The 71,382-nt window shown below is 40.6% G+C and overlaps 4 protein-coding genes across 8 annotated transcripts; 3 read left to right on the forward strand and 1 right to left on the reverse strand.

The window, feature by feature from the left end:
* The first annotated feature begins 4,228 nt into the window (after positions 1 to 4,228).
* LOC117430971 (visual system homeobox 2-like) lies at positions 4,229 to 14,980 on the forward strand. 2 transcript variants are annotated; one of them, XM_034927822.2, is made up of 5 exons: positions 4,229 to 4,845; positions 6,592 to 6,676; positions 8,841 to 8,964; positions 10,928 to 11,108; positions 13,279 to 14,980. In XM_034927822.2, exons 1-5 carry the CDS (start codon positions 4,440 to 4,442, stop codon positions 13,581 to 13,583), a joined length of 1,101 nt encoding a protein of 366 aa, XP_034783713.1. In that variant the 5' UTR covers positions 4,229 to 4,439; the 3' UTR covers positions 13,584 to 14,980. The 2 variants fall into 2 exon arrangements, with proteins under 2 accessions (XP_034783713.1, XP_034783712.1); XM_034927821.2 differs by having other exon boundaries at positions 4,233 to 4,845; positions 13,216 to 14,980.
* A 568-nt stretch (positions 14,981 to 15,548) lies between these two features.
* On the forward strand, positions 15,549 to 31,619 carry LOC117418781 (acetyl-coenzyme A synthetase 2-like, mitochondrial). Its single transcript, XM_034031854.3, has 14 exons — positions 15,549 to 16,343; positions 16,959 to 17,055; positions 17,628 to 17,827; positions 18,599 to 18,774; positions 19,085 to 19,237; positions 22,560 to 22,707; positions 23,305 to 23,442; positions 24,703 to 24,795; positions 26,732 to 26,844; positions 27,547 to 27,673; positions 28,063 to 28,190; positions 28,411 to 28,474; positions 28,887 to 29,008; positions 30,628 to 31,619. Exons 1-14 carry the CDS (start codon positions 16,010 to 16,012, stop codon positions 30,796 to 30,798), a joined length of 2,064 nt encoding a protein of 687 aa, XP_033887745.3. The 5' UTR covers positions 15,549 to 16,009; the 3' UTR covers positions 30,799 to 31,619.
* A 4,539-nt stretch (positions 31,620 to 36,158) lies between these two features.
* LOC117418797 (lysosomal cobalamin transporter ABCD4-like) lies at positions 36,159 to 46,282 on the reverse strand. 3 transcript variants are annotated; one of them, XM_034927204.2, is made up of 19 exons: positions 45,770 to 46,282; positions 45,180 to 45,298; positions 44,532 to 44,659; positions 43,921 to 44,060; positions 43,310 to 43,426; positions 42,672 to 42,797; positions 42,014 to 42,064; positions 41,807 to 41,901; positions 40,544 to 40,665; positions 39,854 to 39,945; positions 39,560 to 39,649; positions 39,255 to 39,460; positions 38,692 to 38,783; positions 38,450 to 38,486; positions 38,231 to 38,280; positions 38,063 to 38,115; positions 37,512 to 37,588; positions 37,266 to 37,381; positions 36,159 to 36,652 (listed from the first exon to the last, which is right to left on the reverse strand). In XM_034927204.2, exons 1-19 carry the CDS (start codon positions 45,814 to 45,816, stop codon positions 36,584 to 36,586), a joined length of 1,827 nt encoding a protein of 608 aa, XP_034783095.2. In that variant the 5' UTR covers positions 45,817 to 46,282; the 3' UTR covers positions 36,159 to 36,583. The 3 variants fall into 3 exon arrangements, with proteins under 3 accessions (XP_034783095.2, XP_058847975.1, XP_034783096.2); XM_058991992.1 differs by having other exon boundaries at positions 44,640 to 44,659; positions 45,770 to 46,281; XM_034927205.2 differs by lacking the exons at positions 45,180 to 45,298; positions 45,770 to 46,282 and having other exon boundaries at positions 43,921 to 44,126; positions 44,532 to 44,624.
* A 5,677-nt stretch (positions 46,283 to 51,959) lies between these two features.
* Positions 51,960 to 56,906, forward strand: LOC117411010 (vertnin-like). Of its 2 annotated transcripts, none has more exons than XM_058991993.1 (2): positions 51,960 to 52,090; positions 53,740 to 56,906. In XM_058991993.1, exon 2 carries the CDS (start codon positions 53,742 to 53,744, stop codon positions 55,818 to 55,820), a length of 2,079 nt encoding a protein of 692 aa, XP_058847976.1. In that variant the 5' UTR covers positions 51,960 to 52,090; positions 53,740 to 53,741; the 3' UTR covers positions 55,821 to 56,906. The 2 variants fall into 2 exon arrangements, with proteins under 2 accessions (XP_058847976.1, XP_033873939.3); XM_034018048.3 differs by lacking the exon at positions 51,960 to 52,090 and adding an exon at positions 52,097 to 52,465.
* The last annotated feature ends 14,476 nt before the right edge of the window (positions 56,907 to 71,382 follow it).

A 71,382-nucleotide genomic window follows, 5' to 3' on the forward strand; every position in this document is an offset into this window, starting at 1 on the left:
ATAAATAAAGTGCGTTTTGAATCTCACACCTTTCGAATAGCTACCTCAGATCTCTAGACTTAATTAACACATTTTTGTGAAGAAGAGCATTCCATATTTATGTTACAAAACTGATAAACAAACAACTTGGAATTGTCTAAGAGACCTCAGATTACACAACTGAGCTGGTTCTAGTTTTGTAAAATGAGGAGTTAATTAAGAACCGAGGGAAACGCGTTGAAAATATTCAGCAAATTGCGCAACAGATGTGACGCAGAATTTATGAAAGAACTAGTGCTGATAGCGTTCCTATTACAGCAGCGCGTTCCTGTTACAGCAGCGCGTTCCTGTTACAGCAGCGCGTTCCTATTACAGCAGCGCGTTCCTATTACAGCAGCGTGTTCCTATTACAGCAGCGCGTTGCTATTACAGCAGCGTGTTCCTATTACAGCAGCGCGTTCCTATTACAGCAGCGCGTTCCTATTACAGCAGCGCGTTCCTATTACAGCAGCGTGTTCCTATTACAGCAGCGTGTTCCTATTACAGCAGCGCGTTCCTATTACAGCAGCGCGTTCCTATTACAGCAGCGCGTTCCTATTACAGCAGCGCGTTCCTGTTACAGCAGCGCGTTCCTATTACAGCAGCGTGTTCCTATTACAGCAGCGCGTTCCTGTTACAGCAGCGCGTTCCTGTTGCAGCAGCGCGTTCCTATTACAGCAGCGCGTTCCTATTACAGCAGCGCGTTCCTATTACAGCAGCGCGTTCCTGTTACAGCAGCGTGTTCCTGTTACAGCAGCGCGTTCCTGTTACAGCAGCGCGTTCCTGTTACAGCAGCGTGTTCCTATTACAGCAGCGCGTTCCTGTTACAGCAGCGCGTTCCTGTTACAGCAGCGTGTTCCTATTACAGCAGCGCGTTCCTGTTACAGCAGCGCGTTCCTATTACAGCAGCGCGTTCCTATTACAGCAGCGCGTTCCTATTACAGCAGCGCGTTCCTATTACAGCAGCGCGTTGCTATTACAGCAGCGTGTTCCTATTACAGCAGCGCGTTCCTATTACAGCAGCGCGTTCCTGTTACAGCAGCGCGTTCCTATTACAGCAGCGCGTTCCTATTACAGCAGCCCTGGTATTCGCTTTGGTTGATTGGCCAGTCAGCGAAATTCACTAATCCCGATTGCGCATGAGACAGGGAAATACTATATAGTACGGGGCCCTAAAATGCTGGAAATGATCGTTGACCTATGCCGCTTTAATCTCCCTCTGATGGGCCAGAACTAGTAGGTGTGATATCTTCCTTTACAGCAGTCCAGAAAAACAGGCATCCTTGCACACTAGAAAATCTCTCCCTAAATACAAGATTTAGATTGTAATTATTTAAATTATTATTATTATTATTATTATTATTCTAAATTATTATTATTATTCCCAGGCACAATTTCTCTACATTGTGATAGGAGAGCGAGACAGAGAGCTATATTTTAAAAAAAAATGTTGCTTCCATGAATAATGTAAGGATAATTTGATATTCAAATCCAGCAAACTCCTGCTCCAAATTGCTCCAAATGAAGCAGATTTGCCACAAAACGAGATCTGATTTGACTGAGTTGATGGGGTTGGGATTAGTGCATGAAAAGCCAGGCAGGCAAGGCAGATAGGCAGATACTGACTGGGTATGAGGTGCATGCAGTACAAGCACGGGGCTGTAATTCGCATCGATTTTTACTTTCTACTCATGTTATTCCATTACAGGTTCTGACCCGATCTGCCAATGAAATACTCTCCTCAGACATGCCTTTTACCACGAGCTTACGGGGTTATAGGATCAGCTCCTGCAGGCCTTTATATATATCGCTTATATTGTTGGCTTCTTAAGTCAAACTTTTGAGTCAAAATTCGGTAATTAATTTATTAATTTATAATTAATTTATTATTAATTTATAATTTATTATTTTAATGTCAGTCGCTATAATAAAAATGCAACTCACTCATAAATGCGCGTAAATGCAGCCGCTTCATTGTAATGCATACACTTAGTCATTCAAATGCATTTTTTTTACTGAAATCAGGCATTTAAACCAACAATCCAAGCCATGCCATTAAAATATTAAAACTAAACATAATCCTTTTTCTTTATCCAAAATAAGCGACTTTTATACGAAATAAATAAATAAATACATAATTACATACATACATACATACATACATACATAAATACCCCCAAAGCCTTTCGAGAGAATAATTGCTTCAGATTTCACTAACGGATTGAAAACCGAAATGGAAAAAAAAAATCCATTAGTAACGACAAGAAAATCTGCAAGGGTAATACTAAATGAATGAAGTTATTAGAAAATGTATTTTACAGATTGAGCTTTTATAACGCAGTGTTCGGTGTTTATAAGATGTGAATAATGTACTACAGGAACTCAGCACTTAACATTGCATTTGTTTTATTGTTCTGTTTCTTTGTTTTGAAGATCCTTTCAGAAGTCGGGAAGTTAATTAAAGAGCCGTTCTACATGTAGCTGTGTTGTGCGTTGGGTCTTTTTACTGTTACAGCGAAAAAATGCAAAGTTAGGTGTGTACGTGCTTTGTGAATATTGCCCTTCAGCAGGTCTATGTTGTGTTGCCTGCTATTCTGCACAAGGTTTGTATGCAAGTCAGATTGTATACATGTTGCATTGTTCTATTAAATTGTGAATGAGTGCGGAGTTACTGTGATGAATATGCACAGGTTGCAGTTGTTGACGTTATGAAAATCAGTCGGATCTGTTGCTTTAGTTCCAGTGGGATGTTTTGCTCGTGCAAACCATACCGATCGCACTTAAACAAGAATCAAACTTGTAAAAAGTAAAACTGAAAAACGTCACTGGTGTTGTCAAACCCATTGCTTCGCTTACTAGATCGCTAGGAACCCTTTCACAAGCCAACTCGCAATACTGCGGCCCACTGCGGTTTTGTTTGTAAACGAACAAACCGGTCCTGCAATGCTTCACCCCGCAAGCTAGTCTATTATCTCCGCAATATCGAGCAATTACAGACTTTGCGATCACTAATACAATTAATGTCGTTGCTTTTTCTGATCGGGAAACCATCTCTCTTATTAAAATGTAAGCCTTTCGTTTTGTGTTTTTCACACGTCGGTGAGAGGTGGGTAAAATGAGCTCTCAGTACAGCTGAAAATAGAAATCCACGCGCTCCCCGCAGCTGTCCGTTTTGGAAGCACTTAGATTTTCTGATAATGATTCATTTCTGCGACATTTTGAGATCAATTATCCATTTATCTGGAACCCGAAATTCAAAAATGGGGATTAGGTCAGAACCAAACCTTATTCGCGACGTCATGCTTAGCACTTAGCTACATATTTACAATAATACATTGCACACTATATACTAAATATCGTTTATTGCATATGATACGTGCGATGAAATAGTTTCAATATATATATATATTTTTAAGACTACTGTTGTTATTATTTTATTGTTTTCTAATTTAGACTTTTTAAACTAGAATACATATTGAGTTGTTTGTTGTGCATACAGATCGCATGAATTTGCATACTTCCTATTTCACCAGGAGCACGGGGCCTGTATATAAATAATATCCTGTTAAAATGCTCTCTACATTGGCACTGTCATATTGTTTATCAGTTTTGTTTCACTTTATATCGATAAATCGATATTTCGCATTCGCGTCAACTTAATATATATGACAGATATTTTCTGCCTGCATGCTCAGACTCGGAGTGGGCATTACCAATACCAGCCACGTTTAACCACGTTTTAGTAACATTTTATCACGGGCAAAATGGCAACATTTGATTTTTATTTTACTATAAAAACAAGCTGCTGAGCAGGGTGGTTATTACAACGACATCGAAGTGAAGGAGAGGAGATGCGCTCAACAGTGAGACGCGGTTCTGTATCTATTTCATCATCGTTCTCGTTCTATTAAGAAATATAAACGTTAAAATAAATAAAAAAAATAAAAACAAAATATGACCTTACATATCAATATGGATAGTTTCCGTTTCTGAGTTAATGTTAGCATCTAAATGTTCTTTTAAAACATTACAAAAAAAATGCTTTACTATAGCACACCACCACAAAAAACAAACAACACATCTTTTTTATGTTTTTATTTTTATTTTTTTATTTTATTTTCTATCGACTGTGTGAAATACAAAAAAAATGTCATTAAACGAAGCTTTTGAAAAAAAGAAAAAGATAAACGTTTTAATTGTTGTCTGTTGTGGCAAAATCACTGTGTCAGGTGGACAAAGTATTTCCCTGAAATTCCAAATGACTTCTGTGCGCTGATTGGCTGCTCAGCTCTGACCCCTGGTGTGCTGGACCTGTTGGATAAAAAGGGAATTTCTACAGGGATCAGGAGCATTGCACATTGGAGAGTGCACTTGGGACCAAGTTGAAAAAAAAATAGTCAGGGAATATAATCATAGAAATCATGACAGGGAAGGGAGGGGTCGTATTATCAGAAAGCTTAAACAAACCCAGAACTGCATCGCCCGCTCAGAATGTGGGGACTAACCACCAGCCCAAGATCAATTCTGCACACACTCCCAGGTGTACAGGATTTGGGATCCAAGAAATATTGGGGTTGAATAAAGAGCCCCCCTCCGTCCCCAGGACAGTCCTGGAGTCCCTGCCGCCTGGGGCTCACCTGCTGGCGGCCAGGTCGGTGCTGAGCCCCGCTGGAGTGGGGATGGGGATGGGATTAATCGGAGCTGGAGGTATCCCCGCTTTTTACAGCCAGCCTGCTTTTTTGGAAGTCCTGTCAGACCAGCAAAATATCCACCTGCAGTCCCTGAACAGGACAGCTCCTTTGAACGCCAGCCAGACAGCCAGCTCAGGTATTGTCTATGTTTATATATCTATATATCAGTTGATGCGTTGCCTGCACACCAACCAGCATTAAATAAAAGCTCAGCCAGTAGCAAGTGACGCAGTATTACAATATATAATAACGGAGTGTTGTCATTTCAGTACTGTATGTTATGTCAGGTATTTGCTGAAATTCTAATATGGACAATTGGATATTATTATAAAGTCTGCCAATACGTGCTCATATATATATATACATATATATATATATATATATATATATATATATATATATATATATATATATATATATATATATATATATATATACACATATATATACATATATATATATATATATATATACATATATATACATATATATATATATATATATATATATATATATATATATATATATATATATATATATATAGTGTTATAGCCACACACCTGACACTTTTGCTTATAATGACCCTGAACAGATATATACGCATTGTTCTATATGTAACCTTTTTAGGTTCTTTGGAACGCTTCATATTTGGAACCATCTTGAACTCTAAAGAACCATTTTATTAGGTCTGCAATGCATCGCACTTTAGCGATTACATGACCTTGCAGTATAGAGACTAAAACTAAAATGATATGGCTCATGTCGAATATTAATTATAGGATAGTGTCTGTATTACAGTATTCAAAAATGAATTATTTATGCTTATACTTACAAACAAATTCGGATATATTTCACTTTTGATTAAGTAACCTTTCTGGATACTAAAGCTTTAATAAAGAGTGGATAATTAATCGGTTCCGCTGCCATGCCGTTTATAAAATGGGTATTGAAATGGTGGATTTTAAAGGATTATATGCACTGTACACGGGGGGAAACATATTTTATTAGGCCATCAAAATGGGAGAATTTTAGTTACCATTTGTTTTATTAAAACTGTATTTTATAATTACCATAAATGGAGCACTACCTCACTGAGATTTTATAAACATCGTCTTTCTTTATTATTTTATATATATAATCTTTTTTTGTTAATAAACGCATTGAAGTTGTTTTACTCTGAAATTATTTAGATTTATTTTATTTTATTTACTATTGAAACTGGTTATAATTGGCCGACGATAATGTGAATAGACTACGTTCATTTTGACAATTTCCTATTTAATGTTTTTTTGTAAAAGCACGTTAATTACACAGGTATTTTGTAAGCAACAGCTTATTAATGAAACCTACCTTAGAAAAAGTAATCAAACCGATAGATATATATGTGCGTTGTGAAGTTTAACTAATTAGCTAAATAAACTTCAAAATAATATATTATATATATATATATATATATATATATATATATATATATATATATATATATATATAAGCAATCCCTCTTTTGAGCTAACATTCAGCTGAAACTTAGAGCGTCTAAAACACTAATCCAAAATAACTCACACACATGCTTTATATATATATATATATATATATATATATATATATATATATATATATATGGTTTATAAGCTTAAACAAAATGTAATCAATTTTCTTGGTTCGAAAGTTATCTGTTTCATTTCTTCTGAATTCTAAACACACACACCATCTATATATATATATATATATATATATATATATATATATATATATATATATATATATATATTCAACGTTAAAAGGCTTTAAAGGTAGAGGTTGAGGCTAATTTATATTCATTTATTATTATTATTATTATTATTATTATTATTATTATTATTATTATTATTATTATTTACAGATTCGGAAGATGTTTCCTCAAATGAAAGAAAACTGTCTAAATCTTCTATGAGTCAGAGCAAGAAAAGAAAGAAGAGGCGACACAGGTAAGTCAGCAGCCAATTCAACCCAATTACTGTGACATGTGTACAAACTGGACCCATCATCATCATCGATTAAACATCAGTCACTGTGTGCAGCCGCAATCCAACCCAATGCAAAATAAACAACGTGAGGAAGAACCTGGGTTGCAATATAGATAGATAGATAGTTAGATAGATAGATAGATAGATAGATAGATAGATAGATAGATAGATAGATTTAAAAGAAATATGAAAATAGTTGTAAAGTATTGCAAATACATCAATTACATTATAGACTGTTTGGTTAGTATTGCTACATACACAGAAGCGATTGTGTTATATTTTGTCACACTATATTGTGTTTTACTAGGCCTACAGGTAACATATTATTATTATTATTATTATTATTATTATTATTATTATTTTAGTAGTAGTAGTTTTGCTGCGCTTTTAAATCCAATAGCTGTTCTGTATACATTTTACACTTAAAGGATATGCGGTTTCAAATGTAATTGTGTTTAGTTAAGAATATCAAATTAGACTCATGAAAAAATAAACAGCTTCCTGTAGAGTCAAATGTTTATCTTATGAATCTTATGGAAGACATTGGAGTGTGTTCTGAAATGTTTTAGACTTAAGATGCACAAAAAAAAAGAACCCAGCAAAATAAACCCTAAAGTGTAAAGTATATAAATTATAAAAGGTGTGTATGATCTGTCACAGAAGATTTGTGTTTATAATTCGATTTTAATAATTCCATTAATAGTGCATATAGATGGAGATAAGTCGACCGCGTTTAAGAATAATCACAGTCTGCTTTACTTGAAGATCTCCTTGTCAGCTCGATATGCAGATAATATAAATGGAGTCCAGCAAACACTGGAATAAACATCAGCTAGCTTTATCACCAAGGAAATGAAGACTTCTGCTAGGAAATGCGCCCATCAGATTCATCTATCGGGAACATCAAAGAGATCAGATACTGTATATCCAGTGGATTATACCAGTACAAATAAACCGGAGTGACATTCAACCCGCTTCAGTTACCTAACTGTGTGTTCACAACCAGCCAGAGAGCTAGATTCCTCACCAATAACGAGCAGCCATTTTATATATATATATCATTAACTTATTTTTCCCACAAGTATAAAACAGATGACGTTTTGGGGGATTCCACACAGAATAATTATTTTCAAGTAGTTTGAAAGGATTGGGATGAAGGAGTCTGCTAAATATATAAATAGTAATATAGGATTTTTAACACTAAGGATAGATTTACTGACTATTCATTTAATGGAAAGTACTGAGCTCTGTGCACTGTAAAAAAAAAAAAAGTTTAACAATAAATCTTATGTAAAGGAATTGCAACGCATTGGTGTCCCGTTGACTCGTCTCAGAATGTGCGTTGACGCACAGTAAAAGGCGTTTCAAATCTGCTGCGTAAGACGTATGCTTCATTTGTAAACATGTGTCTTACAGTACGGTTAGTATGCATTTTCTTACCACCTGCTAGCCTGCAGTAATGCACAAAGCACTCTCTTGTACTGACACTTTCGAAGTTACACATATACAATGACACTATCTGCAAATACTTCACATGTCAATTCTTTTAAACCGCGTTCATTTGCCTTAATAAACGTTACAGCAGAGCAGAACTAAATAGGTGATGCTGGTCGTGAAGGTGCTGATGTGCTCAAGTGACTGTCTATAAAACTTCTTTAAATCGGAATTGTGCTCCTGCTGGATAGCACTGTCCTCATAGATTACAGATGAACTCAGCCCAGGAAATATATTTTGAGTGACAGAAAAGACAAAACCAGCCCTGTTAGCCCCTGTTCAGTGCAGAATGCATTATTTTGCTGTCGGCATGGTTACGCCGGGAAAACCATAATTGGTGTTGTAAATGTTAAATGTATAAACACAAATTTGAATTTAAAAGCAATAGGTTTACAAGCAAAAAATAATGACGTTACACATGGCCTCTTTGTTTGCTTTGTTAAAATTGCAAATCCAAAGCAATGCAGTTACATGTTATGGCCACCGGTGGCACTGTGTGCTACGCAATATATAATAAAACTGATTATTCTCTACTTAATGTTGAATTATACCTTTTTTCCCACGTGTAAAATTGCTCCGATTTACCTTAAAACCGCAGTGTAGTAAATCATTGCATTTCTTATTTCTGCAGAACCATTTTCACCTCTTATCAACTGGAGGAGTTAGAAAAAGCCTTCAACGAAGCCCACTACCCGGACGTGTACGCCAGAGAGATGCTAGCAATGAAAACAGAACTACCTGAAGACCGGATCCAGGTGATTATTTAACAGCTTCGATGCAGACGTTCCTTCCTGTGTATTAGTCTCTGGGTTCAGTCTTATTATGCCAGTTATAAACAGTTTCATTGAACCCATTCTGGCCAGTGCTGTCCAAAGGGTGGCATTGGCGCAATAATCTAATTGAAAGCATTTCAAACCGGGGACAGGTGCATTTCTGTTACTGTGTGGTACATCCTTAGGAACAGAAAGGGGACGTGGCAACTGTGAAGTGTCTCACTTGATGCTCAATGCAGGTGTCAAAGCCTGCCCTGTATACCAGCTAGCTGAGGCTCTTAAAGATAAATGACCCGCGATCCCGCCTCGTCCCTCTCCTTGTGCGCAGCTGGATGTGAAGCAATTTCTTTTTTCCAGTAAAGCGCTAACGACCTAATCAGGCAATCAAGACGGGAGAAGATTGCAGTGTGACCCGGGCCATCCATCTGCCAGGGAAGCCTTTTAATTTCATTTCCACGACAGCGCCTTGTGGGTAATAAATAAAGAAATAAATAAAGAAATTCCGCCCCTAAACAAAATTAACACCCAATTTTCTCATCGAGTGTAATTAGTTAAATCAGATGAGCACGCGGCGGTCCCGGGGGGAGCCCCGCGAGAGATTAGGAGTTAAAATGAAATGATAACTACATTGAATTAATTAGCACGGGTCAATGGCTGTGCTCTCCCGGGACCCGCTAGTTTAATTTCCCGTGATATTTGAGCGCCTGTCGACCATCGATTGAGCTTGAAATTAACTTATTTTTCAATCAGCATTCGCTGCCCCTGGGGTCGTTTCTCCTCTCGCTTCCCTCTCCGGTTTTCTTTGAATGTCGAGAGAAGCAATTTTTCATCAAAAAAAGCCCATCTCTCGTATGAGATAAAGGTTGTCATCAGAATTGCAAAAAAAGGTTTCAAAAAACGGCTTTGATCATTTTTAATTTATTGTCTCCCCCCCCCCCCCCCCCCCCCCCCCCCCCCCCCCCCCCCCCGCAATCCATACGCAGCAGACACAAGCGCACACAGGGAGGCAGCTATTAAACACTCCAAGCCTGCTTTGTGGAAATCAATTTAGACGTGCCTTAAGCTGACGATAGCCTCAGGCATTACCAGTTAGATACTGTGCCTGGCACGCAGTGCTGTTTAGGTTAAATGTCTTGACCTGACACCGGCAATCAATTCATTTTGTCTCAGTCACATAATGAGCCCTGGTAGGAAGCAGCATTTGTTTTTTCTATCAGTGCTACATAAGCAACACATTTCAATTCAATTACATTTGAATTTATTTTATTTATATAGCGCCTTACCTCAAAGTGCTTTACGTGTCGGTTAAAACAGATATAATTATACAATATAAATAAGTAGTGAAACATTACAAAGTAACAAATACTAACAACAATAATAACAATGAATAAATAAATAAACACACATTCGCGTCTGTTTTATTTTCTGGCAGAGGTTTCTGTAAGATCTTTGCTGCAAATCTAATATTTGTCCACTGATGTTTGCTATGCAAAAGTCCAATGTGCATTAAAATAAGGGGGGACACAAATCAACCTTAACAGCAGTGAAACGGCTGGGGAGCAAGATGGACACGCAGAAACTGCTGTTATACTTTTAACCAGAAGATGTCACTGTTCGGCAGAATTGTCTCAGAATCTCATTGAGGCGCAGATGTTCAAAAAATGTTTGAAAGTAAAGGGGCAAAACAATACGATTTCGAAATGATTATTCAAACCATATTAATTCGCTGTTTTTTATGGACTAAAGACGGTAAGTTTTTTTTTTTTTAATTTGATTTATTTTTTTATTTTTTATAATGAACCCTGTAAAATGATGTAAACCCTGTAAAGTGCAATCGGATTTTCAAACACAAAGTTTTTAATTCCCCCCTCGCTGTGTGACAGTCCTGCTGGCGGTGCTTCAGCTGTCACTATGTGATTAACTCGTGCTTCTGGCTCCCGTTCAGGTCTGGTTCCAGAACCGGCGCGCCAAGTGGAGGAAGCGCGAGAAGTGCTGGGGGCGCAGCAGCGTGATGGCAGAGTACGGGCTGTACGGAGCCATGGTGCGGCACTCCATCCCGCTGCCAGAATCCATCCTCAAGTCTGCCAAGGACGGCGTCATGGACTCCTGCGCCCCCTGGCTGCTCGGTAAGGAATCTCCCTTCACTCTCACTGCTCTCTCTCTCTCTCTCTCATCCAGTCCAGCTGCGGCTGGCTGGCTGGTCTGTGATTCCTCAATGCAAACCCTCCATGCAACTGAATACCCGTCCCAATCGTTTAAACCACCTCCCCTTGACATGTTTGTTGGGCTTGTGTTATCAAATAGACCGGCCCGTTCATCTGCTAGTCAGTGACCGAACACATTAAGCTGCATTAAGATACTATTTAACGCTATAATCAGTGCTATAGTTTACGCACCATCCATTCACACATCCATGTGTACAGTATATTACTGCTTTTCTCCAGGAGGGGGCGGTGCTGAATACAGTTTTTGCAAACAGAAACGTTTTTTCTTCTCATATATATATTAAAAACAAACTACGGTAAATGTCGTCCTTCTGTAATAAAATATTTTTTTTTTAAATAATGCCGATTAAAAAAAACCCCCAAAAAACAGAAAATAAAATAATTATTCTGACCCAAGATCGTTTACTGCTGAGCAGATTATGCGAGTCAGGATCACTTTCTGGCTCATTTCCACCTTCTTCGATCCCGTATCTGATCCCAGAAACATATAAAGCACATGTATTTCTCTGACTTTCCTAAATAACATTTAAAATTGGACCAGTTCATTAAGTAATGAATGCACTGATTAGTTCATTAGTTGTAAAGTGAATCATTGATTTTTTTTTTTTTTTTTTAAGAATTTGTAAACCAGGAATTTAATTTACACATTAATCAATGAAATCAGTAATTTATTCCTTAATTATTTTACATAGGGCTTAATTAGTGGAAAGCATTCGAATGTTATCGTGGGCATGCCCTGTAGCTCCTGATTATATAGAGTCTTCAGAGCAGTGTAGTTACAATAGCAGAACTCCTCCTCTGTACCTTAACTGAAAAGCAGGCTGTGACACTAACCTACATGCCAATTATTACTGATGAAAAAAGTGCCGTTCGACAGATATGCCATTATATCACTGCAGCTCCAGAGCTGGAATATATTGTTGTTCAGTAATGGAAATAAGACTCCTGTTGCATAGCAGTTTTTAAACAAGCTTGATTAGCCATAGTGTATAGGTAGCAAGCTCAGGTGTGTCTTTTTAAACTCACAGCAAAACCAGGAATGGATCAATCTGCTACGCAGTGGGAGTCTTATATCCATCCCTGTTGTTATAAAATAAAAAGGAATGCATCCCCAAGTCCCATGACAGTCGACACAGGACAGGTTCACTGTTCGCATGTGCTAATAAAGACAGGCACAGCAGTCATGAAAACCTTATCTGAAGGGAAACAGTGTGGAACGGCACATTAACACTGAGCTGTGTGAACAGAACTGCTGTGTCCCTGATACAGAGCTCTCCTCTGAGCTTCCATTTGATAACGATTCTGTTCAGAACCAAGGGTAAAGGAAAGGAATAAAACACATTAAAAAAACTGTTACTTACACTGCACCTGCACTCACAACTGTAGTCTCATCACAGCATGCTATTTCCATTGTAGTTCTACTAAATAACCTAATGGAAAAGCTTGACAAGCACTCTTGGGATATTAATAGAATACCAGTGTATTACTCTGAAGCAACCATAGCTAGGCAATAGCAGATCACAGCACTGCCAGACGTGGCAACACATCACTGCACAGCAGTCTTCTGTATACAACAAAACACTCATATGATAGCACAGTGTTGCAATGTGCTACCAGTGTGCATTGATTCGTGTGCATCATTGGGATACTGTGGTTAGTTATCACTAAGTGATCCCATTGTAGCTGCCCTGTAGTATTTCATTGCCTTTGCTGGGCTACAGCATTTCTATTGATGATCGTTTAATAAGGGATATACAAAGTAGGGCTCATGGGCTGTAAGATGTAGCTGTGAAAGTAAATGATCTAAATCTTGATAATAGGCATCCATTGCATCTCTGAGTGAAACAGCAGCAAAGCATAAAGTCAACTCTCTCTCCATAAAACTGAATAATATCAATACAAAAATCTAATAAAATCAAATAAGATTTAAAAAAAAACTACAAACTTTTCAAGGCAAAGGTAGATGCTGTAGCTTAATCTGGACTCTTTCTTTGCTTACTGTTTACAGTTCAAGATGGCTTTCCAATGACCAGACGCTTTTCTAAATCCGAATACCCACAATTCTTTTTAGGAATGCACAAAAAGTCGATGGAGACGGTGGAGACCCCGCCCGCAGGGAAAGCCGAAGAGGCTCCGCAGCCGACCAATCCCAAACAGGAGGAGCGGGAGGTGGAGGAGAGGAGGACAGATGCCAAGTCACCCATTTCCAAAGAGGAACTGCGGGAGAACAGCATCGCTGCACTCAGGGCAAAAGCACAGCAGCACAGCGCTAAAGTGCTGGGGACTGTTTCAAGTGATGCACCAGGGCGCAAAATGGAGACAGAGGAAGCAGAGGAGAAAAGCAGAGATCAGTTAAATCCACCAGAAGAGGAATAAATGTTACCTTTTTTTATAAAAAGAATGAAAAAGAAGACTTTTAGTTCTTTAAAGGCTTATCTTTTAGAACCTGGCAGTATTTGAAATCTAACTTTGAACTTTGTTATCAGACTCATAAAAACTCTATGTGCTTGCTTTGACGTGTTCAATATGATATCAGTTTGTTTTGTTCCCCTCCAATTCCCTTCATTGTTGATTCAGTCCAGCTGGTATATTTCAGTAACTCAATATTGTGGAGTAGAGGTATAAGGAAAATACAGATTTGACTTTCCCTTTTAAGAGAAAATGTGATATTTTAACATGCCTCTAGGTGGTGCCAATTGATCATCTTTTTTTTTTTTTTTAAAGGGGAGGCAATTTTAGCCACAGTATTCAGTTTCTTGCACATCCTTACAGTGAGGTATTGACCCTTTATTTTGCACTTGATTGGTTAATTTCAAACTCATCAATACAAAAAAAAAGTAATTCACGTGCCTCTTTTAAATGCAAAATACTCTACAGTAGTTCATGTTAACATTGTTCTACACATTAAGAAATGTAGATCAAACATCTGAATTTGGAAAACAACTTGTTTTAAACAATTGTTGCTTATTAACCAAATAAACTTGGAAACTGAAGGGTAGCAATCTTTTACATTTTCACTTTCTTGTTCTTAGTGTAGTGATGACAAGAATGATCATGTAAAGAGAAGACTTCTCATAAGTAGCAGATACATAGATATCTGCACATCCCAATACGCCAATGACATCGATTTGGAGTATTTGCATTGATAAGATAGGAGGTGTCAATACTGTTGAGCCCCAATGTATTCACTGGCAGCTTTGAAGCTATACAAATAGATTCCGCTACACCTGGCTTCTTCACTTGCAGTGACAGGAAGGTAGCTCACCCAGATCAGCTAAAACCTGCTTAGCAGCAGTTCTAGAAACTCACAGCTGGAATACTAGGTAGATGTTTGTGCACATGTTTTTAAGGTCAGAAATCAAATGTTACAGAACCAACAGCCCACAGTTTTGAACTACAGGGAGAGTAGAAAACATTCTAGTCTTGGCTACAGTCATAGCGCTTGGCAACGAATAAATTAGTCAGTGTCAGCCTTTCCTCTAAAGAGCACTTAAAAATATTGTTAGGAGTGCTTCTCAGGGGTCCTTCTCTCCACTCTCCCTATCTCCTCGCTTCATTGTCATGAAATCGTGTTCTTTATTTCTGTAAAAGACAAACAGTAGTTACCTAGCAGTATTAGAATGTAAATACTGTAAATAAATAAAGGAAAACAAATAAAACATTATTTCCGGAGTGTTTCACATTAAAATGTACTGTAATGTAGTTAAAAGATCAAAAAAAGAAATCTGTGTTTTCTGTTCCAGTTTTTTTCTTGTACGATAAAAAAATACATTAAATAAACAGTGTAGTGTTTATTTAGACAGCTGCTTTCCATATGGTCTTATTTATTTATGACTGTCCAGCTCCTGTCCCTTTTCCGTTTGTTTTAATCTAGTAAAAAGGTTCTGCGTCGCTGCTGATAAGGACTAATCTGCTCTGTAAATATTCTATCTGGGAATTAGCAGACTGCCCTGCCATAACTGAAAAAAAACCCATATGCATTAGAAAACAGATACATAGCTATGAAACTTAAGTGCAAATGTGCACACAGTGACTGAAGGGGATATATAATGTTCAATGACATCTCAAAAACTACAGTATTTATAGCTGTACAAACACCCAGGAAGCCCAGTTTAACTACAGGTACCTTTGCCTACAAAGGTACCTCGAAATGAAGACAACGGAGGATGTCAGCACCTCCGGTCGCTTTTTTTGTTTTGTTTTTTAAAGTAACGAAAACGCTTATTCAATGCCAAACATGAACTACTTTAGACGTGTAATGGCTGCGGTATAGGATACTGACCTTAGGTTTAGGGTTTCGGTGTTGGGAGAGGATTATTCATTGTTTTAGTAACCATAATATGATAACCAATCGGAGCGCAATGTCCAGACAGGAACATTTGGTAGTACCTTTGTTAGTCAACCAATGCACTTCCTTAATGAAATACTGTTTTAAATGCAATTACCTTAATTTATTTAGCTAGAGTGGAATTCTGTCGGCCAACTCGCTCGTCAGCGTCTTCAATCCTACTTCCCTTTAAGAGAAACTTTTTGGCTGTGTTGTTAGAGGAGTGTTGATCAGTTCTTAGTTCCTAAGACGCAGTCAGAAATGCAATAAAAAAACTAAAACAAAATGGACAATTCATCTCAATTGCACTGTTTTCAGCATTAGTCCTCCGATATATTGGCGCTTTCGTGTTTCATTAACGTTAAGAGTATTATTATTATTATTATTATTATTATTATAAATTACTTTGAAACTTGCTGAAGCCTGGCTTCACGCGTGGTGATCATAGCAATAGACTGATGCGCGAAACTCATCAATGGCGATGTCTTTTCTTGCGTGGCGGAACACATTTGTAAAGCATTGTTTTGATAGAAAACTCACTACAGCTTTATGGAGAAGTTTTGCAAAGTGGAAGACCACTTCCAGCAGAAATTACAGTATAGCAGCTTCCATGCCCGAGGCTGCAGCCTTCCTTGGAGTCGGAGACCACAGCGGATTGTATGACTACTCCGTCAACGAGGGAGACCGGTTTTGGGGCGCCGTGGGGAGGCAGAGGCTGTCTTGGATCACCCCCTTCCACACCGTGCAGGACTGTAAACTGAGCGAAGGCAAAATCCGCTGGTTTGAAGGAGGGCAGCTGAACGCATCAGGTAAAATGCCTGTTTTTATTTTATTTTCTTATTTGTGTGTGTGTGTGTGTGTATATATATATATATATATATATATATATATATATATATATATATATATATATATATATATATATATATATATATATATAGGTATTTTACACATTATAAGTACAAAAAAACATATCCTAAAGATTGGATTTTTTTTTTTTTATATAAAACTATTTATTTTTGTGTAAGTGAAAATGCGTTCATTTCAGCGAATAACGAATTCAGTTTAGTTTACACCATCTGCCAACACAGTCCGACTACACCATTGTGTTTAGAGTGTTGGTTGCTAATAAGGAAGCTTTGCCTTTTCTGTTAAAGTTGTCTTTTTTATTCATGAAGACTGAACGTACCACTGAGTGCAGTGTATTGCTTTTCATTTACCGGCTCTCACGTGTTGTATGAATGGGGCTCACTTTCCCGTGTTGTGTGCACACCAGTTTATATCAATATTTGATTTACAGTATCGTGGTACTGATACATAATATGCGTTCATTAAAAAGTAAAACGCTGTTTTGGGGTCTCTCCTGTGGACTGACCCGCTAGCGCGCTCTCTCTCTCTCTCCTCTTGTCTCTCTGCGCTCTCAGTGAACTGTCTGGATCGACACATCCACACCTGCCCCGAGCGAGTGGCGCTCATCTGGGAGAAAGATGAGCCAGGCACAGAAGTGAGAGTGACTTACAGGTGAGTAGAAGAAGCACCGTTTCCACTGGGTAAATCATTAGCACACCTGCGTTATTATTTAGCTGCTGTTTAGTTTTCCAGACTGTCTCTTGGACTCAAGTGAAGTCAGTTTTATGTCGCCACCACACTATAGATCCTATCATACTTCCTGTGCTGTACGCATTAGGACCTCGGCTAACCGGGCTAATGCTGACTGTACAGGAAGTGTATTTATAGTGTGCTGGCAGTATAAAACTGAAATAAAGTTTGGGAAACTTTAGAAAAGTGTGAATGTCACAGGGATGGAAATCAGTTTTGATCCATTGCTGGTTTTACTATGAGTTTAATAAGAAACACCTGAGCTTGTTACCTACACACTGTGGCTAATCAAGCTTGTAATAAAACCCTGGAAAGGGTGAAACCGCTATGCAAAAGGAGTCTTATTTCCATTCCTGTGTTGTGCTAACGATGGATAAAAAAGGGTTTTAAATAGTCGCACAGTATACATTGTTTTCACACCCTTTCCTTGTAATAAACTCCCAGTCTGTTTGCTCCCAGACTCCCAGTCTGTTTTATCTTTGTCTGTTGCGCAGACAGCTTCTGGAGCTGACATGCCGTCTGGGGAACGTCCTGAAGCGCCAGGGAGTCAGGAAGGGAGATCGAGTCACCATCTACATGCCTCCATGCCCCCTGGCAGTGGCTGCCATGCTGGCGTGCGCCCGGATTGGCGCGGTCCACACTGTGGTGTTTGCAGGTTTCAGCTCAGAGGCGCTGGCTGACAGGATCCGAGATGGTAGGGGGCTGTGAAACATACGGTGCTACTTCACTTCCAGTTATTCAATTCAGTTATCGTCCAGGACCCATTTGGTGGCGTGGATGAAATAACGGTCCCTCGGGAATCCCAAAAGTATTTTTTAGGATATCTCCGGGATGGAAATAAGACTCCCATTGCATAGCAGTTGCTGGTTTTATTTACTATGAATTTAAGACACACCTGAGCTTGTTACCTACACACTGTGGCTAATCAGGCTCACAGTAAAACCTGGGATGGGTGAAACTGCTATACAACAGGTGTCTTATTGCCATCCCTGTATCTTTAGAATCAGTCCTAAATTAATCCCATCGTAGGCCACTTGCAGTGTTTTTTCCATACTAGAATTAAAAAGAAACCAGGTTGTCAAATTAGACAAATGGTCTCTTTGTTGTATTTCCCAGACTTGAAGCTTTATAAATAGAGGAGGGTAGCAACATTTTCCAGACCTGCCTTCTGTCTTTAAAACATGAAGTGAATGAAGAGGAACATGCTTGTGCTGTATATATAACTAGATCAGTAGGAGCTGGTAGTTTGCCTAAAGGGAGACAGGCTTGTCTTTAATACAGTGGACTGTGTTTATGGGGGTGGGTACATTTTGTTGGGATTTGAAATATAACGGTTATTAGCCTTTTACTTCAGCAAGTTGACCACAACATGGCACTCGCACCATGAGCTAGTTTAATCAGCTGGCAAGGAAGTTCCATGGAAGTGCCAGTGTTGACAAACCCACCCATCTTGTCGTTGTTTAAGCCCAGTCGAAGCTGGTGATCACCGTGAACCAGGCACTGAGGGGAGGGAGGACCATCGAGCTGAAGAAGACTGTAGACCAGGCTGTGAAGGACTGCCCGTCCGTCACGCAGGTCCTTGTTGCCATGAGAACGGAGAACCAGGTCCAAATGACTGACAGAGACATCCCACTGGAGGAGGTACGTCAAGCCGTCTCGCGCCCGTCAGTGCATTGAGAAAAGGGGCCGCAGTCAGAGCTCACCTCCCTTCAACTGTTTTAGTGTTCATGCAGTCAAACCTGCTGCTTGTCTCTGCTCAGGGGATTGTGTGAAAGTGGTGGAAGGAGATCTGCTGTAGGGACACGAGGATTTATTTGAAGGACATGTTGTGTTTAAATGTGTTTAAATAAGCAGAAGTGTTTAAATAAGTTTAATAGATCTTGATTAAGCACAGGTTTCACTTGTTAGTTAATAAACCAAATATTCATAGAGCAGGATGTTGATTCCACAGGAAATGATGAAGGAAGACGTGACCTGTGACCCCGTTGCCATGGAGAGTGAGGACATGTTGTTTTTGCTGTACACGTCAGGCAGCACAGGAAAGCCCAAAGGCCTTGTGCACACCCACGCAGGCTACCTGCTCTATACCTCTTTGACACACAGGGTGAGTTAACTTTTCTATTTGAATAGCTACTCCTTCAAGAAGGATGCCATCTTCTCTGTTTTACGCAGGGATGGAAATAAGACTCCTATTGCTCAGCAGTTTCGCCCATTCCAGGTTTTACTGTGAGCTTGATTAGCCGCAGTGTGTATAGATAACCAGCTCTGTTCTTATTAAACTCCTGGTAAACCCAGGAATGGATCACACTGCTATGCAATGGTAGTTGAAGGTTTTTGTATTCTTTTTTGAACCTAAAGACTTCAGGTCTACGTTCTTGTTCAATCCCACATGCAAATTAAAACCCCTCTCTATTGCTTGCTGTAGCAATGATAGGCATGCTACAAAATATTGTATTGAAGTTCTTGCAACATGCAGTAGGTGATAATATCAGACACATGGGAACGGTGTATGACACAATTTGAAATCAAATGGATTTGGGCAAGTTAGAACGATAGAGGTTGACGGGTTATGGATTAGTGGAATCCGCATCGGCAGTGTTGAGTGTACAGTATTAATCATTTATCACATTTACATCTACTGAGGTCCCCCCTGCACCCTCCAGTGGATTGTCTCAGTGCTGCAGGTCTCTGCTATAATGGAGGGAAATCAATTCAAAACCAACTACACTTCATAATATTTATCTGTTGCATTATTAGCTTGTTTTTTGTGAAATCAGCCGTGGGAACATGTAACGTATTTTCAGCAGTATTTGTAAACAAGTGTCAGTGCAGTGTGGAGATGAATCTGCAGTGAGGGACTGGTTTTCAGCATTTCATATAAACAGTGGTGCAGTCCAGACTGCACCAGAAGACGACAGCAACAGCGCATCAGAATCCTCTCCGCTGTGCCAAAACCCGGCTCAGACCTCATCGTTGTGCCACTGACACGCGCGCGCACACACACACACACGCGCGCGCACACACGCACGCACGCACGCACGCACACACACAACATACACACAACATACACACAACATACACACAACATACACAACATACACACACACACACACACACACACAACACACACACAACATACGCACGCACGCACGCACACACACACACACACCACACACAATCACACACACACCACACACAATCACACACACACCACACACAATCACACACACACACACCACACACAATCACACACACACACACACACACACACACAGACACACACCACACACACACACACACACACACACACACACACGTAAAGTAAAGCATTCTGACAAGGTGGAGAAAGACACTTTGAATGCATTATCTATTATATATGTTAGTATACAAATAGAATGTGAATTTGTGTAATAATTGTTGTTTATAAAAATCTATATTGTATGGCTTTCCGGTACGTTCAGTTTGAGGTCTACAGCGTTGCTTATAAGAGAAGAGGAGGTGGTCCTGGCCAGGAGCCAGCTGCGGAGGCTGTGTGGATCAGACTGAGAAACAAAGTAATCTTCCTGGCCTCACTCTGAAAGAGAGGCTTCTTAGAAGTGCTCCAGAAAGGTTACACACTTGATGTACTGCACCACTGTATCAGTCTGCTTCTCTGGATCTCTTCCCATATTACAGAGCCTGGCACTGATCATGTACTAGTGGTTGCTTGACAGCTAGTGGTCCGCTTGAGCTGGAATCTGGCACCTTACAGATCCATTCTGCTCCCTGTTCGTTGTAGAGTTGTGGTTGTGCCGAATCGTTCTCTGTCGGATCATGCTGTGTTTCCTGATTTGAAAGCATCCATTGTAAGCATTATGGGACATGAGATGTGCTCCTTTTGATTCTTCGGTATTGAATTGGTTAAGAATCCAAGGAGGGGTGGTGATCGTGATGGAATACTTTTATAAAAAGAAGTGAAATGGATGCAAACCGGCTTTGAGCTCAATCTCCAGGAGGGTTTAATGAGGAACTTTCACTGGGTCCGTTTTTGTAATAGGATTGTTGTAAAATAATCTACACTTGAGTGTGTTGTTTTATTGTAATCTTAACTCTTTCCCTTTTAAGAACAGACATTAACAAATTGTAATAATCTCCAATTAAACGCGTCTGTGCTTGCGTTTCTGCTCATTTCAAATGAATTTCTGCATTATGCTGTTAATGTAATATGCACAGTGAAGGGCTAGTAGCTGTAGTCTGTTGTGTCTGTTTGTTGAGTGAAAGCAGTGCTCATGTCTGCTTCTCTGTTTTCAGTCACGCTTCTAAAGCTGAACTCAGAGCTCTAGCTAAGCCAGGATGAGATACTTTGATTCTGCATCCTTGTTAAATCCACAGCAGCCCCGTTTTCACAAACATCTGGCTTGCACTGTAAAAGGTCTTGTGCGATGTGAAAGCAGCGCTGTCTAATGAAGATTAGAGCTCTGTGGCTTTTCTCATTCAGGCATGAGCTCCTGGAAGGGGTTAGAACTGTAATCCGTTGAAGTCAGCGATTTTGATCTCTCATGTCGTGGAAGTGGGTGGGATTGCTGTGACAGAGTAATGCTGGAAAGGGCATATGAGGGAAAACGCTGAAAAGTGATAATGGCACAACCTGGTTGTAACAGTCACTTAAAAGGGACCATCTAAAATGACCACAGGGTATTTCATTTCTATACATTCATAAAATAGCTTTGACAAACCGAGCACACTGATTGGCTGAGACCCAAATCCCTTTGCAGCCTGACTGGTTGGATCTCCTGACCTCATTTGCATTACTTGGCTGTTTCATTAGTGCAGTAAAACTCCCTGTGTTGTGCAGATATTTCTGTACTACACACGCTCCATTGGGTTTGCAGACCATAGTGTGCTGTGTTCCATAACAAGTTATTACATGGATTTCTTTAAATACAGTCCGGTATGCACGACTAATCAATGTGATCTTTATTATTACAGAACAGATAGTTCTGCCAAAACCATATACAGTACAACAACTGTACCACAACGTGCTGATCTGCACCAAGAACATTCTCTGTTATTTTTTTTATGGGACATGGAACCTGTTCAAGCAAACTACTTCGACCGGTTTAGCCAGATTTATATATCTTAATCTCATCCCATCTAAATGTGCTTTATTTTTTTTATTTTTTAAGCTGCTATTATGCAGCACTGCGATCATTGTGGGTCGAATTGAACCCTTTCATGCCTCGTATGGGGACGAATGGGAGACACAAATGCATGATGACCTCGTATCAGGAGGCCACTCCCCCCCCCCCACCCCCCACATATAAAGCAATTGCAAAAATAATGATAAATCTTTTTTTTTTAATGAAAACTAGATTTCTGCTGTGTCCAAAGCTATTTTTAGTATTTGCTGCGTGGAAGTGGTTAGCGTGCTCCTTCTCTCTCTGCAGTATGTGTTTAACTATCATGACGGGGATGTGTTTGGCTGTGTCGCGGATATCGGCTGGATCACTGGGCACAGCTATGCTGTGTACGGACCGCTGTGCAACGGGGGCACCACAGTTCTGTTTGAGAGCACGCCGGTCTACCCCGACCCAGGTAAGAGCATCGCACCAAAACCTCGCTGAAAAGAAATATTGCACACTACGAGGCACGAACCAAAACTGCGCCTGTTCAGATGTGTCAGTTATTTCCGTTTACCAGTTCTAAACCTTAAAGATGTCTGGATTCTCCTTTTCCAAATTATTTTCAATGGCAATGCAGTGGTTCTGTAAATGCAATGGTGGATTGGTACCATAGCAGTAACAGAGTCCTATTTGAATTTACCAATGGTAGTCACGCTGCTGGTAATCTGTTACAGCACCCCATGTACAGGGACGTCTGTGCAATACTTGTTGCAGGGCCATTGTGCTGCTATTGCTGGAAGTGCTTGGGATGAAGCTTTGATTAGTGTTCTCAGTGCTTGTATGGGGAAAAAGAACTGGACAGGATGAAGTTGGCATTCAATACAATACAATGCAAATTCATTTTTATATAGCGCCCTTCACCCCATGGCATCCCAGGGCGCTGTACAAAGCTCACATGTACCATACACTCCAGCTACAACCAATTATAGAAAAGCACATTCAAAAAGTTATGTTTTCAATGTGTGCCTCATGAAGTCTGTTGTGTGTAATGGCAATTTCTTCCCCACAGGGCGCTACTGGGAGACTGTTGAGAGGCTAAGGATTAATCAGTTTTATGGAGCACCTACAGCAATCAGACTTCTTCTGAAATACGGAGATCAGTGGGTTAAGAAATACGACCGGTCATCTCTGAAAACCCTTGGGTCAGGTAGGTAAGAATGTGCAGGCTCCCAGAAATCATCTCAGGATCTCGACGCTTCACACTGCTCTGGCAAGATTAGGGGTGTGCTGTTACTCGTACACGGAATTGCCTGGAAGACGGATTTATCGGCAGGTATTCAATAAATCCAAATTATTGCTGTGATGCTTTCAAAACAAGAAAATCTGTCTTTCCCTCACCTTTACAATTGAGTACCATCCAATGGCATTGAAAAGCCGATTTGGAAGATTTTTTCCTCAATATAGCTAAACTGTGTTTTGACAGTTTTGTTTTGTTGCTAGAGGAATAGTTTCACAAACCATAAACCCAGTGACCCTCACAGAACAAGGTGATTTATCTCTGATCGAGTGTTCTAATAAAGAATTCTAAATATGGGAACAAGCTGACAAAACACATTGGGAGAAACAGAAGGGTAGTTTGATCTTGTTGAAAGAGAGGGGTCTGGGTTACTGTGTGTGCCGGTACGACATGTTCCTGTTCACAAATCTGAAAAGTGCAAATACTAAACCGAACTCTGTGTTCAACCCTTACATTAGACAGGTCAAGGTGTGTACATGTTTATGCAATACATAACTGTGGAAACAAGTCTAACGCTGCCCTTGTTATTTTTGGACTGAATCCAGACACGGCGGGTGCAAAGCTGAAGCCTTTTTTTATTTTCATTCAATTAACACATCAATCAATGATGAATCAAGATAATAATGAATCCACATGTTCTTTTGAATTTGCATTTTCCTACATTGGAAGAAAAACAGCAGATGTGATACATTTTCAGCATATTTTATAATGCTGTCTGTTTGCGATGGATGTAAAAAAAAATCTGTTCGGACGATTATATCCCCTTCGGTCTCGATTTTTTAAATTTCATTGGAGTCGAAGAAGTTCCCCTGCCAACGCTTTGAAAAATATCACAAAGGTCTACAGGAAACTGTAAGAGTAGTACAGTGTTTCATGTCAGATTTCCAAATGTCACTTTTTTCCAATTTTGTCAGTTTTTTGTTAAGTATATAGAAAATTACAAAGCGATATGCAATTCAGTATGTTAACGTAACATTATTCAGCAGGTTTGACTTTATGAAGCAGTTCATTCGAGAGGGTGATACTAAGAAAGTTAACATGGTACGGTTACACACACATTGATTGAAGGGGATATACTGTCCAGATACAAAAGATGATCTGTTCAGATGTCATCGGGTCAGTGTTTTGGAAGGGGTATTTCTGGTAACCTTTAACCTTTATCCTTTTCAGTGGGAGAGCCAATAAACTCGGAGGCGTGGGAGTGGTACTCCAGAGTGGTTGGGGAGGGGAGATGCCCTCTAGTGGACACTTGGTGGCAAACAGGTAAAGAACTAGACCAGTCTTAGCCTAACATGCCAAGCCACATCAGTGTTATTGCTCACAGCTCTATTAATAGCTAGCGTGTGGGTTTTTGGGGGTATTCTGGGGGATAATATCTGCAGCCTTACCTGTTTCATTCCATCACAGTTATGAAGCTGATTTTATACATTTCCAGATCAATCTAACGAGGTGTTCAGAAATGACAGGTCACACAAGCATTCATAGATGGTCTGTTAATGTGCTGCTATTTCAGTCTGAATTCATCAAGAACTGCTGCTACACATCAAACTACTGTACAGCACGCTTAGCTCGCCATTGAAAAACAAGGTCATTAAATACATGGAATGTCCTGAAGGATCATGTGAGAAATGCATTTAAATGTGATCCTTGAACAGGTTTAAGACTTGCATCGCTACGTGTAGTAACAGTTAATCTGTAACCTTTAGTAGCCGCTGTCGCTGGTACACAATGTGCTTTCCTAGGCGTTGCTCGTGCTGAGGAATGTTTGCTTTGCTGCTTTTCACAACGCCTCTGGGAATGGAATTGGCAATGTGAAGATGTGGACGGCCAGTGCACTGCTCATATAAGCAGCTCCACTGGGGTTGAGAGATGGAATCCCAGCTCTGTCTGTTCCAGCGCTCTAGTTTTGAAACTTCCTGCATTCCTGTGCCAGGAGGAGCAGATGTTTTGGTTCTGGGGCTGGAGGAAGGGACATGGCTGGGAGCTCTGTGCAGCTTGTGGATTCCTTTATTAATGCTTCCAATCCAGACTGCAAGGTTACTGTACTATATATTTAATATAGGGCAGCAGTGTGGAGTAGTGGTTAGGGCTCTGGACTCTTGACTGGAGGGTTGTGGGTTCAATCCCCGGTCGGGGACACTGCTGTTGTACCCTTGAGCAAGGTACTTTACCTAGATTGCTCCAGTAAAAACCCAACTGTATAAATGGGTAATTGTATGTAAAAATAATGTGATATCTGTATACTGTGAAATAATGTATAATGTGATATGTTGTAACAATTGTAAGTCGCCCTGGATAAGGGCGTCTGCTAAGAAATAAATAATAATAATAATAATAATAGGAAGATATTCTGTTGGCATGGAAACAGATTGCTATATTAAAAACAGTACATCCTTGTAATCTTCATGTACGTACGATATATTCCTGTAATATACACATTCCTACGTCGTGATGCTCCCTGGTCAGCAGATTAGTTTTTAAACAAACCGTCACCATTACCACTGTCGCTACAAGAAGAACAGTACAACGGAGAGGAAAGTGTACATTTGAAATAAAGACATGGGCATTCAACCAAACAATGACAAGGACTCCTTGCAAGGGACTGTCGAGCTGCAAACTAATCTTTAGAGTTTCATCTTTGTAAACGAACATTTACTCCATAAACATATATGCTGAAACATTCATACTAGGGAAAATCTGAAAACACATTTTAACAGTACTGAAGCTGTAATTGCCTTCATATAGCAGTTGAGGTTCATAATTAAACATTAGTGTTAGACTAAGCTAGCTAGTATCTGGTTGTATAATACGACCTAAATAGGCAAACACGATGGTGCTGAAAAATAGCTTTAGGGTTTATTCTTTAAACTGTGTAACAGGCTTTGGCAGTAAGATGTAAATGGAATCCTTAATAATGATGACAGGCGATTAAACATTGCTTGTTTGGAAAGATCCCATACTGGGACAGTGGGAGATGCAGAATGCTCCAGCGCCCTCTCTCTGCCCTCCTTCCAAATCCTAACCAGATTGTTGGCTCTGGGGAAACGCTTTCTCTCTCAATCCCAGATCATGTCTTTAGTTCGTGCAGCTTTTGTTATCAGATCATTAATTGACAGCATGCAATTATGTTATTACTTCGCATAACTGTAATTAGTTAATTGACATCTGCCGGAGAAATGAATGTTTTTCATGTCTGCAGAGACGGGAGGGATTTGTATTGCTCCCAGACCTTCTGATCCCGAAGCTGAGATCATCCCAGCCATGGTGATGAGGCCCTTCTTCGGCATTCAGCCTGCTCTGATGGATGATAAGGTGTCTTCATATTATCTGTTGCTTCATGGCTAAGACTGACTTCATTGTGGGAAATCTCCCAGCAGCCTGTAGATACTCTGACCTCTTTGTAAAGCCTTTATCTGTAGATGTTAAAGGGCTAATAATCCATTCAAACCCATTCCCCTTATAGAAACAGGATTCTTTTCCCACGGTTATACTGTGCATTTCCCGTAGTTTACCCTGGTTTGCCATGTTTTATTAATATGCTTTACCATACCTCGCTATTGTTTTGCAATGCTTGCCTATGCGAAACCATGCTTTTACTATGCTTTATTACACTTTACTATGCTTATACTATGGTAAACTTGCAGAAGGATTTCTTCTCCCCTGTCATTAGCTTTACAACATTCTTGCAAGTACTGTTCTCCCCCAGAGATCGTTTAGTTTGCCAGACTTTATTTCCTTTTGTTTGACTCGGGTCCATCACGCAGTAGATTCATTGTGCAACATGTATAGGACTCATCTGAAACATAAGCTTTGCATGGGGATATACTCCCTGACACCTGATTCAAATGGAAGGTCTTGTAAGTATTGTAGCTAGCCCCTTTGGATTATTGTTTTTTACCTTTTCATTGTCGTGGTATTTCTCCATCGCGCATACTAGAGTTTAAATGCACACCCACTAACAAGCCCTGTGCCACCCTGTGTGCTTCTCTCATAATCTCTTGGTGCCACGTTCAGGGTAACAAACTGTCTGCCAACGATGTGTCCGGCGCGCTCTGCATCGCACAGCCCTGGCCTGGGATGGCCAGAACCATTTACAATGACCACAAGCGCTACATAGAGACCTACTTCCAGCCTTATCCCGGTATGTACCTAGACACAGCATTGCACCTGTAGTTTCTGTTGATAACCAGTAGTAGTAATTACTGATACGAATAATAATATGATCCAGGGATGGAAATAAGACTCCTATTGCATAGCGGTTTCACCCATTCCATCTTTTGCTATGAGCTTGATTAGCCCCAGTGTATAGGTAACAAGCTCAGCTGTGTCTTATTAAACATAGACTAACACCAGGTATGGATCAAACCGACATGCAACGGGAGTCTTTTTCATCCCCGAGATGTTCCGAATTTGATTAAACATTTTATTCATAAGAACAGAGTTTGAAAAAAGAAATGTATAATTATTTAAATAACTCCTGAGTTTCAGCTTTGTGAATAAAACTGTCTCCCTCGTTGACTTTTTCGCCAGGTCACTTTTTCACAGGAGACGGTGCGTACCGGTCGAAGGAAGGATACTACCAGATCATCGGCCGTCTCGACGACGTGCTCAATGTGAGCGGCCACCGCCTGGGCACTGCGGAGATTGAAGAAGTGGTGGTGAGCTTACAGGAGTCGCATACCATGAGAGCATCATTTACAAACGGAGCAAATGACCCTGATGTGCCTGCTGTATGAACAATGACTCAAAGCACTGGACCACCCCTCCCATACCCATACCATGGCAGTCACCTTTGCAAAAGCCCAGTTATTGTCACACCTGTCCAGCTGCTCTGCAATCCGAGTTGCACAGATCGCCCTGTCTCTTTCCTTGTTTCAGAATCAGCACCGCGTCGTGGCCGAGTCCGCTGTGGTCGGTTATCCTCATGAGATAAAGGGGGAAGGTAAGAGAGACTGGAGAGCACATCTCATTAATGTTGCTGCTCAGCTGGGCAGCAGTGTGGAGTAGTGGTTAGGACGCTGGACTCTTGACCGGAGGGTCGTGGGTTCAATCCCAGGTGGGGGACACTGCTGCTGTACCCTTGAGCAAAGTACTTTGCCTAGATTGCTCCAGTAAAAACCCAACTGTATAAATGGGTAGTTGTATGTAAAAATAATGTGTAAAAAATAATGTAATTGTATGTAAAAAATAATGTATTATCTTGTAACAATTGTAAGTCGCCCTGGATAAGGGTGTCTGCTAAGAAATAAATAATAATAATAATAATACATGTGCACCAGAAGTACTTTATTTAACGTTGTCTGTACACCTGCACCGACTGCTGTTCAAACTCCAGGTTTCCTTGCGCTCCTCAGGTGCCTACGCATTCATAGTGCTGAAGGATGGAGTGGATGAGCCCGAGGAGCTCATAGAGAAGCAGCTGAGGGACACTGTCTCCCTGAAGATTGCAAAGTATGCTGCTCCCGACTATATACAGGTAGGTACTGGCAGCAGCTCTTCAGCATTCGCTACCAGTCCAGGCAGTTCCAGTGTCCTCCCGGTCAGGGTTGCTTGATATACCAGCAGTGGGACCCAGAACCTTGAATCCATTCTTTGTGGATGAGTACAGCATGCAGTGATACTGCCTGGGCTCCAGACCTGGGCTCGGTTCTGATGGTAATTGTGAAATTTGTAATTCATTGCAATTGCAGTGTCATTGTAATTACAGTAGAACTGTGGCATACCTGCGTAATTGTAATTATACTGTATAATTTATCAATTACAGTTCAGTTACGCATTCATTTGTCATTCGATCATTATTCTTGTGTATTCAGCCGCGTTTGGTGACCCCATTTGCTTTGAATAAATGAAAGGGATATGGTATGTTTCTGTATTGGGACCTGCGGTTCTTGCTGGTTATGTAGAATAAACAAACATGTTAACGCCTGGGGTTGTTTCTGTTATTTGTTAGTGTAATTGTAATTACTGCAGCAGTTGTAATTGAACACAGTAGCATTGCACTTGTAATGTCAGCAAACATTTCTGCTGTAATTTGTCATTGTAACTGACCTCAGGTCTGCTGGTCACTGTTCTTGGTCATTGCATGACTGAATCTCTTTACTGTGGTTTGGGTGTGGAAGGTTTTGCGCAGTACGTGAAGTTCACACTGTTCTTGGTCATTGCATGACTGAATCTCTTTACTGTGGTTTGGGTGTGGAAGGTTTTGCGCAGTACATGGCGTTCACACGGTTTGACTCCTAGCCACTCGATCATGGAAAGCGTTAAAGCAGCTCATGGTAATGCAGGAGGTCAAGGTGTTCTGCTTGACTTATTAAACCGTACTGTTACGATGGCTCTGCTTTCAGTGGGGAGCACCATGGGCTTCTTATTACATTAGTTGCAAATACAGCAGAAACACGCTGAGGTCTTGAAAGGTCATTTCCTCTAATGTTTTATATCTTTCTGTTTAGCAAATGTAGTACATTACTAAACCCGACGCTATAGCTTAAAACAGTCCCAGCTAATCTCTTCACTCCTCTAGCATCCTCCGTCTCTACACTCTACAATGATTGAGCCGCAGCCTGGAAAGCACAGGGTTTTATACAAGCTCCTGAAGACACATTTAGACAGAAGCAGATTATCTATTTAAGTACACAATGATCTGATTTATTTTGGATAAGTGGAGTGGGTCTAAGTAGCTTGTACAGGATTTGGGATTCTGTTCATCTCTGTTAGTGGATGGAATTGACCTCGGCTGGTCTTATTTAATTGAAGTCATTTTAAAAGGATGGATACACTGGTATGCATGTCCCAAGTGGCACTGATACTGTGCAAACATACACCTTGCCCAGGATATAAACAACAAAAGGACGTTTCATTTCAGCTTGGGGCAGTTCTACCCTTTGAGACCAAGGCCTTGTTTACAAGGGGGTCCTGGCACCACAATACAAACTCAAGGGATGTTTAAATCCACTGTAATCTGAGATGGCAAGCCACCACCGACAGTAGGCTTGATTACGGCAGAGCTTGAGAAAGACGTGATTCGTAACTTTAAACGCAGGCACCGGCTGCTTTGACAGACCCCTGACTGGCATTAATAACGGCTCTTGTTTTCAGGTGGTTAAACGCTTGCCCAAGACCCGCTCGGGGAAGATCATGCGGCGCGTGCTGCGGAAGATCGTGGAGGGGAAGGGGAGCCAGCTGGGGGATCTCTCCACCATGGACGATCAGACAGCAGTGCAGGAGATCATCGACGGGCACAAGCGCCTTCGGGGAACTCCACGATAACCCAGCCCCAGAGGAACGGAGCGCTAAGCACAGACACACTGCAGAAACCAGAGCCGGTACTGCAGACACACACTGAAACACATACAAGTTAGATTCCATCACACACAGACCCGTGTATCAAGAACGCAGCATTGATTTGAAACTGAGGCCTGAAGATAGAAACACATGCATCACATCTATGAATCTGTTAGAAGGTCTTGTGTGTGTGTTTTCTTGTGAACCCCAGGTTGTCTGTATACATAGCACATCCTTATATGGTACAGTACAATGAATATTAGCAGACTATATATATATATATATAATCTGTTTGCATGAAAGGTCTGCCCACCACAATAACAATACGACACAATGAGATGTATATAGCATATATTTTATAAGAAACATTCCAAGTGCTTTATAATCCGTATAAACTGATATTAATAACTGTTTTTAATAATAATAATAATAATAATAATAATAATAATAATAATAATTTGTCATACTGTTTGATCTAGATGAACTATTCAAAAGATGATATCCTCAAAAATTCTGGCTTTTTTTTTTTTTCTTTTTTTTTTTTAGTAGGAAGCTGTTCAAGTCTCGTAGACCAGAAAATGCTTTAGATTTATATATATATATATATATATATATATATATATATATATATATATATATATATATATATATATAATTTTTTTTGTAGAATATTCTCTTTTGAAAAGGGCCTATGGTGTGTGACTGGCAAATATAATGTGTAAAGGATGAGGAGCAATCTGGTGTGGACTGCACAGGAAATGTACAAATACAAAAATAATCTTAATAAATTCAATGACAAACCAGAAGTCTTGTCTTAGTGACATTCCTAACACTGTTGAGAGTTTCATAGTTAGGGAACACTACAGGGTTAACAGATCTAACAGAAGGAAACAGCAAATTACTGTTACTATTAGAAATAGTGTTACAGATGCCAGAGGCAGTACACCTCGTGAATGCACCACACACTTCTACATTCTCACTCACACGTTGTTTGTATTGTACACTCGTGTTCAATGTAATAACTTTGCATGGAGTTGTGGTTCTTCGTGTGTGATAAGTCAGCCAGTCTGGATGCAAAACTAATGGACCAAATGCTGATAAATGGAGTTCATAGTGAAGCCACAGGGTTCTGGTAACATTTCTGATTAAGAATAGTCTTTCACGTGTTATCAGGAAAGGTTACTGCACTTCCATGAATCTACTTTTCTGTGTCTCGAGAGGTTCTCCAAGCTGCTAATGAACTAACGAATCGGACAGTTCCTGCCTTAAACACAAGTGTAGGGCGTAGTTGCTCTAATTACTTTGTGAGCTGCTGGAGAGTGTGTCCTGCGAATTGGAGGCTGACAGATTCAGCGTTGCACAGAACATAGAGGGGTCTGTGTGTGTGCCAGGCTGTAGGAAAAGCACACATGTATGTAACTGCTCAAGCTTTCCATGCAAAATATACAATGTGTGGTCAGTGACCTGATTTTGAACTGACACTGTCAAATTATTCATGTTCAGTGCATTTGAATCAATCTTGTTGCAATGCATGCATGCAGGTACTTGTTCATCCCCTTTACTTAGTCTATTGCATTCTATACAGTATACAAAGATACATCTTAAAGAATCGCACACCTGAAACTTTTGGGGGTGATAATAGATTTTGATTTGCTATTGCTTTGCCAGTGTTATTAAAAGGCATGTTTTTTGGATGGCTTGCCTTTTCCACACATGCAAAGCAACATCCTGACAATTAATTAATTTTGTATTCGGTTTAAGCTCCAGTGAGATAACAAATAAGCCAAGCTGTCACCTTCCAGTTTTAATGACTGCAAATAATTAGCTTGTGGCAGCCCTTGAGAATTGGTGATTCTTACTTAAGCCAAGCGACCACACACAGTTAGCACACACAATGTACAACTTGCTTTTGTCATGCATCCTAGCCGGGTTTGGGATATTTGGCAACAGCATGGTCATTTTTCTTATAAAGAGAAGCCCTGGCAGGATGCACTTCACAGACATGCTGGTAGTGCACATCTCACTGGGGAACAAGGTCCACCTGCTGTTCCGAGTCCTGTCCCTGACGGCCCCTATGATCTACTCGCTCTGCTACCCCATGAGCCTCGCCTGCAAAGCTGTGACCCTCGCCATGCACACGGGGAGGAAGGTTAGCGTGTGGTGCATCGTGATCCTCAGCTGGTACCGCTGGTGCAAGCTGAAGAAGATTCACAGCTCGTCCCTGGCGCTGTGCAAGCTGGAACGCTCGTCCAAGCTCTACCTGCTCCTGGGGTTCCACTGGCTGGCCTGGGCGCTGATCTTCATGCCCTTCTTATCCTAATCCCAGAGACCTTGGATATCAACGCCACCCAGGCCTGTGACTGCTCTGTGGCCGACGCCATGGAGAGAGGAAGTGGTTTCATCGTCACCTACTCCACGCTGTATCTCACGGTGCTGCAGTACACAGCGGCGGCTTGCATGACCCTGTTCAACGTCAAGACCGTGCATATCCTGCTCAAGCGGCAGGCATCCGCAGAGACTCCGGGGACCGTTTGCCGGCTAGGCAGGGAGAAGGATGCCGCAATGGTCCTTGTAGCCCTCGTAAGCCTTTACAACACCTGCATCATCCTGCACACCATCTTGACCTTCAACCTGAGCGGCACCTCTGCGGCAGGAGCTGGGAGGGTGGCTTTCGATATCTACGCCTCCTTCATCCCGTACGTTATCACATTCGGGCAACAGACGTTCAGAGGGTGGCTATCCTGCTTCTGGGTAAGGGTGCGTCGAAGGACCCCCCGGCCCAATGCAAATGTCCAAACAATAGCCCTGACTTAAGGATTCAGACAGCTTTTCTGTGGGCACAAAAAAAAAAAAACATTGCTGAGATAGCTTGTTTTTGTGTTTCTATACATTAGGTTTTTCATCAGTATGGAATGACAGGATGCTCTTAGACCATGTAAATGGAAATGCAATGTAACACTATTTCTAATCAAAGGAAATTGGTAAACAGTTTAAAGAAAATGAGAATATGAGGCAGTTATTTATTTAGCACTGTGTAGTGTACATAGAGTAAGCGGTGTTAATAAATCAATTAACATAAATAATACATCATCTCATCATCTCATGTCATTGTTTCTTTACTCAAAATAACTGTATCCTCAGATTATGTTGTTTTGCACTAATCTAATTATAAGCACCAGTACAGTAAATATAATACACCCAGCCACTTTGCTCTTTCTGTGTTGTCTCCTGCAGTGCTATTAACATTTTTTTTAACCCACCTAAAAAACATAATGGGGGAAAAACTTTTAATGTCTCTGTTAATCTCTGTTATATCGAAAATAATTAGCTGAGAACGGGTTAAAAATGTCAATAAAAAAATACCAGTACAATTTAGAATTTGTAGAGGTCAGTGGTGAAACACATTATACCTTAAGTTAAATCCCTGGACTTGCTTTGACAATGTGGTGGTGTCAGTCTGGTAGCACTGAGTAGGGTCTGTAGTATCTGCATGATTCTTCTTTATCAAGCAGTGCGTTTCAGCATTATTTCTACGGCTTTGTTTTTCTGGGTTTATCTTTTAGAAAGTCTTTTTACAGAGAGAAGCATACTGAGGACAGCTTCTATAGCAGCAAAGTATACTAAACTGCACCATGTAAGTGATAATAAAATAAATAAGCAGTAGAGGTCACCAGTGTTCCTGTGTGCTTTGGGGCGTTTCATCTGTGTCTATTAATTAGAACATAAAACCTAACTGCTCTAATCTCCACAGGAAATCCTGAGTTAAAAGCTATTCCATCTCAGAGGTATTCATTAAACATCTCTCTGTCAGAGTACCTTCATCCTGAGGTTTCACAGGCATCTTAAGGATCAACGGTATGACGCAAACCCTGCAATGACAATTTCATCTGCTTTAATTAACTTCAAATATCATCTTGGAAAGAAAGCGACTCTGAATCTGCACTTGAGTACTCCCAAGAGCAGGCTAAAAGAAACATAATGTAAATAAATACTGAACGCTGCATACTGTAGGTTTAGAGTCACCAGACTCATCCTTTCAGAGACCCCAGTTCAATTCGAAACCAGGTGGAGGTGAAAAGCTAAATCCCTGACTAATTAAGCCACTTCTATCTCCCTAGCCTCCTACATCAATATGTCAAAGTACACTTGTGGCAGTGCTTGTTTCTCATGAGCAAAAACCTTCTTTCAAACGTTCACCTTGTACGCTCTTCTTTCAAACGTTCAGCTTGTACGCTCTTCTTTCAAACGTTCAGCTTGTACGCTCTTCTTTCAAACGTTCAGCTTGTACGCTCTTCTTTCAAACGTTCAGCTTGTACGCTCTTCTTTGAAACGTTCAGCTTGTACGCTCTTCTTTGAAACGTTCAGCTTGTACGCTCTTCTTTGAAACGTTCAGCTTGTACGCTCTTCTTTGAAACGTTCAGCTTGTACGCTCTTCTTTGAAACGTTCAGCTTGTACGCTCTTCTTTGAAACGTTCAGCTTGTACGCTCTTCTTTGAAACGTTCAGCTTGTACGCTCTTCTTTCAGACGTTCAGCTTGTACGCTCTTCTTTCAGACGTTCAGCTTGTACGCTCTTCTTTCAAACGTTCAGCTTGTACGCTCTTCTTTCAAACGTTCAGCTTGTACGCTCTTCTTTCAAACGTTCAGCTTGTACGCTCTTCTTTCAAACGTTCAGCTTGTACGCTCTTCTTTCAAACGTTCAGCTTGTACGCTCTTCTTTCAAACGTTCAGCTTGTACGCTCTTCTTTGAAACGTTCAGCTTGTACGCTCTTCTTTCAAACGTTCAGCTTGTACGCTCTTCTTTGAAACGTTCAGCTTGTACGCTCTTCTTTGAAACGTTCAGCTTGTACGCTCTTCTTTCAAACGTTCAGCTTGTACGCTCTTCTTTGAAACGTTCAGCTTGTACGCTCTTCTTTCAAACGTTCAGCTTGTACGCTCTTCTTTGAAACGTTCAGCTTGTACGCTCTTCTTTCAAACGTTCAGCTTGTACGCTCTTCTTTCAAACGTTCAGCTTGTACGCTCTTCTTTGAAACGTTCAGCTTGTACGCTCTTCTTTCAAACGTTCAGCTTGTACGCTCTTCTTTCAAACGTTCAGCTTGTACGCTCTTCTTTCAAACGTTCAGCTTGTACGCTCTTCTTTCAAACGTTCAGCTTGTACGCTCTTCTTTCAAACCTTCTTTCAAAGAAAGTCTCTTGGCTAGCGGATATGAGATCTCTCTTCTGTACTCCGGTGTTGAGTTTACTGGAAGAACCCTGTCAGTTTGCTGAGCTCCTGACCCTGGCCTGCTCAACCAACACACAAGCATGCCAAAATCTCACTTACACATCAACACCCAAGGAAACAATCAAGATTTTAAAACTTTTTAATAAAGAATATTGGATTGCTAAACCAGCAAGCCAGCATCTTTTACACTTGCACATGATTTTCAGCTCCAAAAAAACAGAATACTGTGAATTTATACAGCTGTAAACCAGCACACTGTACAATCCGACACAATTTTCCAGTCCCAAGAAATGCCGGATTAGACCCATTTTACTGTATATATGTGTTTGGGTTTATTAAAAGCTCATTATTATGGCTTGCCCATCTAAAAACAAAATCCAGCAGGGTTCGCTTGTTCTATTGTGGGTCTTCCATGAGAGTCCTGAGCTCCATGTTCACACCTGATGCTGTTCCACGGCAGATCTGTGATTGCATGCTGATACTCCTGTGTTGTGCTCTGCTGTTTCTCTGCTCTTCTCAATGATGGATTCGCTGCAAGACTGCTTTGGTTACTCTTTTTTCATTTTAATAAGTTCCCATCGGCCATTGCCACACAGCTTCAGCATCAGGTCATGATACTGGAAACCAAGAAAGAAGAAGACATCATAACATAAGACAAGGCTCGTCCCTTGTTAGCACAGCATTCACCCCGACTAGGGCGGATCTCATTTAAAAGCATCGAATCGAGTCTCTTTTTAAATGTTCCCAGTGTTTTAGATCCTACTGGATCAACTGGTTGGCTATTCCATGCATTTATAACTCTCTGTGTACCTTCTGTTCTGAACTTACTTTTACTCAGCTTCCATTTGTGCCTCTTGTTCTGCTCTCTGTGCTAAATCTGCAGTAGTGTCTCGGGTTAACTAACATCAGACATTTGTTTCTCTACCACTCTAGAAAAAGAACCCACTGAGATCTGAATCTAATTTGGAGGGACCCAGAAGCAGCCAGTCAAACAACAGTAACAGCAGACTGAGCCAGTCTGACTGGGATTCTAACCAAAGATGAATTAGTACTGCTTAAGCTGTCATGGTACTTCTAGGACAATGGTGGGTACAGTAATCACAACTTAAAGTTGTGCACTGACTGCGTTCCTATTGTATATTAATATGGTTAAAGGGGTTCCTTGCAGAACTCTGTGTGACTCCTCGCTCTGCTGTGCTACGGAGTTTGAGTGAGAATGCGTGTCTGTACCTTCTCCAGGCTGCTGCGATGTCCCAAGCTGATTAAGGTCATCCCCAGCTGTTTGCAGGCTCGGTACATCTGGTCCTGTACCTCCTCAGTCAGCGCACTCGTCGCTTCATCCAGAACTACATGGGGGGGATGGGAACGCACGATCAGTACATTACAGGCAGGCAGGCAGCCTGACTTCATTTGAAGAATGCGTTTCTCAGCACACCACAATGTTAACACTGAGTCTGCCATACCGTCGGTACAAACCTGCGTATTTGGGCTGCAGGTAAAACAGTCTAGCGAAACAAAGCCTCTGCATTTCACCGGGCGACAAAACATCATGCCTGAAATACAGCCCCCCCCCCCAAAAAAAAAAAACATTCACATTCACCTGCTACCACACCACTTCACAATCCTTTCAGAGCAACTGTTTTCTGAAGAGACCCTATCTGACATACAGTGGGCCCTACAAAGCTTTAACTAATTCATTTGTTCATAGTTACAGTTGTGGAAAAGACCCAGTGGTTCACATTTACTAATAACATGCTTCTCTCTTGCAGTGGGAGTCTTATTTGCATTCCTGCTGCAGTATGGTTTTCACTGTAATTTATATTGATTTGGTACTTATTGTTCACATACCACTGAAACCTTATCTGTGCCATGAACCCTAATAGGATATGATGTTGATCAGAAGAGTTTTTACACAATTATCTAGGTGTATCTGTTTTGATTTCTTTCCAGGTCATTATACAGGTAATAACAGCAGAAGAAAAGTGATCTATCTGCAATAATAACAATAATAAATCATTGAAGCTTACCAGTTCCAGTCAACCTTCTTATCTAACCCTCCTGTCCTTTTTAAAAGGCTGGCCTATAATTGAAAAGGTATCCAATGGTTGATAATGTTGTGTTTGTGGTTTTGGAATATCAGTGTTTTAAGTCTCAAGGTAATTTGATAATCTACAAGCTTGAGAGCAGGTACTTACCACTCCAGCAAGTTCTAAGAATGTCATTATTCTTTCATCATCCACAGATCCTGCCAATGTCCAATGAAAACAAAACAAAAAGAAAACACAAAAAAGAACTGGTAAAAGGCTTTGTGTTTTAACACAGACTACAGAGGCAATTCATGATTTGTTGCTAGCAGGAATAACAAACACATAAACAAATCTTAAAGAAGGCTAGCCAAAAGCAATACAGCTTACCTGCGACAGGATAAATCTTCTTCAATGGATAAATCACCTGTTAATTAAAAATGAATCAGCACCGTGATACATACAACGCATCAATACAACAATATTCATCCTCTAGAAAGCAATCCGGAGCGATGCGACCTTCACGCTGCAGAATGTACGTTAAACAATATGTATCAATCCTCCTTAGAAAATAGTCAGCACAGAAAGTGTGAAAGGGTTGACCATACAAACTCAGCAATGTGCAAATGTACCTGTTCTCGTAGCGTCCCGTCTGTGAAGTACGGCTTCTGTGGGAGAAACAGAATCCCACGAGGTCCGAAGCAGGCCCACATCTCAACAGAACCTGCAAAAACCCATCGGACCAGCTGTCAGTCCATCAGCGAGCGCTGTAATGCTACACTGCTTCATTCTATTTTAGGGCCACATTTTTTACTGTGAAACACCTTACCTGGAGCAGAGGAGTGAAATTACAAAGTCAAAGAGATGTGCGTTAAGGTGACATTTTCTTCTCTTAGAGAGAGGACAAGCTGAATGGCACTCGGGGATGGAGATGAAATCTAAAGGGCAAGATTTTCAAAGCGTTTACTCCAGTCTTTAATTAACTCCTATTTTTTGGAAGAGAAAAAAAAAAAACTACTAATTTTATAAAAGTAGAAACAAGCAACTTAATCACAACTATTCATTTATATACATTCTAGCTGTTTGTGTTTTAGTTTCGTATCATTTACATGGAATGTTCTCCTTTGAAAAAATAGGAGTTAATGCTTTGAAAATCCTAAATCTCTAAGGCAACAGGCTGCCCCTTCCCCCTTACCGCTGGTGCTCTCCCAGAGCCTATTAAGGACCCGCAGCAGGGATGTCTTCCCAGTGCCTGTGTTCCCCACCACCAGCAGGTTGTTTCCCTGGGAGATTTTCAGGTTGAGATCTTTGACTAGCAGCTCATCAGAAAAGGGTGATTTGTAGGACAGTCGCTTGAGAGTGAACGCTGTGTCGGCAGAGCACGTCTGCATCTCCAGGTCGCTGTTTGGAAGGAAAGCAGCATTTGTACTTCACTGTTTTGCACGGTTGAAACCCAAACAATGAAATTACACACTGACCGAACACCCAGACATTTCCTACCTGTCGAAGTCATACGATTCCCCTGAAACGGGATCGTAGTCACACTGCTTTCGGGCAATCTCCTGCATAACCTCCATCAGCTCTCCGATCCTAGAGAGAAGCAACGCAGATTACAACAGCAGCCGGCACTTTAACCCTAGTAATGTAAGGTCTCAGTGATTACTGTATAAGAAAAACACTAACCCTAATTAACCAGCATTGTTTCCTACTGGTTCTGTAACATTACAGATATTCAAAACCTTGTGGGAGATAAAGATATATCATCTTTATATAAGATGTACCTTACCAACCTACCTGTGAGTGTAGCCAGCCACGTCAGACACGGTTGTAGACAGATCCATCAGCTGGCTGAAGCAACTTATCAAGTAAATGGAAACAAAGGCATTCTGGGAACAGAGTGGAGGGGGGGGGGGAGGGGGCAGGGGGTAGTGCTTTATTAATGATGGCTAATTTCCTGTTCTGCTAAGTAGGTTTCTAATGCAGTGCTGATGACCTCTGGGGCCTGTTTTATAGCAGTCGAAGCATCTCTTGGCTTCTCGTTATTTTGAGAAAGGCGACGCTGATAGTTCGAATGGTGTTTCTGAAAGCTGGAATGGTTGCTGTAATTTAAAATGTTCTTTTACTGTGGAAGATAGGGACATCTTGTGGAGACTACTTTAAACTGCAGCTGACTACATCTGGCTTCCCTGAATGGACACCAAACACCTCTAGGAGCCTGGGTGCATACTATTTGAAGATAGCTGTGCTAAGATGCAACACCTTGTTTACAAGGATGTCCAGCACCCATTTACAGTGGAAACTGAAGACTGTTTTCTAATGTATGCATGCTTTATTCACCCGTATAATGATTTATTACTGCCTAACCCTTAACCTGGAGCCTGTATCACTGGCTGCCCCAGCACTTACCACTGAGCTGCTCCAGACTGCACATTGTTTTCAAAAGTAATACTTACATTTTTGTCTTTTCCCCGCACTTTTTCTCACCTTGCTAATGAGAGCGCTGAGTTCTCCAGGAGTGAGTTTGTCGTAGACCCCAGCGAAAATGGGAATGGCGATCACCATGAAACTGAGGATGCTCCCCAGGTAATCAAACGTGTTCACCCCAACTGAGGGAAAGGAAAGGCACTCGGTTATAAAGACGCATTACACTGCATGGGCTGCTGGCAGGAGGGCAGCGCTTTACTGAGTGCATGAGACGAGGCTGACACTCAGGTCAGAACCACCGTGTGTCTCTTTTGATTTAGAGGTGGGGTATCAGGTGAGATCCACCATGTGTCTCTTTTGATTTAGAGGTGGGGTATCAGGTGAGATCCACCATGTGTCTCTTTTGATTTAGAGGTGGGGTATCAGGTGAGATCCACCATGTGTCTCTTTTGATTTAGAGGTGGGGTATCAGGTGAGATCCACCATGTGTCTCTTTTGATTTAGAGGTGGGGTATCAGGTGAGATCCACCATGTGTCTCTCTTGATTTAGAGGTGGGGTATCAGGTGAGATCCACCATGTGTCTCTTTTGATTTAGAGGTGGGGTATCAGGTGAGATCCACCATGTGTCTCTTTTGATTTAGAGGTGGGGTATCAGGTGAGATCCACCGTGTGTCTCTTTTGATTTAGAGGTGGGGTATCAGGTGAGATCCACCGTGTGTCTCTTTTGATTTAGAGGTGGGGTATCAGGTGAGATCCACCATGTGTCTCTTTTGATTTAGAGGTGGGGTATCAAGTGAGATCTACCATGTGTCTCTTTTGATTTAGAGGTGGGGTATCAGGTGAGATCCACCATGTGTCTCTTTTGATTTAGAGGTGGGGTATCCTATTTGATGTGGTCAATGGGCTCAAAAAGAATACAGTAGAATACAAGGATGGATGGATGTCTGCAAGAGGGTACAGTCAAAATTCTTATATTCCTCCCTGTAATACAACACATGCAGTGGTTTAGTTTAACCTAGGAAAACGTCTTTCTCTGTTACTATTTCACCAGATGATTTCATTTGAGTACACTAAACCTATTTCAAGTTGCATTCTGAAATGTATGCATCTCCTATGTCTGTAAATCTGTGTTTGTGATTGACTGGCTCTTTAAGAGCTTCTTGGTTGTCAGTATGGGATCTGTGAGGTTAGACAGTGCAAAGGATTGTTCCTGTTGTCAAGATGTAAAGCTTATTTTGCATAAAGGACCAGCACAAGGTACTGAAACCAGCACGCAACCCCCGAGGTGTCAGAACAACAGAAAAGTCTTTCAAATGACGTACTGTACAGCCACAGCTCCTTGTTCATGAGGCTCCTCTGGGTCGTCAGGAGGGTGTGAAGCCTTTGGTTGGTCCGCATGTGTTCCACTTTTCCTGCCCTGCCCGGCAGACAGGAGAGGGGAAGCAGTCATTCAACAAACAGAATAAACGGAAGAAAAGGGAAAAAATGACTGCTGACGTTCCAATGTGGGCGCGGCTCAGCACTCTTACCTGTAGAATGCTACGGACTCTGCATTGACCCGGATCTGCATGTGTTTGAACCTACAGAGAGAGCACAGAATCAGGATTATCCGACACGTAGTCCTTGAGAGTTAGCACCAGCACTAATTAGTATTCTTAGCTCTATATGGCTTGTGTTAATTAATCTTAGCAAAACTCTACGTGCTACACAGTGTAATAGGAGTGTTACTCCCCATCACTGGTATGTTAATAGGATATTTCTAATATGCACAATTTAGCCTGCAAAAGCAGATATGTGTGTTCAGGATACTGTGTAAAATGACTGCGTCTCAGGATGTCACGTGTACGGAACTTGAGCAATATGGTTGTTGGCAGCAATAGTAATAGTTTTACAGTAATGTTACCTCACCACAGCACAGTGTTTATTTTACAAAGAGATATAATCTGCCATACAACACTAAACAGGGATGGAAATAAGACTCCCAGCATTGCATAGCAGTTTGATCCATTCCTGGTTTTACTAGGAGTTTAATAAGACACACCCAAGCTTGTTACCTACACACTGTGGCTAATCAAGCTCATGGTAAAACCTGGAATGGGTGAAACTGCTATGCAGCAGAAGTCTTATTTCCATCCCTGCTAGGATGCAATGATTTCAAATGTACAGGTCAGGAAGCTGTGTCTTTACCTGAAATCCCCCTCCAGTTTTTCCTGTTCAACCAGAGTCGACACGATGGGTCCCATAAACACTTTATTCACAACGGTCCCGATTATGAAGTAGATGAAGATACTGACGGGCCCTTTCCAGCCAGTGCTGTCGATAAAAAGGGTTACGATGACTGGGGAGAGAGCAACGAACGCCCAACAAAGATCAGAACTGGGTTTGGGCCAGAGCTGGGGTCAATTCCAATTCCCTTTCCCCTGAAATCAATTCCAATTCCCATTCCATTCCATTCAATTCCAATTCCAATTCCAATTCCAATTCCAATTCCATTCAATTCCAATTCCCATTCCAATTCCCATTCCATTCCATTCAATTCCAATTCCAATTCCAATTCCATTTGACAGGGATGGGAATTAGAATCTAAGCCTTGCAATGCACTTTGATTGTTTTGCTATTTGGAACTGGAATTGATTAAAAGGGAATGGGAATTGGAACTGGCCCAAACACAAAAAAAAAAAAAGATAAATAAATACTCTAACAATCTAAAGAACTACCAGAAGGCTTCTCAGGTGAATGCAATGAGAATAGATAACAAAAAATAGGTCTGATGGCAAAAGCTTGATATTAAACTCCTTAAATACCTTTGGCAGGGCGTGTCTTACCTGTGAAAGCACTGATAAGTGTAGTACACCAGAGTAAAGGGAGAGATGAGGAGTTTGCTGGCCATGGTGCTCATCTGCTTACAGAATCTCTCTGCATCCTGGCTGATTCGCTGGTCTCTGTCACAAAAACAAACTGGAATACTGGACAAGTCTGTGCAAACAATTCCATTTCATATTTCACAGAATATTAAAGTACTTGGTCCTATTCACAAAGCTCGAACTAATAGTCTTTTTTTTCTAATTCAATACAGTTCAATAATCATGAAACTATTCCAGACTGTGTCTGACCTTGTTATAGTTGTGATATGTGGAAAACGGGAACAGTTTCAGGAAAAACAAACTGTATTGTATTCATGATGACAGGGATGGGAATTAGACTCTAAGCATTGCATAGCACTTTGATCCATTTACTATGAGTTTAGTAAGACTCACCTGAGCTTGTTACCTATACACTGTGGCTAATCAAGTGTGTAGTAAAACCTGGAATGGGTGACTCTGCTATGCAGTAGGAGTCTTCTTTCCATCTCTGTTATAACATGAGAGAATGCTGTAATGTTGGTAATAAGAGGGGGAAGTGTGGGCAGCCAAGCTTTGTGGTACCGGGGGCTTACGGGTTATCAATGTCTTCTCTGAGCATGTTGAGGGTGTAATAGACTCTCCCTTGGAAGTAACACTGGTGTAGATGTTCTGTCAGGCTCTTCCTCCAGTTTACATACATGAGACTCGAGATGTACTGGTCCAGACTCTTCAACTGGGGAGGAAAACACCTTCCATTTACGATGTGCCAGCCTCACTTTATAACCAACATCAGAGCCAACTGAATCCATTTAAAAAGAAATACAGTATTAACAAATCACTTGCTAAATAAATAAAGCAGAATAGCCTTTTTGAAATGTAGTCATAGTGAATTAAAAAACAGGATTTGGTCAGTTAGTTCGATATAGCGTTATATATATATATATATATATATATATATATATATATATATATATATATATATATATATATATATATATATATATTAGTAAAACAAACACAATACAAGTCTGATAAAACATATTTATTTATGCTGTTTTAAGGTTTTAAAATAGATTACTGGAAACACTTTTCTCCATGTAGTAAAACTTAGTAAAATGACTTGACCCAAGTTCACGCTAGAAGTCTTTCTTAATGTCTTAATGTTCTCTCTAGTGTAAGTGCAGCCCCTCTGCTGTCGACTTACTGTGGAGTTGATTGTGATTAAAAGAACGGCCACCAATGTGAGGTTTTTGAAGCCAGCGAGATCCTTGTCAGACAGGACCTCATAGAACTTGCTGGGAATGACACCCACCTGGTAAATGATCAACTGGGCTGTAAAGCAAAAAGGATTGCATGTGTCAGGCGCTGTGTAAATCTATACAAGCCAGCAGGAATCAGCACTGCACTGCACAAGCATACAATCCGGGGACACCGGCATTTAAAACAAACACTGCTCTCAACAATAAATCCAATTTACACTTACAGTGTCGTTTTCAAAACCTTAGACAGACTGCGAACTTACATATTATGGAGTGGAATGGTAAACATTTACAAAGTAAACCACCTGTCCATAAGGATCAATTAAATTTAAAAACAGTTACTTAAAATGATCACCTGACCTCTTCTTTATATCGCTGGAGCCCTTAACACTCGTTTACTACAATGGGTGCAACATGATTTGAGTCTCCTTGGCCTGAACGCAAAAGCAAAAACGCAAGCTTTGCATTTTCACGTTTGTTTGTTTGTTTGTTTGGTCTGTATTTCCTTTACTGCAGTTTAAATAAGGGAAATAAACCTCAGTGGCTGAGCAGAAGTTGTTAAATGGCGCTTTCTCCTGTCAGACCACACTTACCCAGAAGAGTAACAAAAAGCAGGGTCCCAAACATCAACACATTCTGGGAGGAACAAGAAGGGAAGAGGATTTTCTGAATGCGGCAGAGCCTCCGCACAAACTGCAGATCCAGCTTTGGTCTGGAAGTAAAAACAAGCCTGTGTCAGGTTTGAGTAAGGAAGTACAGTACATGAAGAGGCTTTACAGCTCCCTACTCAGCGACATTTACAAGCAACTCCAACAACACATCAGCATAACACTGGATCGCTTTCTGGTAGCTGGACGGTGCTCTTTTGTTTACTGCACCATAAACTGGAATAGCGAAATGAACTTTATCTGTAATGTTAAGTACCTATTGTCTAAGGAAGACCATCTAAGAAACAGCGTGCACTGAAAAGCAGTTATCGTTATTTATCGTTAGCTACTGTAGTTCATTTCGATTCTGAAGCATTATCAAGTTTATCTTAAAATTAAAAAAAAAAAAAGTTTGCCTAATAAAGTCTGATTTAACCATGCCAGTGTAACAGGCAATTGTGAATCATTCTACGTGTACTGTATTCAGCTTGCCATCAATCTTTCACCATAAACACAACCTGATAAGACACTCCTACCTTTTGCATTTTTTCTGATCTTGTTTTTCACTCTGAATTTGTGCCATTGAGGTAGAAAATTCAAATTAACACAGTTAGCAAAAATGTACTAATTTTGAAAACACATTATACAAAGGAAAAAAACAGTACTGAATTGCAACTGTCAAAATATAGGAGGAGTCTGAAACTGCTCGCGTCCCGCAGCTAACAATGAATGACTCAAACTAACGTCTATGGCTTGTCAAGAAATGTGAGTTTAAAGTCTAAAGAAAGCACATGACAGGACTCGAGACGCAAAAACACTGTCAGATGGAGAAAACAGGAAACAAAACCACCGGCTACGCAATCTAAACTAATGCCGGGCATAAAAAACGAAGCAATGGATTTAAAAACAAACAAACATTTATTTAATTGGCCTTTAATTAAAACAACAACGAGTGTCAAAGTTAATTACTTTACAACTTAACGATCTATACGTTGTTATTGCACATGCCGTTGAAAATAATGATTTTGTTTTGAAAGATCAAGGATCAAAGAATCTACTTCCCGAAGGAGAGACGACTTTGAATAAAATCGCAACCTAATATTTGCCTGCCCTCTGTGGTCAAATATATTTCATGCAGCTTTGCTGTAGACTGAAGTGTATTTTGTTAACAAACCGCCCATTGAAACTCACTTCAAATTAATTACGGGATTTGCTCAGTCGTAGGTACCGCTAACAAACTGTAGTTTAAAAACATAGCATAGTACATATTAACAAAAAAGGAGAAAAGAAACGAGACATAGTTTGCTGCTATTGTACCAAACTAGAATATATATTTACTGCATGCGTATGTTTTATTCCGGCCATGTAACGTTTTGTTTAATAATGGGAATACCAGTAAACCTCTGTGGGTCTGATTATATTTGATTTTCCACTGTGTAGATAGATAGATAGATAGATAGATAGATAGATAGATAGATAGATATAAATTCATGGATCTATAAAGGATACATGATGTTATTCAATTTGATCTTAAAGAAATATTTACTACATTCCTTCATAGTTTTGTCTTTTGTGCACTTTAGTGAAAAATGTAATCAGATTACAGTAATATGTTACATTGAATGCATTAACCTGCTAATATAGAGTAAAACACGACACATTTACAATTTTCTAAATGCTGTTTTTACTACATGGCATTTTTATGGGAAATGAAAAATCTGTCTTTCTAGAATCATTTTATAGAATCTAAATAAAGAGTAAAAAAAACAATAGAGTAGAACACACTGTACACTCCTACCAGCCCCCCCACTGTGACTGTCCATTGAGTGTAAAGAGCATTGGCCTCTTGTCCTGAGTCTCACAATGCCAACATCAAGAACACAAGGGTTCAGGCTTATCTCGAAGCTACTCTCATATCCACCCCCTCAGTGCCTGGAGATCTTTGAAGCCCCCCTCTCCCCCAGTGTGCCAGACAGCCGGAGCCATCCTCAATGTGGCACCATTTGCATTTTTAACACCTCTGAACTGCCCTCCTCTGTTTTCTCAATCTGTGGGGCAGACCCGTTAATCTGCACACTTCAAGTGTTTAATTGGTCAAGGTGAAGGTGTGTTGGGGGATGCTGCAGTCTCTGTGTTACTCAGTATTGCACATCCTGAGCCTGGGTCAGGCCAGCGTCACAATACACCAGATATCGGGGTCTGTTCTCTAACTGTTATTTTTTGCAGTCTGTTATTTACTCCTGTTGTTTGACGCCTGTCAATTTGATGAAACCTGAACCCAACCCCCAGAACAGCTTTCACTGCTGACACCAAAAGCCCGTCTTGAAGCCACTAGCAACAAAGGCCACCCATGAAAAACTCCAGAAGAATGACAAGTTTAGCAGTTCTGTTTCAAGCACACGATTCACGGAGGGAAGCGGTTTACATGAAAGGAAGTTGTAATCGGTCTTTGACTCAAGTGTGACAATGTTGTACTGATTTACACTCAATTCAATCACATGAACCAGACCAGGATGCACAGTGCGCTCCACAGTTTAACAGTGTGCTCCTGTTGTCCTCAGTGTGCTCCTGTTGTCCTCAGTGTGGTCCTGTTGTCCTCAGTGTGCTCCTGTTGTCCTCAGTGTGCTCCTGTTGTCCTCAGTGTGCTCCTGTTGTCCTCAGTGTGGTCCTGTTGTCCTTGTCAGATGGCGGATGATGCCGACTCGCAGGCTCATGAATTGTTTTTCCTGCTAAATGTTTTGAAAGTAGACACATTACACAAGATTCAAATGGTTTCCATTGGGATGACAGATACTGGTACTGTCACTTAGACCCACAGCATACCTTCCACTGAGTGACAATCCTAACCTTTTATAACTGGCTCAAGTGTTTCCACCCTCTCCCCCCGAACCTGACCATGAATGAACTTTATGAACTACATCGTCAGCAACTGAAAAAAACTTCTTACAAAGTTTAATTAGCAGCCCAGCTGATCACAGGCCAGTAGTCCCGCATGATTAAGTCACTGGGACCCTCAGGAAATTGTTTTAAGGAATTCCTATACCAACCCCTATACAATTTTCCCATAGTAAAACCATAGTAAAGTGTAATAAATCAAAGTGAAAGCAAGGTAAAGCATAGGAAAGCATTGTAAAGCACAGGGAGGTACTGCATGTTAAAGCATATTAAACAACAAACTGTGTAAAACTAACACTTATGAAAGTTTCCCTAATTAAACGCATAGCAAAGTGTATTGAAACCTAGTGAAATCAGAGTAAAGTATAGGGAAGCATTGTAAGGCCCAGAGAGGTATGTTAAAGCATATTAAAAAAAAAAAATAATCACGGTAAACTATGGTAAATGCAGAGTATAACCATGGAACAGCATGGGAAACCTACAAATTTAAGAAGAACATAAGAAAGAAAATAAGAACATAAGAACATAAGAAAGTTTACAAACGAGAGGAGGCCATTCAGCCCATCTTGCTCGTTTGGTTGTTAGTAGCTTATTGATCCCAGAATCTCATCAAGCAGCTTCTTGAAGGATCCCAGGGTGTCAGCTTCAACAACATTACTGGGGAGTTGGTTCCAGACCCTCACAATTCTCTGTGTAAAAAAGTGCCTCCTATTTTCTGTTCTGAATGCCCCTTTATCTAATCTCCATTTATGACCCCTGGTCCTTGTTTCTTTTTTCAAGTCAAAGAAGTCCCCCGGGTTGACATTGTCTATACCTTTTAGGATTTTGAATGTTTGAATCAGATCGCCGCGTAGTCTTCTTTGTTCAAGACTGAATAGATTCAATTCTTTTAGCCTGTCTGCATACGACATGCCTTTTAAACCCGGGATAATTGTGGTCGCTCTTCTTTGCACTTTTTCTAGAGCAGCAGTATCCTTTTTGTAACGAGGTGACCAGAACCGAACACAATATTCTAGGTGTGGTCTTACTGAGTTTTAACATTACTTCCCTTGATTTAAATTCAACACTTCTCACAATATATCCAAGCATCTTGTTAGCCTTTTTTATAGCTTCCCCACATTGTCTAGATGAAGACATTTCTGAGTCAACATAAACTCCTAGGTCTTTTTCATAGTTCCCTTCTTAAATTTCACTATCTCCCATTTACTATGCAACTTTCCAGTGGTAAGCTTTTATGAGGGCAGCCCCATCCCAGTTCAGTTCATAAACTTTTGGAAATGTAATCAACATGCATATCTAAAACAACAATCTCTTTTTTTTTTGTTAAGCAAACTTGTGTACAGTACTATAAATGACATTTGTCCTGTAATAGCATTGCACTGCATTCACTGTAGTGCTGGTCATTAGCATTACATTGAAGTCTGCTCTGTGACGTCCTTCACGTAAAGTGGAAGGCAGCAGCTCGGCACCAGCTTGTCTTCGAGTCCAGCTGTGAACAAAACACCAGGCTGGACCTGACAGCCTGCAAAGGGGTCCAGGTGGCAGGGGGTGGGAGGCTGGGTCAGGATCAGAAGAAACACTTTGATTATGAACTCTGTTTGAGCAGAAGACACACAGAGAGGTGTTGAAAACGTTACCCTTCAAGACAACAGTGCCAGGCGTCCTGTACCCCCCTCCGCTAAAGAGGACGCAACACACATCAGAATAATAATATAACATGCTGCTTCTCACACTGTATCAATCCCCTGCTTGTCTGGACACTAAATCCACACCTGTTACTGCTGACAAACAACCCATGCGTTTTCACTGTTCCTGTTTGTTCATTTCACAGCAGCAGGAGCTAAATGTGTGGTGGATTCATAATAAAGATGATTGCTGCAGAATTATAGGCAAAGCAAAGCACCAGTGAGAGGCATGCCTGACAGCCTTGGGGTAATCTACTTAACTTCCAGTCTGAAGTCTGTAATGTGTTTATTGCATTTCACACTAAAGCATGAACGACACAGGACCACCCGAAGAAGACAAACAAACACAGATAATTCAGAGAAAACTCAAACATACTTGCTTGGAATGCCTGTTATTAGTAACCCATGGAAAGGTTCATGAGTTTTAGTTCAGACAAATAATCACAGCAGTCTAAATGCAAGGCTAAAATCGGTATAGTCCACTCTTACCTAAATGGAGGTGTTGGATGCAGTTGGAAAGCAAGGTGCAGTCAGTTGTGGTTTAATTGCATATAAAAGTGTCTAACCCTTCACATGACTGTGTTTTAGTGCTGGTGTGTTATCTGTGACCATGACCTGCCATTAAAGCTGTCCTCTATGCAATGCAGCACTTGTCTCCATTAGTTCCTGTAAGTTCAGTAGAAAGCCCCTCCACTCAGGTGCTCCACTCTGGATCAGATGTGCTGGGCTGCTGGTGCTTTCTGCTCTTTGATGTGATCTGTGTGTGCCTCCCCTAGAGTCCAGCAGAGCGCCTCACAAAGAGCTTGATGAACTGATAAAGAGCTGTTTGATATCTTTAAAGAACACAGTGCTGCTCTCAGACCCTGCTGGACTCAAGATCCCCCTGGCAAACAAACGGGCCAGTCAGGACATTTCTATTGAAGCTAGAGCTGCATTCTCCACAGCTCTAACAGAATTGCTGGGCTGTTCCCATGGGCCATACAAAGCAATGTAAGATTTTGTTAAGAGATGGTATCTGTGTGCTAAGGTAATTGAATTATTAGGCTGCTGTGCCGGTATAAACCTGACTTTCTAACTCGTATGTAAATTCAGTAACATTTTACAATAAAAGGCACCGTTTTTGAGCAATTTTAGGGAAGAGTATAAAAATATCGACAGAAAATACTCTGCAAAAGAATGAAACTGATGCTAAAAGTTGTCCTAACAGAGAATATAGTTTATTCCCCTAATACAAGAATGATAATAAAAACAAACTATTTGTTTTCCTTTATAAAAGGTTAGCACTGCTTTTTGTTTACAGTTTTCCCATAATTATACAGTAACTATGCATTTCCCATAGGTTACCCTGGTTTGCCATGTTTATTAATATGCTTTACCGCACCTCACTATTTTTTTTACAATGCCTCCCTATGCTTTACCATGCTTTCACTGTGCTTTATTACACTGTGCTTTGATTTTACTAGGGTGCATTCGTGTAGGGTTGTTGCAACACAATGCAGCCTTGTAGGCTGTGCAAAGTATATACGCCTTCAGAATTCGATTGTAAATCACAGCCTGATTGGGGGATTGGTCGTCCCAGGCATTCTGCTGATCTCTTGAAAGGTGGTTCAGGACCTGTAAAAACACACAGATAGAAAAATACGACAACAATGGCGTGCTTTTAAAGGAACGCAAACTACCTGGCTGTGCCTAGTTAGTTAGCCTAACGTGTCAGTAATCGCTTTGGCGTTTATTTTGATTGACAGATAATAATAATAATAATAATAATCAGATCGAATTTCTGAAGATTTCAAACGTGCCTAAATACGATTACGACATATTAAACAAAACAAAACAATTAAAAATACGTGATTACTCGATAAGGCTAGTTTTATTAAAAACTGTAATTCAATAAAATAGAAAGTCGACAAATGAATATACTGGGTGCAGGAAGGCTTGGGTTTGGAATAGCCCCACCACTATCAGGATGTTTGAGTCGGTTTTGCGTAATTTAAGAGGTGGGTTAAACGGGAATCGTTTTATGCCTGTAGTTTGTAGTTATTACCGCGTGGCTCTATATAATTAAACAATTAACTAAATCGTATGCACTACAGGTGCGCGCAGCTAATCTGCTCATTTAACAATTCCTAAACCAAATCTAAAAATGTGTAACAGAATCGATAAATCTGCGGGTTTTGTGTAAACTCAGTTCAGTGCTTACAAAAACAAAACCTTCAAAGCGATGCGCATCAGACCGGTCACAGTGGATTTACCAGTCCAGGTAGAACAACACACAAGGTGAGAAGCGGCTTTGAGACCTGGCAGTGTTTACAAAGCATACGAGACAATGGCTATTATCAAGTCACATTGAAATTGACCCGCGGCTTGATTAAGGATTCCCTCCCCCCCCCCTTTTTTAAATCAGATGGTCAAAAATAAACCGTTGATTGACAATTTCCCTTGAGGGAGGTACCATTTCAAACCCGCAATTCAAGATTTCACCCACTTCATTTCAAGGTGGTATCGTTCGTACACACATCAGGTTGGAAAACGCGCTCCTGCAGAATGGGTTTGCAATGAGTTTTCTTTCCCAGTAAAACTATTTCGAACCGCGCATTGCGAAAAGAATTCAAAGTGGACGCCTACGAAAGGGGTTCTTTCACACCAGTGCAGGTACGTTTTAACTTCAAGTATGTTTTTGCAAACCACGTTGGCGACTCTCCAGTATTAGAAATGGAGAATATTGTTTTTAGTGTGTTTTTGAGAAATGTATGTATATTTCTTTAACCCATTCCTGCTTGGCGATCTCCCATGGGGACGGGTAAAGAAACCTTTCTGAACACAGGAAGACGCAGACGCAGATGCACGCTGAACGCGTACGAGGATGCCGTCCCATCCCAATCCATACCACCCCAATCTAAACCAATGACATTTCTTTTTAATGAAAAATATATTTATTAGGCCTGTGTGTCGAAAACGACTTTTTTCATTTTTTTAATTATACATATCAGAAATGATTTAAATGTAATACTAGGCTGGAATTTGAATAATAATAATGATAATAATAATAATTAACTTTTATATCTTATTATATTGAAACCTTCTTTTAGTTTTGTAGAAAGCTAAAACAAAAAGCTAAGTTGTAAATATAGCGGAAACACAGGCAACGTGGATCAGTATTGTGTCGTTTACAGAATTACATTTATTACCTTTCAAACAACCGTAAAAAGTACTAGAGTGCAACTCTACTAAACAGATTAGTATTACAATATACGAGGAGAAAAAGAACTGTACATGAATAAAAAATGAAAGAAAATACAAGCTTGTGGCATTGAATTTGAGCATCCTTTTTAGTTAAGATCTGTGTCTTCAAAACTGGGCTCACGTAATATTTGTGTTGAATATTCGCATTGTTCAGCCATCTCCGTTTAGGTGTGCCATTGCAGAAAAGTATGTTTATTAATTTTATGTATACCGTTGATGCGATTATCCAATTAAACAAACACGTTTCTGTTTTAGGGTTAGTTTAGTGCAGCTTTCAAATGGCACAAGTTTAATATACTCGATACAAAGTCTTTTGAATGTGTGGAAATATAGTTACAGTCGATCCAAACAGCTACCGATAATACTTGTAGAGATTTAACTCATGTTGGTCATTTTTAAAGGCGGCTTTATATTATTAAGGTAGTTTGCCCCTCTGTTTATAAAATAATGCACCAAAGTGTTTGTTCCTTTGTGAAACCATTTTGTAATGGTAAGCTAGAATCTGATTAATTTTCTTTTACACAAGGAGCTTGCTTCAGTCATTGGTGAGACTTTTTACTATCAAATGCACAATCGAATTCCAGCACAGTTTCTGAGTGATTTGCATAAACGAACTTAATTACATATATCACCCACTTCCATTCTAACGTGATATTACATTTGTACTGTTTTTGTTTTTGCAGAGATGATTCAAAGGCGTGAGGTTGTGCAGTCTGTGCTGAGGGAGCTGCAGGATGCTACAGAATGCGTTGGTTTGGGAAGGCTGGTCAGGGCTGCCCTGGTGGTGGAACATGCCCTGTCCAGTTTTCTCCTGCCTGGCACCTGTAATGAAGGCCATCCAGCAGGTGCAGACATCGACTCAACAGCTAGATGCCTTTACCCACAAGACGCTCCTGCCCACATGGTCCCGCTGGCTTGCAAAGGAGATGGAAATCTTCTGTTCGATGCCGCCAGCATGCTCCTTGTTGGGAACACTAGCCTGAGCTTGGAGCTTCAAGTCAGGACGGTGGTGGAGTTGCTGCTTCGCAAGCGGTACTACCTCCACGGGATGATCGACTCCAAAGTCATGCTGCAGGCAGCCAGGTTTTCCCTGTGTACAGAGGAGTCGGCAGAGCAGATGAACTTGTCCATGGCGGTGTTGGAGGCTATCTTTGATGCTGACGTGAAAGCCACTTGCTTCCCTGGAACGTTTGCCAATATGTGGCACGTCTACGCCCTCGCGTCTGTCATTCAGTGCAACATCTACTCCATTTACCCCATGCGCAACCTGAAGATCCGCCCGTACTTCAATCGACTCATTCGCCCGAGGACGTGGCCGCAGGGCTCTGAACTGATGACGCTCCATATCATGTGGTCAGGTGAACTGGAGTCTGAGTCTGTCTTCAAACCTCAGCACTTTGTGCCGGTCATGCGAACCAAGGATGCTCAGATGGGGAGCCCCGATGATGAACATCATGCCCTCCCTTTAAAGACTTTGGAACTCTTGAACCAGGATCCCCAGCTCTCGTACTCCAGCCTCAAAGACCGGTACAACATCACAAAGAGTACTTTCTATCGGTGGAAGAGGCAGACCCAGGAGCACAGAAAGAAAGCCGCAGCGAGGTACGAGGCCAAGCACTTCCTCCAGATGTGCTTTGCAGAGGGCAAGCTGTTGCCTCTTAATCAGTTTAAGGAATTCTTTCCTGAAATCTCCAGGTCAACTTACTATGCTTGGAAGCATGAGCTGCTCCAGGCAGGCAGTGGTGGTGATACCTTCATGATCACAAAGAAGCAGGAAGTAGGAGGCAATGGAGATGTTTTGGAGCAGGAAGGTTGGTCGCCTCCAGAAAGACATCTTCAGAATTATTACGGGAGCGTACCAGTCGCCAACGTCCCGATCAGCCCCAACAATGAGAGGCTGGTTGGTGATCGAGCCCAGAACTTTGCTTTCATGCAGGAAGCCAAAAAGTGCTTGCAGAACTGTATTGCAACAAACGCCCTACTTCCATACAGGAACTTTAAAAAAAGTTTTCCTGGGATTTCTAGGTCAACCTACTACAACTGGAGGAGAGAAGCCATAATGGCCAACCCCGGTTTTAAAGACGCCTTTGGCATCAGTGAGGATAGCTTGGACGCAGAGAGAAGCCCTCTTGCAGAGGCACAGTGTCCAGTAAAAATGGAAGCCCTTGTGCGTTTTGCTAAGGTGACCCGTGGTGAAAGGCATAAAAAAAGTTTCTACTCCTCTTTTGAGAGACGGAAAAAGCTCAGAGAAGAGGCCAAGAGGTGGGTTCAGAAGTGGGGACTGGCCTTCTCCCATTTCAAAGTCAAGTACCCTACGATTTCTTCGTCCTCCTTTTGGTTTTGGAAGAAAACCGTTGCGGTTAAGGAAGCGGAGAAAGCCTTTAACTGGGATGCAGACTGGTCCAAATCTTCAGTTTCTACTCGCCCGGTTCTCAGCGAGCAAACCACGCTGGAGAGTGAGCTTGTGCCGTCGTTTGAGCAGAGTAACGAACATTTGGACAAGAGGCCCTTCAGTCCCTACAATGCAACGATCTCGGCGTACACAGTTTCTGATAAGAGTATGGATGACCAGGTCTTTGTCATGGATGTTGTAGCCCTTGCAAACTTTAAGGCCAAGGCTAAGCTCTTCCTGCAGCAACGCTTTGAAGAAAAATCCTTCCCCACATTCAAGGAGTTCAGGTCCTATTTCCCCCTCACGCCACGCTCCACCTATTACATGTGGAAAAGGGCTCTGCATCACGGCCTCACGTTAGTACATGGATGACTTTTTTTGGGGGGGGGGGAGGTGGCGGGGACAAATAATTAACTAAAGTAACAGCAACAGGCTAAAAACTGAAGTCCAGGTTTTCTTTAGCTTGTAAATCCATTTTATTTTCATGTAAATGGTTTACCTTGCTAAATTGTTTTCCAAGCTTTTAAACCAATTATTCAGTGTCTGCTTACAAATGGGTTTTCATGCTTTTTCTGTTCAGGAATACTGTATGTGAAGTGGCACAGGGACACTTTTTCATCTCCTTGGTTTAATCAGATCATTGCATTGAGCTCTTGGATTTGAACACACAACCCCTCACTTGCTTGTTTATTATTATTATTATTATTATTATTATTATTGTTTATTTAGCAGACGCCTTTATTCAAGGTGACTTACAGAGACTAGGGTGTGTGAACTATGCATCAGCTGCAGTCACGTATAACAACTGTTTGGATCAGTATTTCAATTTAAATATCCTCTGAATAGTTCTTTGGGCAAACCCATACTGTATATAATGTCTTGTAATTTTATTTTCAGTGCTTTGGTACCTTTGAGTCGTAGGGGACTTTTTTCCCCCAAAAAAACAATTAGTTAATTATTGTTATGAGTTTTTTGTGTAAAGATCTTTCTGCACGGTTTGATGGTATATACAGATATATATTTTTTAGATGCAGCCTATGTATGTGAAAATGTAGAACAATGCCTCATTTTAAGCGGCACAAAAACCACCACTGATGTGACAAGGTGTGTGTTAGTTTTCTGTTTGGGGTGGAGGAGGGTGTAATCAAATGCATTCCAAACCGTTTTGAAATCCACTGAAGGCGGGGGTCACTAATTATGTTTAGAAAAATGATCACTTTAATTTGTTCAGAGGCAGTCTACACTGAATACTGATTGCAGCTGTGTCCCACAGTAATCCACATGTTTATGGCCACAATATTACACAACTGGCTCAGGTTAATGTGCCAATGTATGTTTTTTGGTGAGGTGGTCAACTGACAATTAATGTCTTTGTGGTTTTGTGTATTTATATGAGAAATTGGAGCTGTCTGATTTTCTGACCGAAAAGCATGACTATAATAAATCTTAGTAAATGAAGCCGGTTTTGTCTCTTTGTTGTTTTTGGGTCAGTCCACCGTTTTCCTGTTCGTTCTATATAGTTACTTTGCACCTAAAGAGTCACAGTTCGTAGCATGACACCCCAATTGTTCCATTTGATAAGATAGTAAATAAGCTGATTTGATTATTTTCTCGTTTTTGTATTGCTAAAATGTAGTGTCTTTTTTTAGAATACTTTAAAAGTTTTGAGCTACAAATCAAAGAAAATAAATGTGTATCCAGTTAATCTCTGGCCTCTGAGCTACCCTATAGCTATTTGCTCCCCCATATGAGCTGAAACCACTGAACTGTGCCTTTGTAATGAAAGTAGATTTTGTGCCAACGCCAGAAACCACCAGCTTGAAGCTCCTTCCAGGCACCAACAGCCTTTGATTCGAGAGGTTTACCTCGGGAAGCCAAAGCTTGTTTGTGTTCTGCAGGGTCTGTGTGCTTCCAGATATCTGTATGCAGAGGCTGTGTATTGCATGTCCCTGAGATACAACAGCCTTTCCAATTTATCAGCAAGCCAACATCGACAAACGCAGTAAACACTATGCAGTATTTGTAGTGTTGTGTGGTTTTCAACAGTATTTAAAGATTAAGCATGTGTTTTTTTATTTTATTTTAAGAAGGATGCATTAGTTAGACCTCCTGTCTTACTTAAACCTGAAATGGGGCCAATGATTTCTTGTTACCCTGAATATGAATTGAGTTTATTGTAACTGAGGTGAAGTGAAAACGTTTTCATTTTACTCTCTTCAAATACAGTTTTAAACGTGCGCTGTCTGACTCTTTCTGGTTTGTTGTCTTTATCATTATCTTAAAGGATGTTTCTGTCTATCTATAGTGTCGTTTCTTGTACCCATTACGTGCCATCGTCCTCGTTTGAGGACGGACTACTTTTGTCATTTTTTGGAGCATTTTTAACTGCCCTCCACCTGTTTTAAATGTTCTCTTTAACTATATGGTTATGATAACTCACTCCTAATTTTGTTATCTGCAAAAGTTAAGTCTAAATGTAACTGTGCAGATATAGCCTTTTTAGATGGTATTTTTTATTTATTTTGTTCCTACCCACAGTGATGATAAAGCTCAATTTTCTATGTTGAGCTTCATAGCCGGTCTGAAATTTCCATTAAAAAAATCATGGTATTTGCTTTGTTCAGTATTCCTGTAGTGCCAACAGCGATGGACCCTTGATCCCATCCTGCTGGGCTAGTGGAATGCAGCAGTGCCGTGACTTTCAAATTCTGCCCTGGGTATGTTCCCATGCCTATTTTCTCAACACGAAATATATTGGACAGCAAAGGGTTAAAATTGTGGGGGGGGGGGAGGAGGAAATCCTGAAATATCATCAAAACTGATACAAAAATATAAAGCAAACATCCCGTCTTGCTCTGGGCGTGGTCCAACATCATAATGTTGTAAGATCTGTTGCATGGTCACCTAACTAACTCCTCATGCATCTACAGCGTTGAGTTGTATGGCAAGTAACTGGTTAAAAAGTTTTGCTGAAAGTGATCAGCTGTGAAGTATGAGCTGGTGTCCTGGATGACTCGGCCTGTGATCCAAGCTGAACGCTGGCAGAATTCTCAGACTAACGTAATCATTCACGAAAGGCCCAGTAGCTGAAACTATAACACTAGACCAGACCCTGATCAGTACTAATCCACCAGTACATGCACTGCTTTCACTGGCTAACACAAGCAGCACTATTGGTCTTAAGCACAGTTGCATTGTTGCTAGTGTTAAACGCAGCAGACCGCAGCAGTTTCACAGGGAGATGCATGATACAATAGAGTCTGTAGAACAGCAGACAATCGTTTCATATGCTCTTTGGTTTTCAGATGTCTGCTTGACTGAGTTTCCTTTTCTCCTTCTGAATTTACTGCTGTAACGATAAGGGCTGATGCTTACTCTGCACGTGGAAACCAATAGGATGCATGAATGATGATTGCCAGTGGAATTAAGTATATTTAAAGGGGGTGCTGAAGATGGTAAGATGTGTCTCTCAGCTGCTGTGTTTTCCTTCACAGTTATCAGGTCCACAATAGAAAACCATTTCTTGGCAAAGTTTCTGGTCACCTTGGAAACCAATATGCCTCAGTGATTAAAATGTTTTTTTGTTTTCTCACTGTTCCTTATCTCGTGTCTGTAAGCTAGTAGAATGTAATTAATGAAACACAAAGTAACTGGCATGTCCTTCACAATATTGTGTTATAAAACAATGTTGTTCAATGCATGTCATTAAGATGAAAGCATTCCAGTAAGGATTACATTACATCGATACGATTCACGCTGTTTTAGTGGATATAGTACTTCAGTGTTGGGAGAAGTCATTTCAAAGTCATTCACAGTCCGTAGGGGTTCATTTGAAATTTGTCATGGTTATTTTGGGGGGGGGGGGGGAACCCCCCTCTATCATTTACTATTGAAGTAAAATGCATATCAATGCGTCATTCCGCAAAGGAAGGATGCGGCAAATCCCACAAACGTCTCCCTGAGCGTTGACTGTTAACATCACCAGCAGCAAACACTGTGGCTAATCAAGCTTGTATTAAAATGAGGAATGGGTGAAAATGAGTCTTGTTTCCATCCCTGCTTTCAATTTTGAAAAATGTGTGGCTTGTGTTGAGGAATGTGCCAAAGAGCCTGGAATATTACAGGCAGGGTGTCTGCATTCGCTCAGTGCACACCTGGAGCTCAGCTTTCTCATAAAATAATAAGCCAATTTAGCTGTGTCATTTATGAGTTGAAGCAATATCATGCTGTATTCAAGTGTGTGATTAGGAGCGTGATCTGGATGCTACCGAGGAGCTGCAATTAGTTGAGAAAGCACACAAACCACCCTGATTTAACCCAGCAGTGCATGAAGATAATGAGACCTGACAATTCTGGAGAGCCTTTCCTTTGCAGTACCGTAGCCTTGCTATAAAACACAGTTCTGTGAAGAGAAAGCTTTAAAAAGGGTCCTATTTCAGATTGTATGCAGGCTTTCTAGGAGATCATATTATGCTATTGCCAATTATCCAGTCCAGTGTCGATTCACAGTGAAAAGATAAAAAGCCTCAGGACCTGAAGCAAGGGAATGGAAAGGAAGCATTTCAGAGAGAAATGGAGTCACTGGAATGGTTAAAACAGAAGCTGCTGTGTCGCAAGATGAAAGAACTGAAGAGCTGTTAACATGTTGCTAGTTTTATGGTGTTAAAAAATATTTTAATCCTCTGGGGGGGAAAAAAACAACAACCTTGAACTTGCTTTTCAATAATGTTATTTTTATGGAGTCTGGTTTAATCAGGTCACTCTTTGTATTAGTGCTGCCCTAGTGATATGTAGCTGTGCTGGCGCATCAGACCCATAGTGAAAGTAATTAAAATGTACTTCTTGAGAACCTGGAGCCATTTAAACAGACCTCCCAATATACAAATCAGCTTTCCCCGTACACAACAATTTGGCACCACTGGCTGAATCGCTTCACATCTTGTGCTCCTACACACAATAATTGTAAATGTAAATAATTAAAAAACATACAGAGCATCGGCATGCAGTTTTGTTTAGGCTGCTGAATAGAGATCACACGTGCTCTGTAGTGAGAGCTGGCAAATCAAAATAAGATGACATTCAACAAAAAAAAGACCTAAAGTACATGTTATGATTACAGTTAGAAAAGTAACAGTTAAAAAAAAAAAAAAAAGCTTACATTTGCCACCAGAGGGCGCTCTTCTGCTTTCTTTGACTATGTTCTTCTAGGCCGGAGACAGCATTCCAGTTACGACCTGAGCAGTGTCTCAGTTTGAAGTTGATTCTTCAGAAATGCAGGGCAGTGGTCTGAGCTAACCTCTTACACTATTTACAGGCATTACAAGAAAATGCATTATAATATTCATACCTGCATATGCAGAGCTATGGATGAAAAAAGTGGATTTAATAAAAATAAATAAATAAATAAAAATAGAAGATAGACTGCATTTTTAATTTGACTCCTTTTATTGATTTATCAGGGCAGGAATGGTGTGCATTTTCAATTAAATATATTCAGTGGGATTACAATAATAGTAAAAAAAAACATTAATGGGAATTAAATTCAAGAAATGGGTATTTGCATGAAGTGCCTGTTTTGTGTGGAAGCACTAAGTGAACAGACCGTGTATTATACAGTGGCAAGCATTGTTTCTGCACAGATGAACTCTCATTAGGAGTCAGTATGCACAGATTAGTCAGTAAGAGCTGGAATCATGCCCACAATATCAGTTCAGACCTTTATTAAAACACCACAGCTCTTACTACACTCAAAGTCAATTCTAAGACTGAAAAATTAGTCCTTATAAAACATGAGAAAAAGAAAAAAGTCCAACCTTGGGTATCTGCCAAAGCTTTCATATCAATAGCAACAGAATGATTCATGGTGCAGGTGTGATGATGCTATAGATAGAAAGTCAACTACCAGTAAATATGGTAAATAAAATGCCTTTTGACGCATTCATACATCATCTGACAATCCATGCCCCAGGATACGTTTATTAAAAATTCTGTTCAGAGTCTCTTCTGTTGCTCAAAACACCTGGACTGCACATTATTCCCCTGGTCAGCACAGAACCTTTCTCAGGCACATAACAGATGAAGCACAAGCCCAGAACAGAACTACACTGAGGGTCAGGGAAGAGTAAACACACTGGAAAAGTGAACTCTGATTATCATAAAGTTACCAGGCGTTATAATCATCCACTTTCAGATCATCTTAATAATCCAGTAAAGATTCAGGTACATCCATTACTGAACGTTCTGCCCCTGGTTTAATAGATATAATGAGATAATGAACTGCTTTAGGAGCGGACTGGAGGTTTCATTGATTCAATTAAACCAGGAGTGTCCAATCACAGCCCTGGAGGGCCGTTCCACTCCTGGTTTAACAGGTACAATGAGATAATGAACTACTTCAGGGCCTGGATGGAGGTTTCATTGGTTCAATGAAACAGTTTAGAACAGGGTTGGAACAAAAACCAGGAGTGGAAGAGCCAGCTTTGAACACCCCTGAATTCAACAATTAAGAACAGGGTTGGAACAAAGACCAGGAGTGGAAGAGCCAGCTTTGAACACCCCTGAATTCAACAATTAAGAACAGGGTTGGAACAAAGACCAGGAGTGGAAGGGCCAGCTTTGAACACCCCTGAATTCAACAATTAAGAACACGGTTGGAACAAAGACCAGGAGTGGAAGAGCCAGGGTTGCCCGTCCCTCATAAGCAATCCCACTTCACTGCAGATCTTATGCATCTTGCTGATGCTTGCTCCATCCAGTAGGTGGCGCATAAGTGCTAGCAATGCTTCTTATAGAATTCATATGGCAAGAGACCTAATTGTATTGATAGTATTTGGGGATTCGACACTTTATATCAGCAACTTTAATTATGAAGACACCCTAAAAGAACATTTTTACTGTAAATGCTTAAATTACAGTAATAGTTTAGCTCATGTAATATCGTTAATATATTATATTACCATCATGAAAATAAACAGCTGAATTAAAAGGAATAATTTAATTGCATTATTAATTTGGGGCTTACTAAAGTTAAATGTGCTCCTTTGAGGTTTGTAAAACAACCCTGAAATGTTATTATAGTGTGCAGACAGCATGTCAAAGGGTCACTGTGAAGCATTTCCAGTTTAATTAGACATGCCGACATAAAGACAAGCCTGGGGTCTGACAGTCAGCTGAACAGTTCACTCTAATTGGCCTGGGTGAAAGAGGTTCCCATTATGGTCTCTCTCTGTTCTAGCAGACCTTTTGTCCTTGGCTTGGCTAACGACTATCACAGTGTTCTTGTGAGTGCCCTTCGGTGTCAATGTAAGCGGTTTAAACAACACGTCAGCACAGAGCTTTCACATTCCCTTCACCCCGAAGTCCTGTGAAAAGACCTGCCCCAGTGTGTGGTCTGGGGAGATTACTGAGTTCTGGCTGCATTCTAAAATGACAGGGATAGAGGGGTTACATGATTGGCTAACAAGCGTTCCAACCTGTGCAGATGTGTCACCATGGCAGCACAGTTTGGAACTTTCAGAGTGACTGGCTGGTTCACTTGAGCTCCAGTTTGCTTTGTGAGGGGCGGGGGAGGGTGAGATGGATGCAATATTCTAAGCGCAGTAAATCACTCCAAGGTGGTCCACAGTCTGCAGGCCTGTGCTGCTTAACGGCACTTGGCTTCACCTCATGTAGAACAACACCTTTGGGCGTGCGGATACTGGACATATTGCAGCACCCTGTCGAGTGTTATTGCTTTTGTATCAAACAGAAACCTGGGGATACCCTTAGAAAAGTTTACCACAGTATTTCTGCACGCTATGTGTTTTTTAAGTTTTTCCAAACTCTTTCTATGGTTAAACTACCATTGTTTTCCCACAGAGTTTTAATTGAGCTCAGATTGCGTATGCAGTACAAAGACACTGAACACAGCTACAAGCACTGTAACGCTCAACTGTTTAAAAGAGGATAGGTAAATCAATACAGAATTCTGCTTCTTTAAAAATGTTGACCTTTGTAGACTTTTATTTTCAAACTGAAGCCTCTCCTCTTTGACCAGAGCTAAAGCCACCAATTCACAGCGGACGGAGAGCTAAAGCTGTATTATTAGCATGCCCCCACCCCCCCCACCACCACCACCACTTACCTGGGACTTGAGATGGCTTTGGTACTGCGTGGCACGTGACCTGAGATGTCATATCTCCATGGCGACCGCACTACACACAGGATGTAAAGTTCATACAGTTGTGCACAGCAGTTCTCTGTGTTTATAAAAGAGTAAAACATCCCTTGTTGATTTCACAGCTTCCAAGGGCCATGGGCCAATAACAAAGCATTCTTTCTGATTAGCTGCAATCTGCAGGCTTGTACAGAGACAGCATGCACCACGCTGGACTACACAATGTTCTCTAAGTTACCAGCATGTATTCGTTATTCTTTGTGTTCAATAAAAAAAAAGCAGGACTGTAACTACTTAGCCCAGCTGACAAACATGCCAGCCAGCTGCCTTGTTACCCAGGGTACACCTGTCTTGGTTTTACTCGTAGTGGATTAGGCCTACTGGGCCAAGAATGATGAACTTAATAACTTTGCTGTGCTTGAAGAAGAAGTTTGATGTTTGCCATTTTAATATCTTTTCTAAAAAGCATTTTAAATCCGTGTCAGGTATTTGGGGAATTACTGCTGAAGTTCTGTTAAATTTCCACATCGTAAAAGAAAAACCAGAAAATAAAACCAGAAGTAATTAAATCTGCCTCAGAACTTTACATTGATTTGCTTGTCATTTTGGTTCATGTTAACCCTAATGTCAGTTGCAAACATAATAATCTAGCCCTGACCTTTGTGTTCCAGTGGTACTGTGTCTTGTAAAATTAATAAAGGTGTTATTCAGATGTGAAGGGCAGAGAATATTAATATTAATAACATATTGATGCACGTGCCTCTTGGGAATACACATACTTTTCTGGGAAACATCTGTCTTAATGGGCTTGTTGGACAGAGATTTGAAATGGTTATTTTCTTCAGGCTTTCCCCTGTCCATCTCACAATATTCCTCCTGCCTCCTAACTGAAGGCATGCAGCCCTGATCCGCAGACTGCCTGCAGCATGAAATGGAAATGACAGAACCTGATGAAGGGAGCTGCATTTCTTATATGTTTATTAAGCGCTCTTATCCGCGTAACAAATGCTTGTGTCGCTTCATTGTTCTTTACATTCCATACAATCTCAACCATGTAAGGCTGGATTGATACTGAGATCTCTACACTGAACTAAAACAAAGCACTGGAACTATGCACCAGAAAAAAAAAAACACATAGCAACTGGAAAGCAGATTTACAAATTGAAATGACGCCTGATTCTTCTGTATCAATCTGGCAAATAGCGCTGAGATTAGGAATACAATTGAATTAAATCAGCCAATCACACTGTACTCCCATAATTATATGAATTCAAGTAGCCTGTCCTCGGATCATGTGTCTTTGCTATTAGCAAAACCACTCTATTCAATTTGCTTTCTGAATGTACAAAAGATAAACCCCATTCAGGGCAACCCAAGGCCTAGACCTGCTTCTTTGTGAGCTGTATGGCTGAGATTCCAAAGCGTTTGACAGGTGATTGATGTTCATGTCTAAGCAGATTACATTGTTCTAGTATCTCATTTATTTTAATATGTGGCTGCTGTTTCTTTGTGCTCCACATTCTAATGATTTGTAGTCATGCTGAGTTCTAGTCCAATGAGTAATAAGGCCGTCCTGTGAAGGACAACCTGGGTACCTGTCCACCTCAACAAGGAAGGTTGCTGTGAAAGTGCTTGTCGTGCTGGGTGGCATCTTGCAGAGGAGCTGGCATGCATGGTAAATCTCTGCAAGGTTTTTTCATACTGTTTAGATGACACAGAGAGCTTCAAATCCTGCAGTGTTGGTACTTCTAATATAAAATGTACAGGTTCATGTTTTTTTTTTGTTAAGCACAGTTAGTTATATATTTCTTCTTCTTCTTCCTCTTCTTCTTCTTCTACCGATATATACAGTCGAATATAAGAGAGTATTTATTTTCATGGTGTAATGTTAGCGTGACAAAAAGTTGACAGTTTTCTATAAATCTCCATTTAAAATCCCTGAGCTGTCTCTTACCAGCTTAATAACGGTTACTATTTATAATATATCTACTGCAAATATAATAGCAGGTAGATGCCTTGGAATTGCCAAAACCTGTGGATGCACATTATTTTATTGTCACTTACAATTTAGGTCCAATGCCAAATTATAAAAAATATATATACAATATATGAATTAAATATACCGTAAGTTGTAATTGTTAGCCATGATTAGCCTAATTGATCACAGATTTTAAAACTCCACATCTCCCTTGTTGCCTGTACTGTCAAAGGAAAGAAGACCTAATTAAAGACAAGGCAATCTGGAAGGGAAGTGCTTGTTCCACTAATGTAAGTGCTGTCCGGCTCCACATTGTCATGCTGTTTGTGTCCACAGAGAGAATTCTGCTGGGTTTATTGACAGAAGCAGCCTGCTTGTAGGGCAGAGTCCTCCAGCGGGGAACTGATTGACCCTTTAGTTAATAAATGCATGCCCAGGTATTGATTGTCGCATGAAGATGGAGCCCAACTTTAACACGTAACAATGGCTGTGGTGAGCCACTTAGATTTGAATTGATTTCATGTATACCGTACAGAAAAGCTGTACAACCCCACCGTGATACCTTTGTAATGCCAGTGTATTACCCTAATCAGAAACGATCAGCAAATCACAGCATTATCGATACTGTCAACACAATGGATAGAAATGATGTGCTGTGGTCATGTTATGGTAGCATACTGGTACCATTCTGTCATTGGATAATACCACTGCAGCCACCTTTTTTCTACCACTGGCCCACAGCACAGACTCCAGTATTAGCACTGTAGGATCACTGCATTCCACTGAGGAGGAATAAAGAGGTATGTATCAATACAGTGAGTCCAGATATCTGCAAACATTTGTTTGAATCAGCAGGCAGTTTCTTTATACAGAAGTTTCGCTACCAGCACATCACACAGCTATTGAGGTTATTATAAAAATCATATTCCTGTACTGTTCTGTGAGGCCCCTGGGCTTTATAAGTACCTAACTTTGCCTTTATTCTTCTATGTGTGCTTCTTTAAATGGGCTGTAAGCCCTTAGATATCAATTGAGCAGGACAATGACCAGAGGCTTAAGTGTCCTTAAGAGAGATTCACAGCAATCATGGAGAAGCACAGTACAGCCGTGTCCTTTATTACACCAATCAGGCTTTAAACTGATCCAATCGTTACAAGTTGCTCTAACATTGAGACTTCATGAACGTATTTATTTATCAGTATATGTCTGGTCTTCGCGCTGGGGTTTGCTGTGTCCGGACTGCTTGTCAGCTGCATTTCCTTTCTCAGTTTCAGAACAATAATGTGCATGTTGCTCTGCTCCCTGTTCAGTATGATAGAGGTCACAATCACAGACACAAACATTTATATATAGAGAGAAAAAAGATGACATCTCAATATTGGAATAACAGAACTCAGATTGCAAACAGCACCTGGCTTTTGAAGCTATTTGCCTCTCATTGTCTTTGCACTGGCTCTATAATCCTCTACACCTGTTTTGCCGGTCTGCAAACTCTACTGACCTCCTTTTCCTTGTATTAGAAATGAAATCTTACAAACACCGGGAGGTCATCATGCTCACAACCAATAAGAGCGAGGCAATTAAACGCCATGGACAGAAAGGGGCAGAAGTGTCCCCTGAGCTACTTAGATCCTCGTCTGTTTCTACAAACCCACACTTGACCGCCATCCCGTTACAAACCGGGCCATAAACCCACCCACTTCATGTCAACGTGTCAATGAAGCGTGCATGCATACAAATACGCCCTCATTGCACCTGATTTTAATGATGACAGTGACCTGAGCTGTCATAAACAAACCCGATAGGCTTTGCAAGATGGTTTTTAGACAACTGTAAATGCACTATATTCACTGCACAGCCTACTGAGATACTTAGAATGATGAAGTCATGGCTTTTATTATTATTATTATTATTTATTTCTTAGCTGACGCCCTTATCCAGGGCAACTTACAATTGTTATAACATATCACATTATTTTTACATACAATTACCCATTTATACAGTTGGGTTTTTACTGGAGCAATCTAGGTAAAGTACCTTGCTCAAGGGTACAGCAGCAGTGTCCCCACCGGGGATTGAACCCATGACTCTCCGGTCAAGAGTCCAGAGCCTTAACCACTACTCCACACTTATGTCATCTGTTCTAAGCAAGAGCCACTTGCAAGTTGATATTTACTGATTTTTCCTCAATTACAAGAATGTGCAACCGGACCGTAAAGCGTACCAAATACATTTTTTCTTTAGGGTTATGTAATTTGATACATTCTAAATCAATATTTCTTCACAGATAAAATTGTCAGTCCTTCATTTTGGCTACAAACCGCTGCACCCTATTCTGAGGACAGTCAATTTTAAAGTGCCTGTAATCTGTCTGATCTATAATGTGAACATTGATTATGACAGTCTACCTTTGAATGAAACAAACTACCTTTAATGTTCTTAATTGAACATTCTCAGCACTGCAGTTTTCTCCTCCACAAGTGATCGTGTAGGGAGAGGAGTGCTTTGGTCTCTTGAACTTTAATGAGGCAATGCTATAACTTGAGGGACCAAAGCACCTCAAGGTCCCGTAATTGTGGTACAGAGACAGTTTTTCGGCATTGCAGCCTTTTTTTAAAAATCCTGATTTATTGGCTCTGTTGGCTTCCCATCATCAGCACAGGGCTTTCTGTGAGTAATGTACTCCAGGTTGCCAAGCCGCCATTGTAATTGAACGGTAATTATTTCTTTGCCGATAGCAGGTTTTTGTTTATTCAAATCCATAAACCATATTCTTCTCTTCCACCCCTGTTGTAAATTGCAAATCTTACAACCTCCTTAATCATCTTTACAGACATAATGGTCCGTTAACACATATAAAAGCAGTGGGAGATCTAATGACATCAATTTATTCCTTGTTGCTGGGGCTGAGGAGCATTAAGAGGCCTGTAAACTCACTGATGGCTATATTTTCTTCTTGCAGGAGAACTCAGGGAAGCAGTGATTTAAAAAAATCGATTCTCATTACTGCCAAAGCAGACTAGTCAATTGTACCTCACCACTGATGAAACAGCCAGTTATTTACAATACTATGGTGTGTGGAAGGCACGCACAAGAGTGTCAAGGCTATTATGATTCTTTCTTTATAACCGGGAGTTTGTATGCATCATCTGTGGCAGACAAGGCTAGCTCACATGTGCACTGTGAGTGACTGCTGAACGCATTAGAAAATGGGTTACTTATTTATGTTAAAGCCATGATGAATATTAGTCTTTCCTTGTGAGTGGGATTTATTTATATATTTATTTGAAATGAATATACAGTTTCCACTCGCTTGGGAATTGCTGCATTGCAGCCTAGCTAGACACAAAGACAGAATCGCTGTGCTGGCTGTGCACGTGTATAGTGTGTGATTAGCATGTTCTTACTCATTTCTTGGGATGGTTAGTTGGTGAGGGAGTGGCGTGCTACACATGTACGGAATCAAGGTTATATACAGTTCTTGTTGTGAGCCCATGAGGCCAGCTCAGTAGCTGAACGAAGCAGGTTGTGTACCAGACACAGCTTTTAAGAATGTACATGTATTACCAATGTTGCAATAAAGTACCGATGCACAGAACAATCAGCGTGTGAGTTTCGATGAATACACAACAGGAATCCTATTGATATCACTGCAGTCTCACTGAATACACAATAGGAATCCTATTGATATCACTGCAGTCTCACTGAATACACAACAGGAATCCTATTGATATCACTGCAGTCTCACAGAATTCACAACAGGAATCCTATTGATATCACTGCAGTCTCACTGAATACACAATAGGAATCCTATTGATATCACTGCAGTCTCACTGAATACACAACAGGAATCCTATTGATATCACTGCAGTCTCACAGAATTCACAACAGGAATCCTATTGATATCACTGCAGTGTCACTGAATACACAACAGGAATCCAATTGATATCACTGCAGTGTCACTGAATACACAACAGGAATCCTATTGATATCACTGCAGTTGGTTTCTAACCCAAACAAGATCACTACCCAGAGCCCCGGGAGTGACTGGAGAAGGAGGTGAGGTTGACCTGCAGAACAGGAAGTGTTAAATATCTTCAACACGTCGATCAGAGATAATGCTGTGAATGCAAATTAGAAGAAAGTAAGAACAGGACTTTAAATCGTCTGGTTACATCAGTTATCTACTGGAGCTTGCTGATTATTGATTGGACCTTTATTAGCGATTTGGAAGAGAAATGTAAAACCTTCTGTCTAAAGGATTGCATAATTGATAAAGGGATTTTGTTGGTCAGTGATAAAACTGTCTCTGCCTTGAAGAGTTCTGAGATTTCTACCCTGCAACATTGTGATTTTCTGCATTGTGTTTGTGCAAGACTGCCATGTGAATACAACCAGCAGTACATGTTTCTAATTTCCTGTCATGCATTCATCCACTGGTAGATAACACCATTGTTGTAGCATGCTGACTCCCAGAACAGTGTTGCTTAGAGATGTCACACAGAAATCTTTAGTGCTAAATCAGGTTATCTCATACTGCAGAGTATTCTAATTGACAGGTTTTAAAAGGCAGGCTTTATAGCTTTCAAAAAAAAAAAAAATGAACACGCTCTGCAGATTTTGTCCACGTTCATTTATTCAGTTTAATATATTACTGCAATCTTCAAACATATTGTATCATTTACTGATAAGCAGCTCATATTAAGAGGATAGACGAGAGACTAAACAAAGCAGTTCTTTCACTTCATTATACTGTCCCTCTTGTAAGCCTAGACATAATGGGGTCAAATAAAAAAAACGATGCAGACTGCAAATGGGTCTGAATAGAAAAGTTGCATCCTTTACCATGTTAACAACAGTTTGCAAAGTAATTTGAAAATAGTGGGAATTAAGCAACTACAGCACATGAAGGACTCTGCCCAGCTTGGCCAGATTTACAACAGGTAGAACTCGCTATTGTTTATTAATACCAAATTGTAAATGTTTTTACATCTGTTACAGTAAAAAAACCAGCAGAAACAGCAAACAGTTATCAAAGGCATGGACTCTGACTCATAACTGTAGTCCTATATCTGTACTAACAGTTCTTTCAAGGTTCACAGATATACTAGCATTTACACACCTAAAAAAATCCTACCTAGAGTTTCTTCACACTGATCTGAAGGTTTTTAAATTGGAGGTGTGTTTTAGTTCTGGAGGAAGCTTGTTCCAGATGGGAATATGATTTTTAGAATTATAAATTACGGAGAAGATAAACCATAACACCATCCTTGATTGGATTGATAGAAGATACTATGGTACCTTTATTCCTGTTTATAAAGAAAGCTGAACCGATGAGGTCCACATACTAATTAAGAGGCCAAGATACCGAAGAGACAAACACTGCCTAAGGCAAATGAACAGGGGGAGGATAAGGGAACCAATGATCCTCCTGTTATTAGATGAGATGCTGACTCCAGTTTACAGGCTTGTTTATACCTCACTGTTCTCTAAACTTGATAAACTGTAAAACAGCCAGGCTGAATTTGTACTTGCCTGCAATATGAGAAACAGCATTGTGGTAAACTGTCTTAAAGAGGTGCAAACCATGCTTAGAAGCAAAGCGAAGATCATCCAAAACGAGGGATAGTTTGAAAAAAAACAGAGGAGCGCAACTTGTGATATTCCATTAAAATAGATGTAAAAAACATCACTACAAATCACTCAGCAGATCGCTTGAAAGTAGAGCTTGTCTCTACTGTAAGCAACCAGCTGTGCAACTGCTTGCAGAAACGTCACACTTTATAAGAGCTTCAAGTGAT

The sequence above is a fragment of the Acipenser ruthenus genome, chromosome 18 (genome assembly GCF_902713425.1).
Source record: "Acipenser ruthenus chromosome 18, fAciRut3.2 maternal haplotype, whole genome shotgun sequence".
In the NCBI taxonomy this organism is placed as follows: Eukaryota; Metazoa; Chordata; class Actinopteri; order Acipenseriformes; family Acipenseridae; genus Acipenser; species Acipenser ruthenus.

Coding starts and splice junctions, on each gene's coding strand:
- LOC117430971 (XM_034927821.2), top strand. CDS start 4,440: ATGACAGGGAAGGGAGGGGTCGTATTATCAGAAAGCTTAAACAAACCC. Junction 6,677..8,840: donor AGAAAGAAGAGGCGACACAG/GTAAGTCAGCAG, acceptor TTATTTCTGCAG/AACCATTTTCACCTCTTATC. Junction 11,109..13,215: donor CTGCGCCCCCTGGCTGCTCG/GTAAGGAATCTC, acceptor TACTGTTTACAG/TTCAAGATGGCTTTCCAATG.
- LOC117418781 (XM_034031854.3), top strand. CDS start 16,010: ATGGCGATGTCTTTTCTTGCGTGGCGGAACACATTTGTAAAGCATTGT. Junction 17,056..17,627: donor GAAGTGAGAGTGACTTACAG/GTGAGTAGAAGA, acceptor TCTGTTGCGCAG/ACAGCTTCTGGAGCTGACAT. Junction 23,443..24,702: donor TCTGAAAACCCTTGGGTCAG/GTAGGTAAGAAT, acceptor TATCCTTTTCAG/TGGGAGAGCCAATAAACTCG.
- LOC117418797 (XM_034927204.2), bottom strand. CDS start 45,816: ATGGCACAAATTCAGAGTGAAAAACAAGATCAGAAAAAATGCAAAAG. Junction 38,784..39,254: donor GCTCTGGGAGAGCACCAGCG/GTAAGGGGGAAG, acceptor GGGTTTTTGCAG/GTTCTGTTGAGATGTGGGCC. Junction 37,589..38,062: donor AAGAAGGTTGACTGGAACTG/GTAAGCTTCAAT, acceptor GCTGTATTTCAG/GCATGATGTTTTGTCGCCCG.
- LOC117411010 (XM_058991993.1), top strand. CDS start 53,742: ATGATTCAAAGGCGTGAGGTTGTGCAGTCTGTGCTGAGGGAGCTGCAG.